This window comes from Physcomitrium patens, chromosome 4 (genome assembly GCF_059467195.1).
Source record: "Physcomitrium patens ecotype Gransden chromosome 4, ASM5946719v1, whole genome shotgun sequence".
NCBI lineage: Eukaryota > Viridiplantae > Streptophyta > Bryopsida > Funariales > Funariaceae > Physcomitrium > Physcomitrium patens.
Window position 1 is genome coordinate 22232964 of NC_143413.1, and position 72089 is coordinate 22305052.

Below are 72089 nucleotides of genomic sequence, written 5' to 3' on the forward strand. Positions count from 1 at the left end.
ATTGATTTCAAATTTACTTATTTAATTAAAAAAAAAAAGTTTATCAAACATTCTTATCTTGCATCAAAAGAAAAAGATGCAGCTTTTAATCAATAAAGGATGATTTTCTTGAATCCAAATCATTTTTATTTTGAGTAATAAAATCAACATTGACTATTAATTCAATATTTGTCAAGCAAATTCAATCAAATATGTCCTCTGATCTTCTTATTCATGATATCAAGAACAACTCTTTAAAGTCTTATCATACTTCTAAGTTTGAATCTAAGAATAATACATTCTATTTTGAGGGACAATTATATATTCCATAAGGCAAAGCACAATTATATGTTCTTCAAGCTTGTCATGATTTTCTAATAATTGGATATTTTAGATATATTAAGACTTTAGAACTAATATCAACAAATTTTTGGTGGCTTTATATATGAAAGGCAATCAAAGACTTTGTATAATTATGTGATATTTATTTAAGATTAAAAATTCCTTGTTATTGACCTTGTAGACTTTTCTAGCTATACCAATTCTGGAACAATCATGGTCTTCTGTTTCCATAGATTTTATTATAGGTCTTCTAATCTCAAGCTCATATGTTTTTATATTTTTGATAGTAGATTATTTTAACAAGATGATACATTTTATATTATATAAAAAATATATCGTTGGTAAAGAAATGGCTAAGTTTTTTCTTAATAATATCTATTATTATTATGAATTGCTCAAAGATATTATATAAGATAAGGAGAGTTAGTTTGTATTAAGATTTTTGAGAAGCCTTTTTAAGATTTTAAAAGTAGATATAAAACTCTCTTCAATTTTTCATCCTAAAATTGATGGACAAACAGAATGGGTGAATCAAGTTATAAAACAATATTTGAGATATACTATCAACTATTATTAAGATGATTGGACAACTTTTTTATCATTGACAAAGTTTGTGTATAATAATTTGGTACATTTTTATACTCAAGAAATATCTTCTTTTATCTATTATAGTTATTATTTATAACTTGATATTTTTTATTTTTTAAAATTTGATAATCCTACGGCAAAAGATTTGGTAAATCATTTGTTAGAGCTATATGCAATAATGAAGGCATAATTAAAGGAAGCTTAAGAATGACAAAAGATTAATATAGATGTCTATTACAAGGATCAATGATAATTCTTTGTAGGTGATAAGGTATAGCTACTTCGTCGCAATATCAAGACTACTTGTACTTTTGACAAGTTGGACTATTGTAGCCTTGAACCTATTTTTATTTATGAATAAGTCAATTCTATTCCTTATTAATTACATTTATTTGAATTTATGAAGATCCATCTTATATTCCACATGTCTTTTTTTGAACCAAATAAGATAGTGAATATTTCAAAAAGAAGAAAAATGCCACCTCTTCCCATAATAGTGGATAATAATCAAAAGTTTGAGATAGAAGAAGTCTAAGATTCAAAAAAATACCAAAATAGATTAGAATATCTTGTTAATTAAAATGGATATGATATTAGTGAAAATTTTTATATTGTAATATGACTATATGATAAAAGATAATAATATAAATCTTATTATAGAGGAACCAAGTTAAAAGATAAAATAAAAAAATATAGATAAAAGATAAGAATGTATTAAAAGTTTTAATAGTAATGTTGCCTTTTTTAAAAAGTGACTTTTACTTACTTTGTAGAGCCATAAATAAGGCAAAATAAGATAGATTAGAAAATAAAAGATATAGACATATGTAAAAGGAAGTGAAGAGTTGATTTTAGTAGAATTTACATCAAAAGGGATAAGAATTGATACCTAAAAAAGACTGGTTATCAACTAGGATCGAAATTAGATCTCAAGGCATAAAATCAAGCCTTGACAACAATTTTGGAGTTCTTTGGTTGATCAGAGAATGAGATTGGAGAGCAAACTTAATAAGATTATTGTAGGCTCTAATTTTGAAGGATTTGAGTGGATAATGACTTTTTAAGTGCTTTGCAAAGCCAATGTTGTTTTGAGTGACTTTGATTTTTGGAAAATAAAATAAGGTTGATGTTTTGAAAAATTTTAGGAGCTTGGTAATAGATCTATAGATGAAATTTTCTAAGTTTGTAGGCAAAGTTGTGCTTGATGTGTGTTATGAATTTAGATTTGATCAAATAATCAGATTGAAAAGCATAAAGATTTTTTGTAGATTATGGTCTTGAAATTCAAGGTTTTGAGAACTAGTGAGGTTTTCTTAGATATTTATGAATCCGCTGTCATACTATAATTGCTTATAGTATGTAAAAATTAATTAAGACATATAATATGTTTATAAGTCTTGATGTAGATTAGAGTGGTTAGTAAATAAATTTTAAAAAAATTAATATAAGGAAATTTATTTAGAGATTTATCTATTTTGATTATAGTATTTATATTATGTAAGATTTAGATATTTAGTATAAAGCTTAAGAGAAAGTTAGGGCCTAAAGAAGCAAATCTTAACAAATAGGAGGCTTATTGGAAGAGATGAAAGCAAGGTATGGTTGGATGAAGGCAAAGAATAGGAAACTTCATTCCTATTGGTCAAAGGCCATGCCCAATGGGCTTCAAGGAGGTTGCCCAAGGCCTTATTAGGAATTAGGATTTTTCTTTCGAATTCATTCGAGCTTTGGAGGCTAGGATCAGCAAGTTCAAGGTTTTGGGTATAATTTGGGTGAAGAATTTGTGTGATTTCGAGTTTTTGTGAAGGAGATATAAGTGTTCAAAGTTAAGGTGTCAAATTTGTAGCTACTGTCACTCTTTAAAGCATAACATATGCGTACAAAGAGCAATGAAAGTTCGACAACTGGAGTTGGAGAGGAAACTTTCTTTGCTAAACTTTACATATATTATTTGACAACTTTCAAGTTTGGATGAAGGAGTTATAGACATTTGAAGACAATACATGTAATTCAAAGGCAGTAAGTGAGTCATTTTGTTGATTGTAATGGTTGGAGCCATATCTTGAGTTCCTGGGCGAATTTTTGGCTCAAAATTTTCATAAGTGTGAGTTATTAAGTTAAAAATCTATAGATCAAAGTTTCATGGTATTTAAGTACTTATTTTGTGAGATATGAAGAAATTAGCACACAAGTATATGTAAGCTAGGATTTAAAGCTATTATTAGGATTTTGACAATATCCCAAGATTCATAACAAATTTGTAGTTGAATTTTTTTGTGAAAGTTTTTGAAAGTATATTAGTACTTCATATAAAATTTAAGATTGTTTGGACAGTCCGACCGTGAGATATGATCTGTTGAAATTTGAGAAACATCTTTTATAAGGATATATAAGGTTTTAAGATCTTTATCATACATTTGGATATTTTCTTGGTACTTGGGCTTGTGTTCTGATGTAATTGCCTAAAAAGAAAAAATATCATATATATAATTTGGTATTTTTATATCTTAGACTTGATTGAATATTTAGTGGTAGCCAGAAGCCTAGCGCTTTCTTGAGGCAAACTCTCTCTACTCCGACACTGCTAGTTAGATTGAAGTAATTTTTTTTTAAAAGTAGTCAATTTGATTTCTAATAAGTATGTAAAGTTTGGAAGTAAAGTAATGGTTCAATTAGGAGTAATTGGCTCTAGGAGATTGGCATCAAGGTTAGAGAAGTAAGCCAGCTGATACTTAAATACATTTTTGAGATTATTGTCTATTTGATAATTTTGATCTTTTTCAATTTTTTTTGTACTTATTTTTAACTTAATTAGTGAAGAATGTATAAAATTTGAGTTGAAATCAATGGTTCAAACATTAGTTATTGAATTTCAAAATCTATTATAAGGTTGTTAGAAATTTGTTTGAGATTTAAAAAATTGATTAGGATTTGATTAGGATTAGGATTTGATTAGGATTTAGATTTTGGTTAAGATTAGGATTTGGTTAGGGTTAGGATTTTGTTAAGATTATAATTTGGTTTGGTTCAAGGTTTACTTTGGATTTCTTTAGAATGTCTTTAGGATTTCTTTAGGATTTCTTAAGGATTCTTTTAGATTCTTTTAAGATTCTATGAGGATTTTTTTGAATTTTTTTAGGTTTTTTTAGGATTTTCTTATGTTTCTTTTATAATTTATTTAAAAAAAAAAATAATAATAATAATAATAATAATAATAATAATTAGACTTAACTGATGCTTGATTATGTTTGTTAAGCTTCTATAGCAATTTATATATGATTTTATTAGAAAAGTTAGGACTTATTGTTGCAAATTCTTTCTATCTTCCACAGCCAAGTGCCTAATATATTCTCAAGCAAGACTTTGCTTAATATGAGAACATGCATGGGAGCAAAAAAAAAAAATCTTGCTAATGCAACAAAGAAGATTGAGTCTTTTTATTGACAACATCTATCAAAATTAAAATAAAGAAAATCTTTGCTATAAAAGAAACAAGATCTAGGAAAAGATAACATTCTATCTACTACTCTTATTTGTAAATTTTGTATATTTGTGATGTTAAGGAGATAAAAAATCAACAATTAGTAGATTGAACTTAATAGCTATGACTTATTGACTTATTGGACAAGACATTGCAATTGTTACAACATTCAAGATGATGTAATCAAGATGAAGATCCTCAAGAACAACATGTCCTTCCTCAAATATATGATAAGATACAACATGTTTTGTTTTTTGAATTTGGAAGAGATTCATGATATTTGGTGATTTTATTAGAGATAAGAAAAACTCATGATGGTATTCCAAATGTTTTATTTGAAGGGAGTTACAAAAGCCTCAAAAATAATCAAATAATAGAATGAACTTTTTTTCCTAATATAAAATATTATAAATGACTAAGAGGACCTATCAACCATCTTCAAAGAAAACAAAGATTAGAGTATGTGGCAAATGCAATATGTTGCATCTTGGATTTTTTCAACATATGATGATCGCTCCTCATAGAACTTGTCTCTAAAAGGAGAAGCAATATCCTAGACATACATATTTACTCTAATATTTTTCTATGTGATTAAGTAGAAGTAGATAAAAATAGATTTATTTTATAATATTTTATAGAAATTCTTTTTAGAAGCTTCATAGATGTTGCTTTGACTTTATATATATATTTGTAATTGTTTGATAGATTAGAAATTTGATCAACAAATTAACTACATGTTAGTAGCTTGCAAAATAAGTTAACTATGTGGCACACATATAGAAAACTTACCTTACAAGTTAAGATATGTATCTTACAAAGTCAACACATTTTGGAGGTCCTATAAGATATTGCCATCTAGCTCTTAATTAAGAATATATATGGAGGCAAGAATAAAGCCTTCTTTACTCTTATCAACGCATTTCTAATCCTTCATCTTATTTCAAGACTTTCTAGTCTTTTTATCTTTGGCAATAGCTATTATAATTTAATATTATATCACCTTTGAATGATTTTTTAGTCTTTTCAAGTGGTATAAGAGTATATTGACATTTTAGTTTTTTGAGGTTCATGTCCTTAACATATATATATTGATGTTATAATTCATTAAAAATTCATAAAATAAAATGGACTTGTATTTATATATATATAATAAATATATATATAATAAATATATATATAATAAATATATATATAATAAATATATATATAATAAATATATATATAATAAATATATATATATAATAAATATATATATAATAAATATATATATAATAAATATATATATATATAATAAATATATATATAATAAATATATATATAATAAATATATATATAATAAATATATATATAATAAATATATATATATAATAAATATATATATATAATAAATATATATATATAATAAATATATATATATAATAAATATATATATATAATAAATATATATATATAATAAATATATATATATAATAAATATATATATATAATAAATATATATATATAATAATATATATATATAATAAATATATATATATAATAATATATATATATAATAAATATATATATATAATAATATATATATATAATAAATATATATATATAATAATATATATATATAATAAATATATATATATAATAAAAAATATATATATAATAAAATATATAATAATAATAATAATAAAATATATATAATAATAATAATAATAATAAATATATATATAATAATAAAAAAAATATATATATAATAATAAAAAATATATATATATAATAATAAAAAATATATATATATATAATAATAAAAAATATATATATATATAATAATAAAAAATATATATATATATAATAATAAAAAAAAAATATATATATATATAATAATAAAAAATATATATATATAATAATAAAATATATATATAATAAAATTTATATATATTTATATATATTTTAATGAATAATTATTTATATATTCATGCATATATATATATAATTATTAATACATCTCTAATTGATTTTGCTATATCATACTTGTCTTCCATACAATTTAAATTGACTAAAAACAAACTTCTATACGTAGGACATGTTTGGCAACTTATTACATAAATCCAATATTGATCCAAATATGAAATTATTATTATTATTATTATTATTATTATTTATGTTTTTGATAGCCAAATAAAAAAAGTCACATAATTTTGAATTTAGCAATATTTGAGGCAAATTTTATGTTTTTTTAAAAGACAACTTGTAATTTTTTTTATAATTAAATATTCAATGTTTCCCTTTGAACCACCATCTTTTCTTAAAGCAACAAAAAGAAAAAATGAATAAAAGAAAGAAGCTTATAATTAGCTAATTAATTATCTATAAAGAGGTTATATTAGGCATAACAATATCAAATGGAGATGTAGTATTAACAATGTAGTATTAACAATTATCTCTATTTCTCTATATCTCTCTTTCTATATAAATATTTGTTTTTATTACTCTTTTATGCACTTTTGTTTTGTATTGTTTTGATATATTACATATTCTAATTGTTATTCAAATTTAATCTTTAATATTGTTTGCTACATAATATATACCAACATTTCCACCAAAATCATGTCTTACATTATTTATGAAAAAAAATTATTTTATTTTTATCTTTATTATTATTTTTTGTTTAGCTTAAAAATGTAACCCTACATGTTTGCTAAGCCATTCATGGCTCCAATTTGCATACTGAATGCATGACAGAGCTTTGTTGAGGCACTCAATACTCAATAAAACTCTGCCACGAACAATGAATCGCCAGTTTTCTAATGAATTCATCTCTTCATTCTGTTCCTTCATATCTCCAAATCGAAAAATTATTCAACAACAATGATGAGCGGACCTATAAAGCATATCACGATACTAATAGCCGGTGAGCTATTCTCCTCCTCAGTTTTCCAGAATTGGAGCTTCCGTTGATTGATGTCGGTAGAGCAAGCTTCGGAAATGACTTAAAGTCTTTTTGTCGGCTGAATCGGTATCATTATACGACGACGAATGAATCGAAAATATTACATCCGTATAAGATACGGTTCGAGAGCGCTAGAGGAACGATCGTTGTTAACCCCAGACTTCAGTTTGCGGTTGTAATGTATTAAAAGGGAACGTGAAGGACTACGCGCATACAGTATTTTATGAGATGACCGTATTGTATTGAGAGCATAGTCTACGACGGGAAGTAGTAGGGTGGAAGGGCTGGGCTTCCAAACCCGAAGGAGCCTCTCCGTCTTCGTCGTCGTCGTCGACGACCTCCACAATCGTTTTGGGAAGCATTTGCGACGTAATGCATGCGATTCCTTAGCGCAATCAGGTCACACCCTGTATGTTAGTTTTGAATTTGAAGAATCGTTGATATGTGGGGTGTTGTGGGGGTGATTCTGCATCGAATATTAGGGGCATGTGTCTAGATAGCATTGGGACCTTTGAGAAATCGATGTTTCTTGCGAGGAGATTCGTCGCAGGTATCCGGTGTAGTTTTAGGTGTCCCGTTCGTTCAAGTTCGCCATTCCAATTGCGGATTTTATTGTTACAGTATTGTGGATAATTCCGATTTCTGTCATTCTAGGGTTTTGTTTGTGGGGTTTGCATTACTGTGGAAATTCGTGACCTTCCTCTGATTATTTCGTGAATGAAACCCGTCTTCGAAGTTGGGTGGGGCCCTTAAGCGTCGGATTTTGAGGGGTTTCTTCCTAATTTTGATCAGTCTTTGTGAAATGTCGGGGTTGCTGGGAAACTATTAGCCCATGGCCATTTGTGATGCATGGGAAACTGGAAGACGCTTCCACTGAAGTTTGCTTTATTTTTTTGGGCCTAGTTCTAGCTGCTTTGTTAGTTTTATCATGACCTTGACAGGCTTCTGCACTACTCAGCTCGTTGGTGCACATGTCTTGCGTTTAATTTAATTTAATTTTTTTTTATACACAATCATGCTGTTGTTATTATCGTCTTTATCATCAGTTTTATTTCCTCCTCTTAGACATGTGTTTTTGGTGGGATGAGAAGTTTCTCTCTTTCAAACATCCAAAGAGCACCTTGGGATCAACTTGTAAGTATGCCGTGATGTTGGTTTGTACAATGGGACGCTGCTTGATTGAGTCGGGATTGTGTCGATGCTTAAGCGGTGTACCTGAGGTTGACGAGAAGGCAACGGAGTGTGTTTTGTGAGAACTCGGATACATGAGCTTTACGAAGGAAATACATTATCTATTGCTTCACTGTAATCAGCACGGTTCAATATTTTGGAGGAGTATGGTGGCCGTGAAATTGCTGCGTCTAGCTTTGTTATTCCCTCGTGTCCTTGACAAATTGAATTATCTTCCTCTCTGGTGATTTCTACGTAGTAAGCGTGCTGCCAGATTTTCATGGTTATAGATAATTGTTAAACATTTAAAGTAGTGGAACTAAATTCTCCTCACCAAACCTAGGTAGTGCATTGGCTCAGATTCCATCTGAGATGTTCTGTGGCAGTTGCTGGTGTTGTCTTGATGAAGCTCTTGCTGTCAGCTGGAGCAGTGTAATGCATATTGACTGGGCGCATGTAGCTTCTTCTCTTTTTGGAAACTAGTCTGAAAGATTTGCTTACTAGTTCTCTACGCTGCACAGGTTGTGCATTGTGACAATGTTTACTTGCGTGTGAATGAATGTTCCCATGTACGGGTAGTCTAGTCTACTCTTTATGTAGTAGGTATTTGTTGGTGTATTGGGGAAACCTTTCACATTGTTGCTGGCCATGGTGTCTACTGGGTTATGCCCTATTTTTCTGATCGAACACGACAGTGCAGGTTCTGTGTTGGAGGTGAACATGAGAAGTTTCTGCTTTGTCAAAAGAAAAGAAAAGAAGGGACAGAGAAAAGAGTGCATGATCATAAAGTAGTACCCTGGGCGTGGACTGGAGTGTGTATGCTTGGTTAATGCAGAGCCAAGTCCCATGGGAGCAGCAGCTGGCCCTGCAGTCGCCATAGGAGACTGTGAGTCCTCTCCAACTGGGGCTACAATTGAGAATGCTCAAGTTGGAAAATTCGCTGAAGTCGTTACTTTGAGCGGCCGTTCTGTTGCCACATGTGACCTTTACTGCACGACAAATTATGAAGCAGTTTCGGGATTAATTGAATGAGCGTTTGCATTTTGAGTTGGCTTGGGAGGAGCCCAGGAGGAGCGCAGAAAGGAGTTGGAGTTTTAGAGGAGGTGGTTATGCTCTGCTCCTGGTTGTCGGCGTATGTGATAACCTCTAAGCCTTGCGGTATTCATCGTAAATTCCATGAAGTTAAATTTGACGATGGTCGATTTTTAGGGGAGCAATGAATGTCAGGCTTTGTGGACTTGCAGCCATTCTTCGAGTCTGTTGCATGTTGGGGAGTAATTCTGTAGCTTTAGAACCATAGCGAATGGTTGTTTCGTTATTGCCAGAAGAATGGTACCGTGTTCCCTTGGCATACGTTTGGTAGAGGAGTGATGTTCTTTCTGGTGACGTGGAGAATGGAGCTATGGTGAACATGAGTTACCAAGTTTTGTCACATCAGAACACACATGCTCTGTCAAGCAAGTGGAATGGATTAGCTAGTAGCCAGCAGTATGAGCCCGTGGGCGAAATCATAGCAAGATGTGGGCCGGTCTTGGAGCAGCACGCAAGTGAGTTGAGCTCCAGGGACAAAGCTTCAGCACCTTCTGTTCAGGCCATACAGTCCTTCGATGTTCGAGTTGATTCCCGTGTTGGCGTTACAGAGAGAATTTCCGATATTTCATCTCTGACTTTCAAAGACCGTTCGAATGATCTAGCGGACAGACAAGAGACTCATGGGCTGACAGTCGCCTCTTGGGAGAGGTCCATCCGTGATGCAGGTGCTAATCGGGTAGGGGGTTCAGCTGCTGAAGACGTGCACACAAATGCCTCTGAGATCGTTGAAGGTAATGTAGGAACTGTCGAGCAGGCGACGGAGAGACGAGACAGGGTGGGTTCTATGTTGTGCCTCCCTAGGGTCGATGTTGGTAGGGTGTCCGATTCAGCAGCAAGCTTGCGGGGATCTTCGAATGATATTATGCCAGAGAACCACAGATCCGAGGCACAGAGCGTGCAGGGAATGCTGGAGTCTTGCATTCAAAGTGCTGTGGATGGTTTGAGTGGCGCGTTAGCGCACAAAGATGGGCGGATAGTGAAGAAGGCCGCCTTTTCAAGGGGAGGCAATAAATTGAAAATGGCGCACAGAGGAAGGGTAGGAGTGGACGCGAAGAAGGGCAACAATCATCACTTGAGTTTGAACTCGGAGGAAGGCGTGTCGGAAGACAGGACCAACCACCTCGCAACAGAGGCGGAGTCAAGGGGTCAGGGTAACATTGGTGCTCATCCTCAGGCACTTAGAACGGGGGTCCAAGCTGGTGCTCCTAGGATCATCGAACTGTCGACAAGTATTTCTGGTGCATTAAATTGTATGTATCCAGGGGTGGTTCTGCCATGGGAGAAGGGACAAGTTTCAGCAATACAATCTGAAGCTGACCGACGTAACGCCGATCTTACGAATAAACTGGCTAATAAGGCTCGCGAAGACTTCATTCTCGAAAAGGCTGAGCATCTGAAGGTGGTGGAGCTGAATTTCCGAATGAAAAGACAAGCATGCAATATTCGTGGTTCATGTATTTGGTGTCTATGGTGTAGATTTTGATGCGACGAATGAATTTGGTTGTACAGGGGAAAAGGAAGCTAATCGAGGAGGGGAGGACTTTGAAGAAGATTGCCGAACTTTCGCGGCGAAAGTCGCATTGGGACTTTGTGTTGGAGGAAATGAGATGGATGGCCAACGACTTCTGGCAGGTACTCGGTCATCATCTTGTGTCTGAAACAACCAAATGTAAGTTAGCTGATTTTGTTAGGAGGTGCTTCTTGAGTACCTATGGAGTGTTAGTACTTGTTCATTTTGTCCAAGTTTCCGCCTTTCGTTGCATCGCACATTATGACTCTTCAATCTGAGTGAGGGGTGTTGATGGATTGGAAGGTAGAGAGCTTGTCCAGAATCCAGTGTGCGCGTGTGTTTGACTCCAGTTCTTTGTGTATTTGTTCAGGAGAGGATGTGGAAGAGGTATCAGGCTGCCCATGTTTGTCTGGAAATTGCTATGAAGAAGGGGGAAGACGAGTTTTTGGCAGCACGTTTGCTCAAGGAGCAACGCAGAATCTCGAACGTTTTAGCTCATGCCGTGAAGGATTTTTGGCACAGTGCAGAAGTTGAAGCTACCAAGGAAATAACCGGAACTAGAATTTCCACAAAAGAGCAATCCAAGAGAAGGAGTAATGAGACTGAAGTTATTCCAATGGAAGTGGATTCTTTTGTTAATGAGGAGGTAAAGGTGTTCCACTATTATCAGTTCACATTTTTTCTTAGATTCAACATGAAATCTTTTCACATCAGTGCGATCGGGCAACTGAGTATTTAGCAGTGCCTATACAGTATTGAGGAATAATAGCATTGCGTGGGGTCTAACATAACATGTTTGTGGCATCTTGAATGTGATGAGTTCTTTTTTCCGTAATCAGGAATCTTTGAAATCGGTGCATATTGAGAAAGCTGGAAACGAGAAGCCAAGTGGGTTACAGAAGTATGCTATTCAGCTTTTGAAAGAATCAGGATTCGCCTGGATAGGGCAAGCCGAGGTCCCTTCGACTCCCAAGCGTTATCGAGAAAGCATCAGCATTCTGGAGCAAGTTCATGAGGTGCATGTCATATCACATTCCCACGAATGTGTATAGTGTGATGGCGGGTTGTGGCGGAGGGAGGGTTTGAAGCGTGGGCGTTGTTGCGGTTGTTTTGTTAGGTGCTAGTAGTGTTACAGCTACATTACTGGGGTAGCAAGAATTGGATATGCTGTGTGTCCATTGTGTATCCTCGAATAGTGGTGATAGGACAACAATAAGCTCGGAATGCGCGTTATTCGAATGGGAATGGTTTGTTTTGAGTGTTTTGCAGGCAATGTTGTGCTGACTCTTTAAGGACTTTACAGGTACCATTGTTTTACAAGGTACCGGTTGGAGTAATGGAAGCTTATCGAATAGCAGTGGAAGCTGAATACGCTAGGTCCGAGAAGGTATGGAGTCGTGGTTTAAGATTGCAAGCGCCCTCTAATCGATATTTGGTTGATAAAAGTGGATAAGTTTTAATGGGTGGGATGAGCAAGGTTGATAATACATTATTGTACTTGCGTGCAGGAGTATGAAAAGAGGCAGACAGTTTCAATCACCGAGGCGGGGGCTCTGGCTGGTGCGGAAGCACCTGAGGAAGCAGGCGCGAGAGGGGGTGTGAGCTATAGAAATTTCTTGAATGATGGAGGTTCTCAGGAAGACGAACCTACTGCGTTTACTATTGAAGGATCTCGTATAGCGAAGAAGAAACGGAGGAAGGTATTTAAAACGGGCAGTGTTGATGCAAAAAGCAATGGCAGTGGGCTACAAGGTACGAAATGGTGTGTGTGCGTGCTGTGTTTATTGTGTGTAATCAGTGCTTAGGGTCCGCGTGGGTTAGCTGTCTTGATTTTGCAGTGTGTGTCAAATGAAGGTATTGGTCGTTCTGAGATTGGTTCCCTGTGTTCTTTGGATTTCGTGGTTATCAGGACTTTCATATCGATTGTCAGGTGTTCGGAGTTCAGAGTTGGGCATACCCTCACCTCTTGTAGCGGAAAAACTTTCCATTTGTGGAGATTTGGGACCGAACAGTTTAACTGGAAGCATCCCAGTGAAGCGCGCGCGGTCATCAGCAGCGAATTCACGACCACGTGGCACACATTGTGGCACATCTCCAGGTAATGCCGACTTTCTGTAATTGACAGAATTTTTTGCAGCATTGTAGTGGGTGGGATGGGCTATTTCTGGGTATATATGATTGTGATTTTGAAGTTGGTGATACTGCTTGAGGATACTGATTTGACGAATAAGCAAATTTTTTGGAGCGCTCTTTTCATAGTGGTCTTTCTGTTTGCATGGTTTGGTATGTGTAGGTGCAGTTGGACTTCCGGCACAGAAGGGGTTTGGGTTGTCATCTCAGCAAGACGATGACTTGCCCATGGATGATTCTAGTGAAGGTGATATCAATAGCGACTCACCCAGTAGCGAAGTGGTTGGAGGTGACAGTAAGCAGAGGAAGAAAAAGAAGACCAAGTCATATCAAGGCCTGTCGTTTTACGATGTAGGCAAGTCGGTAAAGGTAATATACAGATATGTTCATATAATCGCTTGGTGTCTCGGAATCTCAGCAATTTAGTGGTTTAGTGACTGCATTCAGGGAATACTGGAATTTTATGTTCGCGAAAGGTTTCCTAGAGCACACTCTCAGGCAGTCATATGTTACATATGTTGCAGGATATAGTTGGAATTGCCTATGATCTTCGACCCGAGCAGGTAAGCCAATTAGCTGGCGTTGCAGTCGTTTGTTGGTCTTTTACGGTAGAGTGAAATTGTCATCTCGTTTGCCAGACGATGTAAGTGTATATTTTGGTGAGCAGTGAAATTTTAATGGATTTGTAGGGCTATGCATGGTAATTTAAGACGTGTAAGGTTGAGAATATTGCATGTTCGTGATGCGGCATTACTAGAAGGAATGTGAGATTATTGTGTTCCAAAGTCGCGGAGCCGCACTTGGTTTGATGCTGTCCTATTCCCTCTTGGTTTCTACAGGGGAAACGGAATGCAGAGACGCCTTGGGTAACTATTGGTGAATCCGATGGAGTTCTCAGTAAGTTGATGCATCGTTGGGAACATGTTTCACAATGTATGCTTGAGGTGATGTGTTGTGCTTGGTGGTGCGTTTTTTAGCAAGTAAGGTGAGCTGATATATTAGGACTACCTACTGCAGATGCACTAGTCGCGTCAGGGTCTCCAAGCATATCAGGTCAGAAAAACTCGAAGAAACAGAAGTCTGTGAGGCAGGCGGAAGAAAACCTCGATACAACCGACACATCTGGTTTGCACAGCGAGCAACAAGTTGCCTCTGGAGTGAGTGTAAATTATTTAAATAGACACACCAGCATGCGAGACGGTCATCGGAGGGTCCGACCGAAAAAGGTTAGTCAGTAAGTTGATTAGTAATGATAAGTAATGATAAGTTCATTAGTAATGATAAATTGATGGTTGTTTCAGTTTGTTGAAATTTACTTCCCCTTCCCTTCCTCCCTCCCTTCCTTCCTTTCTTCCTCCTCCTCCTCCTCCTCCTTCTGCTTCTTGTTTGTTTGTTTGTATTTTTTGTTTTGTTTTTGTTGTTTTATTTATTATTCATTATTATTTATTTATTTTTTCCTTCGTCTTCCCTGGTTTGGAATTTGTGAGGGGCTTTTTTGAGTTGGCAAGATTGCTTTACTTGCAGATGTGAATATATCTTTCAGCTTACGTTTAGGTCGGCAAGCTTGAAGCCGAGTGATTGGAACATTGGATGCTATCTATGTCAAAATTTGTGTGGAATGCAAAGATAACGTTTATTTAGGCACTGCATGTTCTGCAGGTTCTTTCTAGTACCCTGACGGGAGTGGGAATTCCTTGGTCAGCTAGCGAAGATCAAGTATGTAATACTACGCCAACTGTGGTGTTAAGTGTTGGAAGACTTTGTCGGTTGATATGTTGGATGTTTTGATGGTTAAGAGATGAGCATGTGTTTTGAATTGAGGTGTGATACGCTTGCGGCTATGATGGCCGAATTCGTGCAGCAAGACTTAGAGAAGTTCAAGAGGGAGGCAGCGAGTTGAGATCATGAACGCTCAGTGAATTGGCTCTTTGTGTATCCATGCATGTGTTTTGCATGGACGTGATTGCGGGACGGTCAAAGGGTTAACTGTTTGAGGAGTTGTGCAGGCTATTCTTGCGCTTGTGATTGATTTAGGTCCGAATTGGGAACTCGTAAGTGACGTGTTGAGTTCGAATTCGCAATTGAAGGTATACTTTCGTCTCTGTGTCCTTGTAGCCTGGCCAACGATGCTCGTATTACATACCAAGTGCGAGAGATGATACATGAAGTTGTCAGTGTTGAGGGTGGTCATTTAGTAGGAAGCTTATCGATGCCATAAGTGAGTGTAGATGTATAAACATTTCTGGAGTGCATCGGATCTGAGCATTTCATTATTGCATGTGGTGATTCAGGGTATTTACCGTAAACCTCAGCAGTGCAAAGAAAGGCACAAAGCACTGATGGAAAGAGTAGGTGTGGAAGAGTTGGAGAATTCGGAAGATCCTACCTCAACGCAGCAGCAGTTCGCTAAAGTAAATGTCATGCATTTTCTGAAGTATTAGGCAGTAAAGTAATAGTTATTGCAGATGCATGATCCTAGGCGCTTGGACAATTAGGTTGCGATAGCCCTGGAGTATTATGTGTTTCGCATCCAGGCTATAATTACGTTGTGTGGCAACTTTTGAGTGGGTCATTGTTCTAACGGTGAAAGCTATGATTGAGTGTTCCAGGGCATCGTTCGGGACTCGCGGGGTCAGTGTGCAGCAGAGGAGGATACCCTGAAGCACTTTCAGCAAATTATCATAATTGTGCAAAAGTATGGTGCTCAAAAAACTCCGGTGAAGACTCTAATCATTGCTCTTGAATATGTTGCAGTTAATGTGGCGTAGAAAGATTGCATTCATTCTGGTTCGATTTTATTGCTGAATGTGTGAAAAGTGAAGGGTTTCTGTGAGAAGCTTGTATTCCGGCAGGATATGAAACGGAACTTAGATGTGGATTTTTTTCAGATTTGATGATCATTAAGATATACTTCATCTGTGATATCATTGCAAGCGGAGTGACCAATTAGCAGTGTCGGATTATCTCCTAATACGGTGTGTGTGTACTTGCAGAGTGAGTGTAAAGATCAAAAGCTCTTGCAATCTTCACATCCTTCTCACGAAGTTGTCATCTCTCAGTTCTGTTACAATGTTCCTCCTGAGTAAGTGAATTGCAGTTGTTCTGGGTCACTTTCTATGGTGTCTATTGTGCATAATTTGAGGTGCTTGGCGAGAATGTCCGTAATTATATGCGTGAACGATTTTGGATTTCAAGTATGGAACAGTGTGTAGGAGCTTGATATTTTGTAGCCTCCCAATTTATTACAAAGAAGGTATGGTTGAATAAATGGTTAGGATTGCTTTGGCAACAAACTGTGCCTCCCTTGTGTGATGCATTCATGAGGAGAGTCTGACATGACATATTATATATTGGATGTTAGTCCCGTTCAATTGGCGGACTGGGTGACGAGCCCTGGCGACGGTTTTACTCCACACCTAGCACATGGTTTCCAGGGAAGTGTGGCGGGGGCTCAAAGTGTTGGACCAATTCCTGGACTTGGAATGAGACCTTCAGCAGGTGGACATCCTCTCCCCCCTGTGTTGCAAGCCACAAATAGTTCGCATCTGGTAGGAGGTCCCGTGTCCCCTGCGTTTATGAGCACTACTGCCTCTAGGTAATGACACAACTTTTGCCGATTGTTGTGAGTAGATATTCATCTGATTTTTTAAGGCGTGATTATTGCAGTATCGAATCTTGCGTGGGACTCTGGACTTTGCATGAATATGATTTATAGTTTGATACTTGGCATTGTTTGTTTGTTTTGTTTGTGAGTTTCAGTCATAGTTGTAGTCATTTCTTGATTGTGGGGTCAGTGGAGTTTGATTTCCATGCGTGCTGGAAACGTTGGTCAGATGGTGGCATACAATGCAGCGAATGCCATGAGAAGTATTGTATGATGAAGGTGTGGGAATTACATTAGGATAAGTGTTTCACAATCCAGGGATGGTCAAAGGTTCACTGTGAACTCTACAAACCCTCCCAACGAAGAGGATGCAAAGTTGCAAATGGCGACAAGCAAGCTAACGGAGTTCGATGCGCGGCGAGTACAACAGCAGGCTGGTTCAGTTGCATCAGGATCACCTGTCCTTAGAGGTCTGTCAAATTCGAATGGACTTCTCATGTCGCCGAGCAGTACAAGTGGGGCAATGGTGACAGAATTGAACTATGGACTGTCCCTTCCAAGATCAGGTTTAGGATGCTTGAATGCAGCTGGTTTGAACGGGATGCTCACTTCATCAGGGAATTTCGTTGGATCCAACAGAACGAGGAGAATCGCAGGGCTGGTGAATTTGGCACGGGTGAGGAACTTTTCGCAAAGCTTGGGTACAGTGGAAGATCATTGCAGTTCAGGGGTTGGTTTTGTTTGTATTACTTATGTTGGTAGGATTTTAGTTGTGTGTTGATGTTTAGATGGGGACATGCATAAGTCATGCAAGTTGTAATCTTATTTCTCCCTGCTTGAATAGATGACGTATTAGTCGTGGGGGTTTTATTGGACTTTACTGTTTGCTGGCAGTAATGAACGTGGAGGGAATCGTGGATTGTTGAGGCATGTTAGGGTGGGTAAAAGCAGGGAAATATGGGTATTTTAATAGGGTGTTAAGCTTTAAATGACGAAAAACAGAGATGATTTTACAGAGCTGCACGGAGGAACAACGGTTGTTGGTTCTTCAAGAGCTTCAGTCGTTGGCTCAACAAGGCGAAACACAAGCCGCTTCTGCTCTATCTAGCCTGATGGGTGATATGACAAATGCAGTGGACGGGTCAAACCAGGTGATTGTTGCGTTTTACTGTGTGAATCGGCTCATTTTTGCGTTTCAATAGTTGTTTAGTGTATTTGCGAATATTGAATCTCCCTTGAGGTGGAATGAATTTGAGGTGAAGATGTGCGGAGACTTCGATATGCATGTGTAGGTGCGCTTACAGATGTTTTAATTTTTACTTTAGCAGTCGTTTGTACAACACCAACAATCACTTCAGCAGCAACAACAGCAGCAGCAGCCAGGACAGCATCGACAATTGCAACATCATCATCAGCATACGAGCAACTCCTCGACCAAATTGCAAGCACAAATGCAGCAACACAGTCAGCCGGTATGGACGTGCGCCATCTGTGTGCCTAAGATGGCGTAGTGAACTGTTAATTGATATTTTGACATGTGCGATCAATGAACTTACATGTGTGTGAAGGGGTGTTTTTTCCCTGATTCAAGATAGTATGGGCCTGTGGGGGTGGTTGTGCGCATGGTCATGTCGTCTTCTCTGTGTGGGATGGTCATTTTGAGTACCTACGATCTGCATAGTAATCCTGCACCGTCGCGATTTGCAGCTACCAGTATCCTCGCAGAGTTATAATGCGGGACTCACTCGCATGAAAGATCCGCAACAGCAGCAACATCAGAGACAGCAGCAGCAACAGAAGCAAATATTACTCAGAGGTCATCCAGCTATTTCACAAGCCCAGCACATGGTGGTTTCTCCCCTTCAACCGGGGGTACCCAGCTTCTCTTCTCAGAACTTGAACCCACAATCCCACATACTCTCTCCAAAAGCACACAATACTCTACAAAAGCATTTAATGCAGCAAGTTAGCGGTCCTTCACAGGGGTCCCAAGTTTTGGATTCGGCAAACATGCAGTCATCCCTAGCTTCTCCAGCTGGATTAGTGCAGCAGAATAAGCCCGATGTACAGATAACTCAAGATGATTCTGGAGACAAGGATTCACAGCCGAAACAGATGCAGAAGCAAGCGCAGCAGACAACCCAGCAAGTTGTGCAGCAGCAGGATTTGAGGAATGGGAAGGGTGGGATTAGAGGGACGCAGTTGATGCAGGGTGTTTCTCCTCAGACAGGACCAGGGCAGGCAAACACCTTGTCTGGCAATGTGATTGATCAATTGCAAGGTGAAGCAGGCGGGCAGCTACAAGCAGGACAAAAAGTTGTAGGTCAATCTGTAGGCCAAGCTGCTAAGGCAGCGAGCGGACCTCAGGTTGGAACCGTCCCAGGCGGTTCGCAGGGTGGTCAAGTTGGTCAAGTACATGGAGTGCAATCACCAAGTGTATCGTCCGTAGTGGGTTTACAGAAGGTGTCCCAGCAAGTCCAACAAGCTGCGCAGGTATGGTTGAGGTTGCTATTATAATTATAAAAGATCCGTTCGCATCCATGTAAGGACACAGTGTGGCGAGTTTTTAGTTAGTTCTTAGAAATGAGTTGTATTGGATTTTAAGAAGGCATAGAAATGCTGATGTCAGGGAGTAATTAACAAGGCAGAACAGGGAAGTCTGCCGCAAGCAGGTGGACAATCCAGTGGTCAGCAAGCTGGTTCAGGCGCTAGTTCAAGCCAACAGGCGGTATCGACCGCGTCTCCGGTCGGTCTAACGCAACAGTGTCAACAGTTATGGGGTCGTCATGTTGCGCAGGCGGCAGCGCCTCGAAGGTAAGTGGTATTGTTGTATTGTTAGTAGCATATTGGATGAACTTGAAGCCATCAGGTAATTGCATTTGCACATTTCGATGTTGAGTGTGTTCAATTTGTTTGCTTGTGTTCAGATTGCCAATGCGACATCCTAGCAGTAGCGTGGGTATGCCGATGCCGGGTCAGCTCGGCAAAACGGTTGTAAAGCAGACGAGTGCACAGCAGACGGGACAGGGTGGTCCTTCCCAAATGACACTGCAGGCCGGACAGAATCGGTATCAGCTGGGTGGGACAATTCCGATGGGCATGAGCGACCCGAACTTTCATTTCGTTGGCTTACCATCTGTTTTGAACTTGAGCACAGGTGAAGCGCAGGGCTCCCAATGGAAAACCAACCAGGCAATAGCTCATCTACCTGGACGAATGTACAATTTAACACGCACTAGCAGTTCAGTGTCTGGTCAATTTCCAATGTTGGCAAGTTCAACCATGCACTCAAATGGAAACACTGGTATGTCGTCGCTGGCTGGTTCAGGTATCCAAGGTGTGGGTTTAGGGAGCATGGCGCGAGGCGTGGGTGGTGTGCAAGGCGACCCAGGGTTAGCGAACCTTAAAGTAGGAGCAGGTCCAGGGATGAACGGAAGGGGCTTTCTAGGGTCACAGGTAGGTATTATGGGTGGTCAAAGAAACCCGGTGAATGGTTCAGTGGGCGATCCTGCAGGCGTAGGCAGCACACCAAGCAGCCATGTGAATCCTCCCGCAGGCTCTTCGATGCCGGCCAGCCGAACTAGTTCAAGTGCAGTTGGTGCTTCACAATCTGGAGTTGTTGAATCACGTCAAGGCGTGTCTACACACTTTTCTAATCCGGCCGCGAGTAGCGGGCAGGTAAATGTGAATGTTTCCTCATAGTAGTGGTTTGCATGAAGCGGATTGCCATTATCTGTGTGAGATGTGTACAATCATGGTTTTATGATACTGCAATTGCAACGTATACTGAAGCATGCGGCAATGTGTAGATGCGGCAGACACATGGAGGACATCCCACCGCGTCGTCTTCTAGTTTGGTAACCTCGTCCGAAATGGCTGGCGCTTCAGGTACAAGTGGGATCACGAAGAGCAGCATTCCGGGTTCTGGAGTCGATCATAATCCTCCAGCTGCATCGAGGGAGGCAGGGACAGCATCCTCGTGATAGGACCCGTTTCTCGTAGGCTTTTGTCAAGCTCAAATTGAGTGTGCAGCATGATTTTAGCAGTATGCGGCTCTTACAGGGTAGTGCGTTGGTCAGCCCATTAGCAAGGAACTGGAGGCGCACAGATTCAGAACGGAGTTGTACACTGGAGGCGGGCTTTTGCTGTGTCGCTCATCATCCTGTATGGTGCGGAACTGGACGAAGCGAAAGGAAGTCCAACTTTGTCATTGATCAGCACCAATTTGTACATTATCGTGCCCAGAAGCTGGGCTCTGTGTACGCACTTTTGAGTGCGACGTATTCTAGCATTTGCTACTGCAGATTGGCTCTATGTAAAAAAAAACTCTCTTGTTTTAATATAAGAATTTTCGATTTTTTCTATTTCGTGGTCTGCTTCGATTGATGTCAATGTTTCGAAGCACGCAATCCTTTATTGCGTTGAGTCAGAATGTGATGTGAGGGCTTAAACCCGAGTGCGTGGACTTTAGGATAATTCGAGTCATGGAAATAATCTCAATGGCAGTTTCCATCTTTCGGAAGTTTTTGAACCCCTTTTATTTATTTATTTATTTTATTTTGAAGGTCGATGAGGTCCTCTAATTGCGACTTTTCTGGAGGCTGTTGGGGCTAGTTTTGGGCGGGAGTAACTGTTGTTCTTTGCGCAGGTACCACCAGAATATAAGGTTCACTTCGCAAATGTCAAGCAACATTTGGTATGCTTGATGTTTTGGTTATTACATTTACTACTTATGGAGTAGGCTGGGACGATCTGGATCTGGTATGTGGTATATTTGGTACAGCGTGCAAGTTCTCTCAGTGCGCAAATGTTCATGACATTTAATGCCTTCGACAAGACTTGAGTTTCAGTTCTTGGCCCTAGTTTGCAATGTTTGCTTCTCTTTTTATAAAACCTACTTAGTAGTGCTGTGGTTTGTAGTTTTCCTGACTTGTTTGTCTGATTGTGAGCACTAATTTTTTCCTACTTCGTGGTCTGCAACTTTGCTTGTTTATGGCAGGGGTTTGCATCCTTAGTTGCTCTGCGGGTCACTTGGTGAAAGTATTGGGATACGTATTGTTCTGCACTGCTATCTACAAGGGGATATATACAAGAACACTTGCTAAGAAAATTTGAAGCTCAATAGGTTAGTTGATTTTTAAAAGAACTTCACATAATAGAATTTACATTGGACAAAAAAGCACTGCTGATATCGAAGTTGTTTGGAAGCTATTAACTGAGCAACATGCATCTTTGTAAACTTGTCACGTAATTGACTGATCAGTAACATCTCTTCAGCCGTAAACGTTTGGGTATTGTCCAGCATGAAACTAACTCCATAGCATATAATTGAGCATCTTTTAATTTCACAGCCCTAGGTTCAATCTTGTGTTCAATATTTGGCTCAATATCATTAGGATCAGTACCGTTGTCATCGTTGGAATCAGCCAATGTAATCAACCTCGACGGCTTCATTATGGCAATTGACGAAATCGGGCAACTTAAATATCGTGATTGCCGCACCTGGGGCAACTGCATCTGTAGATTCTCCATGAAAGTCACGGTAAGCCGCTATCCCATACCTTGCTTTGAATCTGGCAAGCCATCCATTGGAAAGCTTGAAATCACGCTCTGAAATATCAATTAATCTTCGGAACTCATGTGCCTTTCGTAAGAGCACATCACTCAATGTTCCTTTCATTTCTCTTACTTGGCCAAACCACGTTGGCAGAGCTTTCGCAAATTCTGGCCACTTGGGTTCTCGGGATCTCCTGCTACTTCCTTCTGGCAACTTTGAGTCCACTTTCAACCACTTCTGCTGCTCATCATGGAGTTTGGAGATGGTTGACCGACTCACCAATCTGAACTCATGATATTCAACCATGTATTTTGCAAGTTCCTCATGTTTCAATTCTGGATGCTTCTGGTGAACTTCACAAATCTTCCCTTTTTCACTTCCAGTCAAATCAACCCGTTGACGTTTGAGTTTGTGAAGGCTTGCCATCTCGAAGGAAGTTCCACTTATACAAAGCGTAACTTTAATCTCTAGAAGAAACCAACTCTAAGTAAAACCAAAACTTATGGTGACTTGAACATGAATTTCATAGTAAATTGAGAGAATAACAAAGAAAATATTTTCCCACTCCAGATTCTTGTAAAACCAAACAAATCTGATTTTCTACCCATTCACTACGTCGAACACAAAACATTACATGTGATCTCTGTTCAAAGAAACTTGAGAATCGCTGTTGATATCACTTCCGCTTCCGCAGCTCATTTCCATCAATAAACTCAAAGAATTTTCCTCACGTTCTCACAAATGGAAAAATTCATTCTCAAACATCACAAGTTCATAAACCCAACTTATCTCAACACTCTTACAGCTCAGAGCAGCAGCAGAAGCATGACTTGGAAGCTAATCGGGAGAGACAAGGATAGAAAGCAGAAGGGAGAACACGAGACAGCTTGGAGAGGATGGTCATTGAGAAGGATGAGCTCCCTGTACCCTAAACCACTTCACACTTATCCTTCTTACATTCACACAATTACACTTCCCATAAAGAAAGACTAGATGAATCCGTGTTGTTGTCACAAAAAGTTTGACTCAAATGAAGCATTTTTTTGAAAGATATGTTCGTAAGCCAAAAAAATATTTGTCAAAATATTTTTAGAAAAGAAAGAAATAAAATATACAATGGAAGTTTTAGCTATAAAGTGGGATAGTTAAACCCATGCCATTTTCATGGATAATATGCAAAGAAATAGTTAATTTTGTTCAAGGAACTACTTGTGAAAGTATAAAAAAACATTAAATTACTTTTAAAAAGCATAAAATTGTGTTAAGACATTCAAGGATGTACTAAAGTCAAAATTTGGAACTATGGGTAAAATAAAATATAAATATAAATATAAAAAATAAATTACTAATATCTATCTAATTAAAACTTCTTGAAAAGAAATATTCAATATAGAATTTAAATTTTTATTTTCAAAAAGAAGAATCTTGATGGAATGGAAGGAAATGCATCAAAAGAGGGTTATATAAAGTTGACCATGAAAAAAAAATCATGTTGTTATAGATCCAAATCAATGTGCTTCATTGATTGTCATTGAGTTTTTTTTTTTTTTTTTTATATATATTTCTCTTTTGATTATCATGTGGATTTAATTGTATACATATTTGATGTCAGATTGTCTAATTCATTTGGCAATGATGTCAAGTTTAAGTACTTACTTATATCAAATGTAGTCAAAGATGTGAGGTTACATTATTCAAACAGCAATAATGCCAAGCTTAAGCACCTACTTATATCTAAAGTAGTCAAAGATGTGAGACTGTCTTTTTTATTTGGCAATGATTTTATGCTTGAACATTACTATTATCATATTAAAAGTAGTCAAAGATGTGAAGTTGCTTAATTCATTTAGCAATAATTTCCTACTTGAATATGCATTTATATCAAAAGTAGTTATAGATGTGAAGTTGCCTATTTTATTTGTAGATAATATCAAGCTTGAGAATCCTTTTATATAAAAAGTAGTCAAAGATGTGAGGTTGCCTAATTCATTTGGCAACAATATCAAGCTTAAATATTCATTTATATCTAAGGAAGTCAAAGATGAGAAGTTATCCAATATGTTTGACAATGATGTCAAGCTTAAGCAGCCACTTATATCAAACATATTCAAAGATGTGAGGTTGCCTAATTTTTTTGGCAATGATATCAAGCTTAAGTATCCACTTATATTAAATGTAGTAAAAAATGTTAGGTTGCCTAATTCATTTGAGAAATTGCCAATCTTGAGCACCATTTTATATTAAAAGTAGTTAAAGATGTGAAGTTCTTTTATTTCTTTGGCAATTATCTTAAGCTTAAGCACCTACTTATATCAAAGGTATTAAATTTACTTGTTTGATAAACCAAAATAATCTCTATAATAAAGGCCTAATAATTATAAAACCATTACTTATAATTTTTTTTTTTTTATAAGAAGAGTTATTATTTTAATCTTTTATCTATTAATAAATTATAAATATATTTTATTTATTTTATTTATATATTTTTTCTAAATTAATATATATATATATATATATTTATATTTATTCTATGGATTCTTTAGTATTACATTGAAGTTTTTATTTTATTTTTTATTTTTTTAAAGATGTATCTTATTTAATTCCAAAATAAAAAAAATTAAAAAATTAAAAAAAATTACTTAAAATCATTATAATTATAAATTTCTATTTAAGTACCTAAATCAGATGATTTTATTTCAATATACAATGCTATTTTTTTTATTTTTTTATTTTATCAAAGATTGTTTTGGTTATAAAGTTCTATAATTTTCTATCTTTATATTTTAGGTAATATTTAGTAAAAATTAAAGCTTATGATAAAAAAATTCAAGAATCTGAATAAAATAATAACTTGATCAACCAATTATTTAGTTAATATATATTTTTGGCTTTTTTTTTGGATATATTTATTTAATTAAGCTTTAGTTAATTTTAATTCATAAAAATGGTTAAAAATATATATATATATATATATATATATTTATTTATTTATTAGGTTCCTTAGCATAATTTTATTTTATCTTCATATATTTTTTTTCAACTTTAGATCTTATTGCATATATAGATAAGATTTTATTAGCTAATATAAAGATAGATACTCCTATCCAGATCCTTTAAATATCAAATTTGATATGAAACTTAACAAAATAAATAAGTTAGAACATCTTAACATGATAAATTTAGTACCTATAAAATTTAGATAATATTAAGTAGCAATTATAGATCTATAATTTATTTTTATTTTTTAAAATTTATTGTTAAAAAAGATGCCAAATTATTTTGGTTCTAATATTATATTTATTTATTTATCTATAAAAAGATCTTTATAATACTTCTAATGAATTTTAATTTATATAAATAAACATACTACAACATGATTTAGAAAATTTTTAATGTAAAATCTAGATAGTTGATTTTAAAGATCTATTTTATTAGATATAAAAATATAAAGTATTGATTTTTTAATTCTTTTATATTCTTAAACTTTGAAATTTTAACTTTTTAGATATCTAGTTATTTATCAAAAAGGGTCATGTATAGAAAGCTCATTGTTCTTAGGTTAGTCTATGTTTTTTGTTTTATATTTATCTAATGGAATTGGTATGATTTAGAAGATTGTAATCTTGTTGATTTTTTTTGATTTATCCTAATTTGTGAAAATAAATTATAACTATCTATTTTTTCAACTATTTCATTTAAATTAGATTACTTTGTTTCTACAACCATTTCAAAATCTTCTAAATAAGATTTAATTATTTCGTGATGTTTTTTATTAATTTTTTTTTATTTTAATATTTTGATTTGTATAGAAATTTTGAGATTAAAATTTATGATTTTTTTAATACTAAGAAATAGATAGATTTTGTTTTTACACCTATATAAAAGAAAAATCTATAAATCTATAAATATTAAATATAAGATTTATCAATATTAAGAACTTTAAATTTTTTAAATCTTAAATTCAAAATAATATATAATTTTAAATATTAAAGTCTAATATAGAATATTAATAAAATATATTGTATAAATACCAATTTTTAAAAAACTCTTATAACTAGATTATAGCTTCATATGTTGAAATCATAATTTTTACAATATATAAAAGTAATAGAAAAGAAATTTGATTTTCATTCATTATTAATAAAAACAATATTAATTATAATTCTTCATTGAAGAATCTCAAAAAAAATCATATGAATAGTATTTAAAAAATAAAAAGATTAGTTGTTTTTAGAAAAAAATAAGATGTCTCTATATTTAAAGATAAAAATAATCAACTTTTTAGCAATGAATTTTAGGATTATTTAATAAAAAATAATTTACTATTTTATTGATTAAGAATTTTATTGCATTGTATAATTCTTTTATAGTAGAATTTTCTTTGATAGAAGATTAGATTCTTATGTTTAGTATTGCAGGATAAAAAATCTCTATAATATCTAAAGAAATTTTTAAAATATGTTTTTAAGTACTTTTTGAGATAAAGAGAAATAATTCTTATTCAGTGTATAATATCTTTGTAAGAAAAAAATTCTTCTTATTAAAATCATTTCAATTAAAGAATCTATTATTTAAAATTTGTTTTAAAATTTTTATTTTATTTTTTAAAAGATAAGAGTCTTTTTCAAAATATTGACTATTTACTTGTGATTCAAAATATAATACTATTTTTTTCAATATAGATTCGAAATCTACATTTAAGAATTATTAAAGTTATTTTATACATTATATAGACCAAAGTGGAAATTTAAATATTTCTTTTTTGATACAATGATTTCTTCCTCTTTGCTTGAGCTTTCTTATTCTATACAAAACTTTATTAAAAGATTTTGACATCATAAAAATAAAAATAAATTGATAAAACAAAATATTTTTTAAATATTTTTTTGTAAATCTTGTTCCATATGTATGTTATAATTAATAGATTTAACTTATTTTTATATTATGTTCTAATATCCTCTTAGTATTCACCCTACATTATCTTTTATATGTGCTTGTATTGTTGTCTATACTTTATTTCTTTTATATAATTTATTTTTTTTATGTATATTTTCTACTTCAAAAGTTTCAACAAAGGTTTAATTTAAATATGATCCATACTATTGTTATCTAAGAAAAAACTATGAATTAAATCAAATACTCAAGTAAAGAGCTTATTAAGATAATTATTTTTTCTTTGTCATTTCCATCTTTGTATTTATTATATTTGAAAAAAAACCTGCATTCTTCCACTAAGTGAAGCCAAATTTTATGATCCAAGAGAAATACCAATAGTAATGGTGATTAAAAATAGAGCATCTACTATACCAAAAATTGATTGAAGAATGTTATCTTTCTTTAGTTTCTAGTAGTTTGGTTTGATCCTTCCTACTCTACATAATTATTTGTTCTACCTAACAACTTTAACAAAAATAAAGACCAAGGACTATTAGACCTTGCACTAAAATATGCACAGCTTGTTAAGTGACCTCTTTATTTTATACTACTAAAAATTTTCTTGCCAATACATGTTGATTTCTGAAATCCTTTTTCAATTTAGACTGTAGTGGGAAAGTGCTAGGTATCACCATTTAAAAATCAGATTCAACATTCAAGTTGATATTGGCGGATGGACTCTTCAATAATACTGCTTTCTTACTTCCTCACACTGTCAATTCCTCCCCCTGTATTTGTGTACATCATTATGTTAAAAGAAATATGTGTGATGAATGAAGCTAAAAGGCCTATTCCTACAACCTTGAACTAAAACGAAGAGTGGTAGATAACCAATCACTTTAATGCCACTGACGTGCTTGTGTGTTGGACAAGAGCAATAGAAGAATCTCAACTAGTGAAATCGCCAGGCTTTCCTACTTTGATGTTTTCCTTGTCCAGGAACCAGGTGATGGCATTCCTTTGCCATGCCTTGAAACTCTTACCATCAAGGTGGACAACCACCTCTCCTCCCGGAAATGCCAGCTTCGTTGCTGCAACTGCCTCAAGGATAGCCTCCTTCCATGTGCCACCAACCTTGTCATAGTCCTTCAGATTAGAAGAAGAGCCTGGATCAGTCATGAGCAGAGAGTAACCTGAGAGCAAATGCCCAACCCATACACCTTCCTTTTGAGCAATATCTCCATGTCGGGGGGCGTAATGACCTCCTCCTAATCCTAACAAAACCTTCTGTCCTCTATGCTCTTCCTCAGACCAACACCCATATGCCTGGCCTCCATCTAACCCTAAGCCTTTGAGGAAGACGGAGGCTATGGTGGCAGCTGCATCCTCCCGCATCCAGTACTCTTCCGTGCTCCCAATCTCCACAAACATTGCTGGTGACTCTGTCCATGGCCCGTGATGTGTTGCCTCAAGTGTGACCTCAAACTCGGGCAACAGCTTGTTCGTGGCAGACAAGGATTTTAGTAATCGAAACCAGGGGCCAATGCGTGGATTCGGTGGTGAGACTCTTCCTGCTCTGCCTCCTGCAGGTGGGTTTTCATGCTTCATCAAGTGTGGTACCCCAATTGGATGCACTGTGAGTGCAGGTCGATTGGATGCCGCGCCGTGCTTGCTCATGAAGATTATTTCACTCACTTTCTCCCCTGTCTGTGACTCCCATCGTTGTTCCAAAAAGTCCTCATGCACCATGTGCTCTTGTAGTTGAATCATGCGCACGTTTCCGGTTTTATACGTGGGGTTGTAGTCGACTTCAGGCCCTCGGCTCCATGAGGAGCAGAGAGATAAAAGGGCGGAAGCAGGACCAACAGAGGCGGGGTCGGCCTTGGAGGCCACCAGCAAAGACACCATAGCTGCAACTCACCAAAAAAAACCTATGAGCTAATTTTATTACCTCCTTTGCTTCACATTGTTCGAATTGTGCTAGACGACCCCAATTTGTAAATGTATGAGTCCAGCAGCATGTAGATTATCAACAAAAAATGGAGCATGACGCAGTGAGCTAAGAACCGAACAAAATCGTCATGCACAGACAAAGCTCAACTCGTCCAGAATCTGGAATGGTAACCATCCTAAACGATAAGAAGAATCAGCAAGGATTCGCATTCCTCAGTCTTCCTGTCGCTTCGAATGCATTTCTCCAAGGAATGCGCCTCGACAAGGTACATGGACACCCTTAACGCACCGTGTCCATACAATTCACAACAATCGCTTTCATCCTAATCTACTTCATGCGACAAAATTTGTAACCAAGATCGCTTGTGAAGGTAACTAGTTCTAAATTGTATTACACTTATGTTTTAAGAGATGACCCAAAACGTCCACCTGCTGATTTTTGAAACATTAGTCAAAGAATCATACTCTCTTGAAATCTCCCAGCAAATTAAATGGATGAATTACACCTCCGTCCGTAATCCTCTCCAAACACGACCAAAACGTCCAGCTCTTCTCCATCAACTCCAGCTAGCAGCCACAATATCACGAGCACACACACACACACACACACACACACACAGCCACTCGCAACCGCAGTCTGATTCAAGGGATCATCGGCAATGTGGTGCGCAATTGAATTGCCCCCCTCCCAACAGAATCGAGTGGCTGCAATTCCCCAGCGAAAAAATTTCTCGAACAAAACCGTTTGTCGATGGCGTTTGGTGAGATGACACCGACGACCCCAGAATTGACAGATTTTCTAGCATTGTGAGGTGACTTAGTGGGGCAGTCTTTGGATGAGTCCTTTCAACTCAGAAAAATGTTCATTTTCTACTTGTTTTCCTTTATGATTCCTTTTTTCTGTTGTGAAATGTTAGAAAGAGATTATTCATATGATAGTGCCCATTATGTAGGATTGTATAACTCAGATTTGAACCAATAACTTTTATTGTTATGGCATTCTTTTTAGTAGTTTAAAGTCATTGTAATTTAGACTATTTTATTTATGTGTGTTTGGATTTATTTTTTTAAAGCACATTTTTATTTTTAGTTTTTTTTTCATCTTCTTGTGTTAATAATTCAAATTGAGGTTTGTTTGTTTAAGATTAGGGAAAGATTTCATATCCATATATTGTGATAACAAAGCATTACTATTCTTTTACTTGTTTATTAATGTGTTATTTCTATTTCATCTTTTAGGGAGATAATAGGATCAATCTTAAATGACTTCATTTTTTTTTTGTTTTATCTCCTAAATCATCTCTAAAATCTTCATGTCTTATCATAATGCCTTTAAAGTTCTTGATGCAACACATTTAAAATCCAAAAACATTGTTAAAAGTTTCAATGTGATATTATTATAGAATTCGTTGTTCATGGCATGATTCTATAACTAAGTTTGTACACTTGGCCAAAAACTCATCTTTACATATTTTATAATTTCATTGTACTTAAAACTTAGCTAAGATTTTTTTTTAAAGAATCATTCTAAAAATAAAATTTTAAAAATGATTTAAAGTCATATAATAGATTAGAATTATTCTACTATATACAATCGAATCTTTTATATATTATCTTTTACAAAATTGAACAAGCTATAATATACTTTTCCATCTATAAATTAAAAAAAATAAATTATGTATCGTTTTTTGGTGGAAGACAATCCACCCTTATCTTAAATGATTTTAAGAATTATATTAGACAAATTTTTCACAACACAATTTCAAACTCGATAACTAAGGTGTTATTGATTTAAAATTTATATACCTTTAAATATTTTACGTGTTTTATTCAAAAAAATTAAAAAATTAAAAATTAAGATATGCATGTTTCTTTATCAGTTTAGAATATATTAACTCTTTTTTGCTATCTAGTCTACAATCCTTTTTAAGATCTATAACTTCTAGTGCTTATCTTTTAAAAAATATATTTTTTATATTTTTAAATTGAAAATTTATATAAAAATTATTTTTATTTAAAATTAGTAAATTTATTTAAGATCTAATTATTAATATTCCATATCTATCCGATAATTTGGTATTAAGGTATTCGTTTTAAACAAAAAATAGAAGGTAAAAAAGTATTTTTATTTTTTGATTCAAGTTTAGATTCTTCATTTTTATATATAAAATATTGGAGTCTATTTTTTTTTCTTTTAAAATTATTCATAATTCAATATTTTTTATTTTATTATTTTAAAAATATTTAATCTATTTTAAAGTGCTTTCATTAATAAGAAAATGAACATGTCAGACTTGATTTTAGTTCAATTAATTCTAAAAGAAATAATTTAATTTAGTATCAAATATTTTTTAAAGAAGATTCTATGAAAAAAATTAAGAATAAAATATTTTCAGTATAGAGTAATCGAAAATTACCTTATTAGATTAGAATTGATATAAACTTTGAAAACATATTGCACTTAGAAACAAAATCAAAACTTATTTACTATGTTATATTCAAAATTTTGTGATTATTAATTTTGTAATTTCATTTAAATTAATAATATTGATTTAATTTTTTTAAATGTTTTTTATAAATTAATAAAATATATATCTATATATATATTCTTTTTTATTCTTTATATAGTATCATTGGTTATAATATAATCTTTAATCTCTTAGATTATTTTGATTATTTTTGTGAAGATATTATACTTAGAATTAATGTGCATACGTGAAAATATATTAAAAATTATTATTTATATTAATATTTTATTTTTATTTTTACTTTTCTATATTATGATACAAATTAATATTAGAGATACAAACATTACTTTGTTATGAATAAACTTGAGCTATTTACATTATTAAAATATATAATATACTTTAAATTTAATAAAAAGAAATTTCTACCTAAATATTATTTTTGATTGAATATTTTTTAATAATTTTATGTTTTGATAATCATATTCTTACTCTCAAAAAAGATTCTAAAGAAAAAAAGAAATAAAAGAAATAAAACAATAATAATAATAATAATAATAATAATAATAATAATAATAATAATAAATTCATAACTTATTTTTTTTCTTAAATAATTAATTTTTTGTATTAAAATTTAGATGTATGTTCCATGGCAAAGAAAAGAAAATATAAAATTATTTGATTAAATTTTATAAATAATTAGAAATATAATACTATTTTTTAAAAATTAAAATTAAAAAAATTAAAACAATTGAATAGATTGTATTCACATAATAATAGAAGAAGATCTACTTAGTAATTTTTTAAATAGAAAATCATAAAATATATAAAAAAATAAAAATAAAAGTGTATCAAGGATATGAATTATAAAGAAATAAAACCTCAATACAGTCTTTTGTCACTCAAAAAGAATAGACATTTATTCATAATTAGTGTTATATTGAAACTAAAATGGCTATTGCAAAAGACAAGAAGACTAGAGACTCTTGAAATAAGACTAAGGACTAGAAAGGCATTGACAAGAATGAAGAAAGCTTCACTCTTACTTCCATATATACTATCTAATTAAGAGCTATGTAGCAACATTCTATAGGCTCTCTGACATGTGACTAATTTATAAGACATATATCTAACTTGAAAGAGAAGTTTAATACATATGTGCCACATGACCAATTTGTACCACAAGCCACTAACATATGCAACATATGACTAATTTGTTAGCCAAGTTTTTAACCTATTAATCAATTATAAACATGTCTAATGTCAAATACACATCTATGGAGCTTTTAAGAAGCTTGACTACAAGATATTATCAAATCTACTTACATTTATCATCTACTTAATACTTCTTATCTAGATAAATATGTATGTTTATAATATTATCCTTCTTTCTAAAGACAAGTTCTGCAAGAAGTGATAATCATATATCAAGGAAGTCGAATGTATGATAATTTATATTTATTTTTACATATGCTTAGAAAAACTTGCTAATGTTCCTTCCATCAAATCTCTTATATTTGTAGATAATGCTTTGTAATACTTTCATCACCTCCATTTCATTAGCTTATACCCTTTGTTATCTATCCATAAACATGCTCAAAGCCAAAAGCAAGTCATTGGCACTTATTCCTCTATATCACTTGAATTAGCTCGTCAAAAATCATCCATTATTCTCAAATTCCAAATATCCTTCAAATTACTTATTAATAATTCATAAAATGAATCCAAATCCTTTTAATCAATGTCACAATGCACAAGGTTTCAAAATTTACTTCCAATTGGACCTTACTTATTCTTCTAAGTCTCTTTCAAATCCTTGAATTTTTTCTCATGCTTTAAACTTGTATACTAGCTTCATAATTCTATTCCACACTTCTTTAACTTCAATTTCTATGAAAATGCTTTCAATAGAAGCACCAAATTTATGTCAAGGAAAAGAATCTCTTTGATAGGATATATATATATATATATATATCCATGGCTGTTGATGGAATATAAGAATACAATTTTTTTAAAAATGATCTCAAATTTATATAAAGATTGCCAAAATGCCTAAGCACTATGCTTAGATTAAATTACATTCACTAATAGAGTTGATTTTTTTTTAAAAAATATACTATTATATTATTTGATTTTTTATCATTTCTTTTAATACAATTAGAACCTTCAAGTGTAATTTAAATGAAGTTGATCTTAATGGAAGCACAATACTAGATGAATCAACCTTTCAAAAAAATCAAACTTCAACTCCAACAAAAAAAATAGAAAAAGAATTATCAAATAGGCAAATGGATTTCCACCATCAACAAACCTCTTCTCACCAAATTAACTACTAAAACTCTGCCACAAATTCAATTCAAGTGATCTAAGATTTTTTTAAAATCTTACAAAGGACATCACTTGTCAACCAAAAATCTTCCTTTGATGTTCCACACTCAACCCAATCTCCTTATTTAAAGTTTTTCCTTTAAATTTACTTGGCAATAGGCCTATTTAGACAAAAATCTTCACCATTGTTCTAATATTTCTTAGAGATTTGTAAGTTTAGTTTGCTAAAATCTAACTTAATTTTTTTCTTGTTTTCTAAAAAAATCCCTCTAAATAAAGGTGAGTAGGTTGATATATGCCTCTTCAAAAATCATTTACCAAAACTATTAAGCTACCAAACTCCTTTCAATATAATCAAAAAATCTAGGTATATCTAACCTCCAAATTATATGCAATTTAAACGTATGAAAAATTTACAACTAAATCTATCTATTTCTAAAATTTTAGCTTCCAAGATAATCTTAATATGATATAAGAGTTGTCCAAGCTTCCAAACCTTCAAATCGTAAGGCTAAAATCCTCTAACCTTCAAATATTGATAAACAAATTGTCCTAAAATTTCAACGGATTAATTTTTTTCCGATTGAAAAGCTTATAATCTAAATCTTCTATTCTCAAATTTTTACATAAAAATTTCTAATAAAAAGAAAAAATCTCTAAAAAAATCCTAGTATATCCAAACTTACAACTTCTTAAGCAATTTGTCTTTCTATTCTTGAAAATCTCCCCTCTTCCTTCATTCTATTACTTCTATACCTCTTTTTACAAAAAAAAGATACCTCTTGATCTCTAATAAGCTTTAATCTCCTTAATAACTGACTTAAATTATAATAGAATTATATTTATTCTAAAAGGTGATATCTTCTAAGCTTAAACAATCCATTCAAAGCAACAATCTTTTATTCTAAATTTCATTCAAATTTGTAAATATATTAATATAATATTTTAATCTCTAATAAATAAAATTAATTAACTTTTAAATAATTTTGATATATTTGAATTAATTGAATCTAGATAATATAGCTCTTAATTTGATAGTATATATGGAGGCAAAAGTAAAGCCTTTTCGATTCTTATCAATACCATTTAAGTCCCTAGTCTTGTTTTAAAAGTCTTTATTCTTCTTGTCTTTAACAATAGTCATTTTAATTTCAATATTATACTAATTTAAATTAAATATCTCTTCTTTTCGAGTCATTTTAGAAAATATAGAGATTTTATTTTTATGATTCATATCCTTAATAGTCTAAGAATAGTATTAACTCATTGTTGTTATTTTATTTTAGAAGTGAGTGGATTATTCTACTTCTATTGTTGTATTTTGAAGGTTGCAAACAATCCACCTTCAAACTATTATCTTTCTTTTCTAACATTGATTTTTTTCTTAAAAAGAGTAAACTATCCTTCTTTATAGAAATTTTTATTTGATATTAGAAGTTGCAGATTATCCTCTTCTAATTTGACTTGTAGATTTTTTTGAGTTGTTTATGGAATGAAAGATTATAGATGTTATTCTTAATAAAAATAAAAAATAGATTTGTAACTATTACAAAACTTTACAAGCTTATCAACATTTTTAGGTTAGAAATCTCATGTATTTCTAATGTCAATTATAAAGATACTACTCCTATATGTATAGAAGAAATCAACAATAAAATTCAAAGTCTACACTAAGAAGTTATCTAGTTGAAAAAAATAAGTAGATCATGTTTTCAACTAAATCCAAAAAATCTTACCACTACAAGTATAAAAGAGATAAGAATAAATATGCCAAAGAATTTTAATTGAAAAATATCAAAATTTTGAAGATTTCTACAATAAGTCAAGTTCTATCTAATGTTGCATCTTTTTTAATATCTTCATGGAGTTACTAAAGTTTGATTAATAAATAAGTTTTTATCTAAGAGTTCTTTCTCTTGGTTTTTAAATTTTATAGAAAAGGATTCACAACTCTTCTATGATTATAATTCATTCTTAGAAGTATTTACAACCACATTTAGGAAAAACAATTGAAAAAAAGTAGCAGAGATCAAACTTGTATTTTTATAATAAGGGTTATATTTAGGTAATACATATGCTATAAAATTCCAAAACCTTACTTGAAACGTGGATTAATTGATTAAATCCTTATCTATAAATTTTGATATGGATTAAAAAATAATATCAAAGATTTATTATTAATAATATAAAAAATATATTTACAAAAATAAGTTATTGCTTAGGCTATTACAAGTAATAATTGAATTTTTAAAAGTTATTAAAAACAAAGAATTGGTTGAAAAAATACAAGTCAAATCATGGCAACAACTTCTAAGTTTTCAAAAGCTTAGTTATCAATGCTAAAATCTATGCGAATAATTACAATGTGTTTCAAATTTCTTCATGAATAAGAGAAGACTCAACATCGTCAAGGAGATTTTTACTTATATTATTGAGAATTTAAATATGTTACTCAATATTTTCCAAAGAAGCAATGTAATTATAGAATGAAGACTATGGTTGCATGAAACAACAATGTATCAAAAATAGGTTTTTTTTAGCTATAATAGGAATTATGCGGCTATAATCTTGTCTAATACATAATAAATATTATATTCTCTCTTCAGATTTTTTACCTTACTTTACACTAGAGGTTTATTTAAGATTGAAAAATTACAAAGTCTTTGCCTTATTAAATAAAAGATTCTTACATTGTTTTTATAAATAAAATTTTTTTTTAACAACAAAAAAGATCTTTAATTAAAAAAACCTTAATACATATATATAAAAATCATAGATGGTTATTTATAAGTTTCTAAAGATGTTATTCATGAAATTATTTCCTTAAACATAGTAGCTAAAGATAATAATATATTAATACTATTTAATATAAATTGATCTCTTTTCAACCTAGTGATTTCATGATTTTAATAATTAGTAAAGTATAATCCTCAAATAGACTAGATTTCTTATAACCTTCATTTTCTTTTATAATTTAACTCAATATTTTTTTAATCAAGTGAAAATTCATAAATTTAATATAACAAAATATTTATTATTAGGTTCAAGAGCTTTTATGAATATTACAAAACAAATATTACCTTTTTTTATAGATTCTAAACCTATTTTTGTCATGGACATATACATGTAAGCCTGTAATTACTTATATAAATAGGTAGAAGTAAGTAGAAGTCAATAGAAGTAAGTAAAAGTAAAGTTAATTCTATAATATCTTCTATAGAAGCTTGGTAGAACCTTCATAGATGATGCTTTGACTTTATATATATCTTTAATTGATTTTATTCATTAGAAACGTAATCAACAAGTTGGCCATGTGCCACACATATTTTTAGCTTAAAGACCAAGCTAACTATGTGGCCTATACATAGAAAAACTTGCCTTATAAGTGAAGGCATCTATCCTACAAAGTCAACACATATTGAAGGTCCTATAGAATATCGCCTTGTAACCCCTAATTAGATAGTGTATATAGAAAGAAGAGTGAAGCCCTCTTCACTCTTGTCAATTCCTTTCTTGCTTTTAGTCTAGTTTCAAGAGTCTCAAATTTTCTTGTTTTTTTGTAATAAGCCATTTTAGTTTCTTTTAAAATATGTACTTCTTTATTTTTATTTTGTCACTTTTTCTTTGATACGAATTTCATTCGTTTCTGCATCATCTTCCAATTCATGTCTTTAATAGATTGATAAGAGTACACTTATAATATTAGAGCTTTATCTTATCTTCATTAAGAATGGATTATCCCTTTCTTATGATAAAATATAAGCATACTAGAAGTTGTGAATTACCCTCTTTTAAACTGATATTATTCTTAATATTTTCTTTGTCTTCAAGTCCTTTCTTCTACTTGTTTTGAGTGATATTAGATATTTTTCTGTATGTTATTATGGTAGAGCTTGTTAAAATGAAGAGTGAAATAGCACATATGCAAGAACAATGGGGGATGTTGATACTTGTAATGCATTAACTTAACTTACCACCATAAGAATGAACAAGAATGGCAAGAAACGACGATATAGAAATGATCAGAGCTGCTTCAACAAGTGCACTAAATCATATCCCTCCACCCATGGTAGAACATCTTTCAAGTGTTAGAAAATCAAGAGTTGCCTTGCTTGAGAAGTTTGATGGTACAAGATCCAAATTTTGAGGATTTATCAATCAAGTACAATACTCTGATTGAACTTTAACCTCAAAGCTATCCAACTCTAGGATCTCAAGTTAGATTCATTTGTAAACTTCTTTCAGGTTCAGGACTATCATAGTTTTTATCTTTTCTTAAATGATAAGATTTAATATTAGATAATCTAGAGGTATTTTTGATAAAATTTTGGTCCATATATGGAAGACATGATGTAATTCGTGTTGCAACCAATAAGATCCATATTTTGTGATAAGGCAATTGATTTGTAATATTATATATTTTACAATTTTGACAACTTACAACGGATATCAAGTAAAATGATGCTACATTTATTGGCCAATTTTTTTATGAATTATAATATAAAATAAAGAAATTGATGCTCAATTTACTTCATCCTCAAACATTGAATCAAGCATTTGATTTTACTGTGAAGTGTGACAATCAACTTTTAAAATTTTAATCTCAAAGTCACATAAGTGAGCTTCAGCATTACTACAATTCAATGGCAACACCAACATCTCCTCAACACATACATTCAAAAGTAGAAGATATGAAAATTGATATGATATGTTTTAAACTTCTTACTGAGCAAGAAAAGACTCATCATCATTAAGAAGGATTGTGCTTATATTTTCAAGAACCTAAAAATGCTACTCAACATTATCCAAAGAAGCAAAAAAATCACAAAATGAAGAGTACAACTGTCAAAATAGACAATGTATGAGAAAATAAATTTATCCAATTATAATAGGGACCGTGCGATTGGAATCTTATAAAATTTCTAATGAAGGTCCTATTCTCCCCTCACAATCTTCTCCTTGTTTTATAATAGATAATTATTTAAGACCTAATAATTATAAAGCTTCTATCTTGATAGATTCAGATGCCTTAGCTTGTTTCTTAGACGTAGAATTTGTTAAAAGTCATAAAATATCATTAATACAAAAAATCAAACTTGTTCATGTAGAAATCATAGATGGTTGTCTATTATCTTCTGGAGATGTTAGTCATGAAATACTTCTTATAGATGTAAGAATAAATGATCATAGTAGTTGCATAATCTTTAATATAGTTAGATCTCCCTCTAATCCAATCATTTTAGGTTTATCATTATTAGAAAACTATAATCCTTACATAGATTGGATTTCTTGTATACTTAACTTTTCTAAAAGTATAATTAAGAGCAAAATGAATCCATTAGAAAGTCATAAGTCTAATACAATTAAACTCATGTTTGTAGGTATAAGAACTTTCTTGCATGCTGCAAAAAAAGGGTCACCTTGTGTCATTTATGCCACACTTATTTCTAATGATGTGAAGACTTCAAGTGGCATTCCTAGCCAATATCAAGAGTTTAAGATATATTTGAGAATCAAAATGCGGATACTCTTCTACAACATTGTCTCTATGATTATTCAATTGATCTTAAAGAAGGAGTATAAGTGCCATTTGGACCAATATATTATTTATTACAAAATAAATTGGCTAAATTTAAACAATATATTAAAGAAAATTTAGCCAAGAATTTCATATGCCATTTCAAATGGTGAGCAAGAGCTCTAATCTTACTTGTGAAGAAGAAAGATGGGTCATTGTAGATGTGTGTTGATTATTGAGGACTCATTAAGTTCACCATTAAGAATAGGTACCCTCTACTTTTGATATCTTGACTTCTTGATCAACTAAATCAAGTTAAGATCTACATAAAAGTAGATCTATGAAGAGCAAACAATGTAGTACATATTAAAGAAAGAAATGAATGGAAGACTATGTTTTGAACTAGGTATAAACATTATGAATACAACGTCATGCCTTTTGGACATATAAATACACCGACATCTTTTCAACATCTAATAAATGATGTTTTTTTTAGAATTTTTAGACAATTTTTTTTATTTGTTATCTAGACATTATTTTAATATATTCTAAGAACAAAGATAAATATAAACTATATGTTTTTCATGTGTTATAAAAATTAAGAGATACAAGAGTCTATACCAAGATAAAAAAAAAAAAAAAAAATGTATTCCACACTACTCAAGTCGACTACTTAGGATACATCATTTCAAATGATGGACTTGTGATGAATCCTAAGAAAGTTCAAACTATTATAGATTGGAAGATTTCAAAGACGGTAAAAGATGTCCAATAATTTTTGGGCTTTGTCAATTATTATCAGATCTTTCTCAAAGAATTTTCTTAAATTCTAGCTCTACTTATACGTTTGACTTATAAAAATAAACTGAAATAGAGAAAAGAAGCTAAAGCATTCTTTGAAACTTTAAAGTTATCTATTATTTTTATATCAATCTTATATCGCGTCAACTTTTTTGATGCATTTTTTATGGAAACAAACGCATTAGACTTTCTTTTGAGTGTTGTATTATGACAAATAGAAGCAGATGATAAACTTCATCCAATAGCTTTTCATTCTAAAAAACTTTTAGCAGCAGAGATTAACTATGAAATCTATAATGAAGAGCTTCTTACAATTGTGGATTCATTTCAAGAATGGCGTCATCATCTTGAAGGCATTTCTAATCTAGTCATCGTATATACAGATCACAAGAATCTCAAGTATTTCATGTTAGCACATGTTTTAAATTGTTACCAAGCTCCTTGGAATATGTCCTTATCATGATCACATATCGACCTAGAAAATAATAAGGTTTGTTAGACGCATTTTCTAGATGTTCTTATCTTATACTTTAAGAAAGAGATGCATATTTTGATCACTAAAGAATAATTTTCTTGAAGCCACAGCATTTTCATCTTCGAGTAATGAAATCAACATTGACTGTTTATTTCACCCTTATGAAAAAAATCCAATCAAGTATGTCTTCTGATCCTCTCGTTCACAATATCAAGAATCGTTCTTCTAAGTCCCAAGATACTTCTAAATTTGAGTTCAAAAATAACCTACTATATTTTGAAGGTTGATTATATGTTCTAAAAGGAGAAGCACAATTATGTGTTCTTCAAGTACGTCACGACTTTCTAGCAAGGTGACATTTTGGATACAACAAGACTTTGGAACTTATATCTAGAGATTTTTTGTGGCAAACAAATGTGAAAGGATGTGAAAGACTTTATTCAGTCATGCGACATTTGTTCAAGATCAAAAACTCCTCATCATTGATTGTACGGACTTCTTCAACCATTATCCATTCCAAAACAACCATGATCTTTTGTTTCTATAGATTTCATCATGGATCTTCTAATCTCAAGTTCTTATGACTCTATATTTGTGATAGTAGATCATTTTATGAAGATGGCACATTTTATACCATGTACAAAATCTATCATACATGAAGAAACAACTAAATTCTTTCTTGACAATATCTATGTCATAGACATATGCATGTAAGCCAATAATTATATATATAAATAGGTAGAAGTTAGTAAAAATAGGTAAAAATAAGTTAATTCTATAATAACTTCTATAAAAGCTTTCTAAAAGCTTCATAGACACTGCTTTGACTTTATAGGTATCTTAAATTGACTTTTTGGATTAGAAACGTGGTCAACAAGTTGGCCATGTGCCACACATGTCATTAGCTTGAAGACCAAGCTAACTATGTGGTTCACACATAAAAAAAAATTGCCTTGTAAATCAAGGCATGTGTCTTACAAAGTCAATACATATTGGAGGTCCTATAGAACATTGCCACATAGCCTCTAATTAGATAGTATATATAGAGATAAGAGTAAAGCCCTCTTCAAGCTTGTCAATTCCTTTCTTGCTTCTAGTCTAGTTTCAAGGGTCTCTATTTTTCTTGTCTATTGATAATAGCCATTTCACCTTCTTTCTTAATATATATATTGAGTTATTTCTATTTTGTCATCTTTTTTTGAAGAAATTCTTAATTATTTATTTATTTTTATGAAATTCTTGTCCTTGACAATCTATCACTATCATGGATTACCCAAAGATATTATATTAGATAGGACAACTTAGTTTGTATCAAGATTTTGGCAGATTCTTTTCAAGATTCTAAAAGTAGATATAAAACTATCTTTGACATTGTATCCTTAAATTGATAGATAAATGGAGCATGTTAATTAAGTTTTGGAGTAATATTTAAGATGTACTATCAACTACGAATAAGATGATTAGACAACTCTTTTGCCATTGGTAGAGTTTGCTTATAATAATACAGTATATTTTTTTATAAAACAAACACCTTTCTTTACCAATTATGATTATCATCCACGACTTGATACTTTTAACTTTTCAAAAGCTGATAATCCTACAACAAAAGATTTGAAAAATTATTTGTAAGAGCTACATGTAATAATGAAGGCGTAATTAAAAGAAGCTCAAGAACAACGAAAGATCAATGTAGATGTCTATCAAAAGGAACAACCACCATTCTATGTGGTTGACAAGGTATGGTTACTTCATGGCAATATTAAGACCACTCATCCTTGTGACAAGTTAGACTATTGTAGGCTTGGACCATTTCCTATTTCTATACAAATCAATCCAGTTGCATATCGATTATACCTACCAGAATCAATGAAAATCCATCCAATATTCTACATGTCTCTTCTTGAACCATACAAGATAGTAAACATACCAAGAAGAAGACAAGCTCCACCTCCTCTTATTGAAGCAAACAATAATAAATAATTCAAAATGAAAGAAGTTTTAGATTCCACGATCTTTTCTATAAAAAAAAATAAGATCAAGAAAAGATAACATTCTACTTTCAATCCTTGTTTGTAGCTCCTTTGTATTTATGATGCTAAAAAGATGGAGAATCAAGAACCAATAGATTCAATTGAAAAGCCTTTCTTTGCGGACCTATCGAACAAGACATTGTAATTGTCATAACCTTTAAGACGACGCAATTGAGATGAAGATTCTCAAAAATGACATATTTTTTCTTGAATAGATGGCAAAATATAACGCGTTTAGTATCACAACCTTGGAAGAGACTTCCAATGTTTTGTAATTTTATTAGAGGTAGGAATAATTCTTGACGATATTCTAAATATTTTATTTGAAAGAAGTTATGAAGGCCTCAACAACAATCAAATAATAGGGTGGTCTTCTTGCTCTTATATGGGACACTATCGATTGTTGAGAGGCCTTATCAACTATTTTCAAAGAAAATAAAGATCTCAGTATGAAGCGAATACAATTTGTCGCATCATAGATTTTTTTAATATATGATGACTGCTCTTCATAGAACTCATCTCTAAAAAGAGGAGTAATGTCACAGATATATACGTGTAAGCATGTAATTACTTATATAAATAGGTAAAAGTAAATAAAAGTAAGTAAAAGTAAAATTAATTCTATAATATCTTCTATAGAAGCCTCTTAGAAGCTTCATAGATACTACTTTGACTTTATAGGTATCTATAATTGACTTTTTAGGCTAGAAATGTGGTCAACAAGTTGGCCATGTGCCACACATATCGTTAGTTTAAAGACTAAGCTAATTATATGACCCTCACATAAAAAAACTTGCCTTATAAGTCAAGGCATGTCTCCTACAAAGTCAACACATATTAGAGGTCCTATAGAACATTGCCATATAACCTCTAGTTAGATAGTATATATAGAGATAAGAGTGAAGCCTTCATCACTCTTGTGAACTCCTTTCTTGCTTCTAGTGTAGTTTCAAGAATCTCAAGTTTTCTTGTCTTTTGGCAATAAACCATTTTAGTATCTTTTAAGATATGTACATCCTCATTTCTATTTTATCACTTTTTCTTTGATACGGATTTCATTGATTTATGCATCATCTTTCAGTTCATGTCCTCGATAATTTTTGATGGTAGAAAGACTTCAAGTGGTATTTCAAGCTAATACAAAGATTATCACAACATTTAAAAAAAATGTATATATTCATCTAGAATATCATCACTATAATTATTCAAATGATTTTCAAGAAAGAACTGAATAACCATTTGGTCCAATCTATAGCTTATTATAAAATAAGTTGACTATACTAAAAGAGTATATTAGCAAGAACTTAGCTAAAAACTTCATATGTCAATTTAAATCTCTAACAAAAGCTCCTATCTTATTAGAAAAAAAAAAAAAAAAAAAAAAAAAAACTTTTGTAGATGTGTAGATAATTGAGGACTCAATAAGATCACTATCAAAAATAAATATTCTTTATCTTTGATTTTAGGACTTCTTAATCAATTCAATCAAAAAATGATTTATACAAAAATACATCTACAAGAAGTATATAACCTAGTCCATATTAAAGATGGACATAAATGAAAAAAATATGTAAAATTAGGTATATACTTTTCAAATATAATGTCATGTCTTTTGGACTCATGAATATACTAGTTGTTTTTCAACATACAATAAATGATTTTTTTTGTAAGTTTCTTGATGATTTTATCATCTCTTATTTAGAAAATATTTTAATCTATTCTAAGAACATAGAAGAGCATGAACTTCATACTTGTCTTATGTTATAAAAACTTAGAGATGCAAGATTATAGGCTAAGATGGAAAATGTGTATTTTACATTATTCAATTTGATTTTTCAAGATATATCATTTCAAATGTTCTTTAGAAGCAATCAAATTCATTACTTTTCAATGCAAAAGTAAGCTTATTAAACAAAATAAAAACCACCAATTTCAAATACATATTTTGAAATATTAATGAAAAAAATAGCAACATAGTTTATCTTTTTTTATCTATTTTTGTTCATATAGAACTCAAATTCTTTAATATTCATCCAAACAATACTATTTTCCAATTTTATACACTATAATGTGAAACATGCACTAATATGGTTTTTAAAACTCAATTATCTTAATCACATCTTTATATGTCTTGTACATTCTGTTTTCTTGATGGTTTCAAATTCAAATAACATTCTGGTAAACAATTAGATGGTAAATATAATTGCATGGGTGATTGCACATGGTCATCACAACATGTTAAATAAGGAGCAGATATGCAATTTGACGGGACTTTGTTGGAGCATAATGTTTTGGAATAGCCTTATAATTTCGACACTAATATACACAACCTTGTTAGATATAAATCATGAAAAACACACGTATATTGATTCACACTGTGCAATCTTTGGACTGACAAGTATCTTAATACACACACATGTCCCTTCGCCTGGATGGATGTCCTCGCCTGATCCACAAGATTCACTTCCCCCTGGTTTGGGTGTAGGGGAGTGCCCTGTCGGTATCGTGCGATTCTAAAGTGCACCCCAGTCATTCTCTGAGACAAGGGGAGCAAACCATTCTCCCATCTCTGACCGCCGCAAAGCGGGACCCTGTAATCCCCCATCGATGTCCCACGATCCCACACTCGGCCTCGCTTGAGCTTGTCTCAGGCAACACAACATGCTGTCACCAGCAGCAGCCAAACCTGCACAGCCACGCCGAAAGGCACAGCCCGTGCCTATGCACAGGTCCATCACACAACGGCCCATGCTGGCTACCACTCCCAATAGCCTACCTCCACAGTCACGGACGTGATCCGCAGTCATGGCCACACCTACATTCACCACAAACCCAGTTAGCAGTCGGCAGGTTCTGTCCTACTGTCCGGCAAACCATAGTGAATTCAGTTGACGCGCTCCGGGAGCCGTTCCAACACATGACGACCGATGCTGCCAATCATCAGTTGCGTGCGGCTCCAACGTTCTTTTCAACGAAACCATCGATCTCTGATGAGGTAGCTGTCTGATACACACACAAATCTAGAGACGGCATTGAATGCGTAAGGAGTCTCGAACACCGTCGAGTTCATGCACTGCTGCTGACGGAACTACCAATTTCAAACGAGATTGATCTTTGGTTTACGCACACATCAAGACACAAGATACTTTCAAATGATGCACTGTACAGATTCAATCCACCTCTACGACTCCCCAGCATTCAACGACGCTAAAACAGCTAAGTCATTCCGCGAGAAAGCGGCAGACGCACAACAGTCTGCTCACAATTCATTAAACAACACCATCTGGTTTCCTCACATTTAATCAACCAACTCAAGCACTGAAAGAAACTCATGATGCCACCCTCAACTTACTTTTGATCAAAACACCTTCACCTCCTCCACCTCCTCTGACTGAACTCACTCACTTACTTGCTCACTCGATCACTCACTCGCAGCCGCTGAAATGATCGGGGCAGGAACAATGACGGAATATAAGGACTCGCGCTCCAACTTATAGCCTTCGCTGATCCGTGGCCCTTCGAAAATGGCAAACAGGTCAGCTGGCTCGTCCCTCGTCGTCTTCGACTGGACCAAATAAATGTTCGGCCGCGACTTCTCTCGCATAAAATGAACGAATGAACGAGAGAACGAATTAATCCATGGATTGATGAATGGATGGATGAGTCGATGTTCCACTCAATTATCCACGCCCCTGGACTTGTTTAACGAAATGCAAGGGGTGAAAATAAAGAAGCAGTGCTTCCGTTTTTGGTCCGGACCAATGGAAGTGGCTATCTCATTGCCATGGCCACTTCCATGGCTCGGACCAATGGGAGTAATGTGCTATTCAATGGAAGCACTTTACTCCCATTTCATGGTCCGGGCCATGGAAGTGGTCATTCCATTTCGTGCTCCTTACCATGAATTGATACTATTCCATTAGTTGCACCTTACTCCCATTAATCCGGACCATGAAATGGAAGAGCCCATAGAAGGTATTGCCATCGCCTTCCCTGCACTATTCCAGGTTTAGGATTGGAATCTACCGGCCATAATTGGTGGTCCCTGCACGAAGTCCAAATGCGTCCAATTGGTGGTCCCTGCACGAAGTCGGATTGTGCAGAGACTCCGTGGGTGGGTTGGAGAAGTCTCCTGCCACACCCGGGGGTCGGAGATATAAAGCTATCTTTGAGTAGCTAATGTAAAGATAGAAACTCCTATCAAGATCCTTTAAATATCAGATATGTTATGAATCTTAATAAAATAGACATGTTAGAACATCCTAACATGATAAATTTAGCACCTATAAATTGTAGACAATATTAAGTGGCAATTATAGAATAAAATTTAAAAATTTATTTTATACTTTAAATTTTTGTTTTAATTTTATTGTTAAAAATGATGCCAAATTATTTCGGTTCTAATACTATCTTTTATTTTTCAATCTATAAAAAGATCTTTATAATACATCTAATGAATTTTAATTTATATGAATAAACATGTTACAACATGATTTAGAAAATTGTTAATGTAAAATCTGGATAGTTGATTTTAAAGATCTATTTTATTAGATATAAAAATATAAAGTATAAAAATAACCCCAGCTCGGCCACTCGCTCACAAACAACACACACTCAGAGCAGTTCAACCCAAGCTCCTGTTGAAGTGAATAACAATCAAGGTATTAAGTAGCCCATTGAGTTGGCACTGTTCCCAGAAAGAGAAGTAGCCCTCCGACAGAAGGCAAAAACAAGGTCTACGTGAGGGCTCTAGGGTTCTGTGAATTGGCTGTATGTTGATGTTGGAGTCAACCATGGGTGTTCCTGGCACAAAGCCATCCCATCTCCCTCAGATCCACTCAAATCCATGGATCAATGGATGAACACAATTCTAAGAAACGGGCAAGTGAAGAGAGAAGGGGAAATCTTGAAATTTGAAGCTGTGTTCTTTCAAACAAACAGGAAATCATCGTCATGGTCATCGTCATCACCACCATGAAAACGACAACAGGCTATGAGAATGAGAATGAGAAGGGAAAAAAAAAAAAAAAAAAAAAAAAAAAAACACGATAAAACAAATCAATCAACCAATAACAAGCATGCACTGGTACATAAAAATAAGCAGTGACATCTGTGATAAAGAACGAAAACGTGTATTTCAAAAAAAACACAATAATAACAACATCAACAATAAACAAAATAACAAAATCAAGTTTTCATAGATAAGAAATGAAAACTGCAATGCCGAAAAATAAAGCTACATAAGTAAACAAACATACGCCACAAACCACAAAACAAATTCCACCAATACTCAAGAACACAGTTTTTCAGACAAATATGTAACAATACCCCAAAAATAATAACAAACACACAGAAAACGGCGTCAGTTGGGATCCACCTCGTAACTGAACAGCGTCCAGGGGTGTGGGATGGGCTGGCGTGGGTTAGCGGGGGAAATACAAAAAAGCGACGGGACGACGGGACGGCGTGTGGCTGACAAGGTGGCCCGCGGGGTGGGGAGGCTGCGTCCAACTCAAAATCCAACTCCAGATCGAGCATCACCAGCGCCAGCTCAGGCAGAGCGTGGCAAGGCGGGTGGGCTTTCCACCCATCCCCACAGTCGACGTTCGGGGTCCACTGACGCGCACACTCTTTTCCGGTTACTCTCTTTGCATTGTAGGGGGGCCTCTGGGAAACGGAGGGAAATGGGCTGCGCCGGCCGAGGAGGTAGTGCAAGACCAAGGCGGGGTCTTTGAAAGTAGATATAAAGTTATCTTTGGCTTTCTATCCTAAAATGATAGACAAACAAGATGAATGAATCAAGATTTGAAGTAATATTTGAGGTATACCATCAATTACTATTAAGACAATTGGATAACTTTTTTTGTTATTGGCTGAATTTATTTTTTAATATCACAATACATTCTTCTACTCAAGAAATAATTTTCTTTGCTAATTATGGTTATCATCTATAACTTGATATTTTGAATTTTCAAAAGTTCATACAAGAGTGTATTGAAGATTTTTTTCTTCAAAATTCATGTCCTTGATAATTTGACAAGAGTCCTAATTCATTGTTCTTATTTTTTAGAAGTAATAGATTATTCTACGTCTATTATTACATTTTAAAGGTTACAAATTATGTACTTTTAAATAAATTATTTAATTTTATAATACTAATATTTTTTTTAAAAAAGAAAATTATCCCTCTTTGTAGAAATTTTCATTTGATATTATAGATTGTAGATTACCTTTCTCTAATTTAATTTATAGATTTGTTTAGTTATTTGAAATGGGAAGAAAAATTATGGATGCTAAACTTAGGTGAAATGAGAATAGATTTGTAACTATTATAGATCTTCACAAACTTGTCAATACTGCTAAGGTGGAGATTTCATGCATCACTAGCTTCAATCAAATAAATACTAATTATGTGCCTATAGAAGAAATTCAAAGTCCACATCAAAAAGTTGTGTAGTTGGACAAGACAAATAAATTGACCTTACAATCAAATTTAGGAAGTTTTTCTTTTACAAGTATAATTGGTACAAAGATTAGTATGCTCGAGAAGTATAATAGAAGAAGATCAAAAAATTTGAAGATTTTTTCAATAAGTCAAGCTCTATCTAGAATTATATTTCTTCCAATATCTTGATGGATTTACTCAAGTTGAGTTCATAAGCGCCCTTCTATCTAGAAGTAGTCTTTCTTGGTTGACACTTTTAATAAAATAGATCTAGGACTCTTATATAATTTGAATTCATTCCTACAAGTATTTATGGCCACATTTAAAAAAAGTGATCAAGAAAGAGTAGTAGAAATCAAGTTCTTATTTTTACAACAAGTATCATGGTTAGCTTCCATATATACTATTGAATTCCAAAATCTTGCTTGCAATATGGACTAAAAAAACAAAGCCTTAGTCAATCAATTTCAACATGGATTAAAAGACAACGTTAAAGATTTATTATTAATAATGTCAAAAGTAAAATCTTTAAAGCAATTTATTACTCAAGCCATTACATACAATAATTGATTATTTAAAAGGCATCAAGGAATAAAGATTTTCTTAGAGAAGAACAAATCAAGTAATCATGGCAACTCTCAAGTTTTCAAAAACTTATTCACTAAGGCCAAAATCAATGCAAATTGATATGTTTTGAATCTCTTATTGAATAAAAAAAGACTTTTGATTGTCAAGAAGGTTTGTGCCTATATTATAGAAAATTCAAGTACAATGCTTAATATTTTATATAGAAACAAAGCAGTTATTAAATAAGGAGCATGATTGCTAAAGAGGAAAATTTTTCTAGCAATAATAGAGACCATGCCATTGAAATCTTATGCAATTCTTAATAAAATTTCTATTTTTTCTTTAGATCCTTCACCTTGTTTTACAATAGAAATTTTTTTAGGACTAAAAATCACAAAGTCTTAGCCTTGTTGGATTGAAGAGCCTCATTTTATTTTATAGATGAAGACTTTATCAAAAAATAAGATATATTTTAAATTAAAAAAATCAAACATGTGCATGTAGAAATAATAAATAATCATTCATTGGCTTCTGGAGATGTTATACATAAAACTCTTCCTATAGAAGTAGTAACTAAAATTTATAATAATTTAATAATATTTAATATGTTTAGATCTCCTTTTAATCTAATTATTTTAGAATCATTGTATTTAAAAAGATATAATACACAAATAGATTAGATTTTTGACAATCTTGATTTTTTCCATACTTTAGTCTAAGATTCTACTAAGCAAGTAAAAATCCATAAGACTAATACATCAAGACAATTATTGGTAGGTACAAGAACTTTCATGCATGCTACAAAAAAAGAATCAAATTTTATTATATTTTCCACATCTACTATTGATGGAGAAAAAGTACAAGTGGCATTCTAAGCTAATATTAAGATTCTAATGATGTCTTTAGAAAAAAAAAAAAAATACAAATATTCTTTTAAAGCATCATGTTTATGATTGTTCTAATGATCTTTAAGAAGGAGCTCAACCACCATTTGATCCAATCTATAACCTATCACAAAACAAGTTGGCTGCACTCAAGGAATATATTCATGAAAATTTAATTAAGAACTTATATGCCATTCTAAATCTTTAGCTATAATTTTTATCTTATTTGTGAAGAAAAAAGATGGATCTCTACAAATATGTGTGGACTATCAAAGATTCAACAAGATCACCATCAAGAATATATATTCTCTATCATTTATTTTAAGACTTATTAATCAATAAATCAAACAAAGATATATACAAAAATAGATCTACAAGGAGCATACATTTGATATATATTAAAAAAAGAGACAAATGGAAAATTACATTTTGAATCAAGTATGGGCACTTTGAATATAATGTCATGCCTTTTGGATTCACAAATGCACCACTTATTTTTCAACATCCAATGAATGATGTCTTCTGTAAGTTTCTTCATAATTTTTTCATCTATTATTTAAATGATATCTTCATCTACTCTAAGAATAGTGAAGAGTATGACGTTTTTATTTGTTATATATTACAAAAACTAAGAAATGAAAAATTACATACTAAGATGAAAAAGTGTGTATTTTATACTACTCAAGTTGACTTCTTAAAATATATTATTTCAATTTATGATCTTATAATAGATCTTGAGAAGGTTGAAACTATTATAGATTGGAAGATTTTAAAAATAATTAAAAATATATAATATTTTTTGAGATTTTTTAATTATTATTGAATCTTCATCAATTTTTTTTTTGAAGTTATGACTCTTCTTATATACATGATATGTAAAGACAAACTTATATGGAGCAAAGAAGTTGAAGCATTTTTTGAAGTCTTGAAGGTAACATTTATTTATGTACTAATCTTTTATTACATTGACTTTTTGAAAGCATTCTTCATAGAAACAAATGCATTAGAATTTGCCATGGATATTGTTTTATCACAAATGGAAGTAAATAACAAGCTCCATTTGATAGCTTTTTATTCTAAGAAATTTTTAGTAGCCAAGATTAACTATAAGATTAAAGACAAAGAACTACATGCATTTGTGTATTCATTTTAAAAATGGCATCATTATCTAGAAGACGCTTCTAATTAAATCATCATATATATGAATCACAAGAATATGAAGTACTTCATGTTCATATGTATTTTGAATTGTCGCCAAGTTTTTTAGAGCATGTCTTTATTAAGATTTGTTTTCAAGTTTACTTATTGATCCAAAAAACAACAAGATTTATTAGACGCCTTTTATAACATGGTATAGAAAAGATATTGGTATTATTGACATATAGAGAAAGTTAATTAGAACTATGAAAGTTTCTTGAGTTGGGATTCTTTCAAAAAAAACAATCTGTTTATGTAGTGCCTCTATAAAATCCTCACATTTTTTTTTGAATGATCCATGCTATTACACCACATGCACCTCTGTATTATACCTTCTATTGATCCTATCCTTTGTTTTGTTGATACTCTTGATGATTGATCCTTCTCTTCAAATTTTACAAATTTTATTTGCAAATCTCTCATCTCTCATATAATTTCATCAATATCCATTTCTTCTTTCTTTTATATAGCCATTGAAGGTTGAATTATAGATATAGGATTGATAATAGGCTTTTTTACCTGAGGTATTTGCAATGATGTTTGAATACCTATGCTATCTTTTTCCCTTTCTCTTTTTGCAAGCAATCCTATTGCCTCTTTTTTCTAATTTATTGTCGATTCTTCATTTTGTCCACAACCACTTATAATGTTTTGTTTGCCATACCCTCTTTGTGATCTTTAACATGTTACTTTTGCATGAATAAGGCAAAAGTCTCAAATATGCTTATAGAGTTGGGATCAAAAGACATACTTTATCTTTCACTAGTTTTGCTACTAATAGCTCCAATTGATGCACCATCTATAGCTCCTTCTTCAACTTTCTTGCCTTCTTTCTCCATAATTCAAATAATCCAAGAAAACCAAATATCTTCTACTTCAAATCTTTCACATTGGATTCACCAATTATATTGTATTATATTAAGTGTTACTTGAGAGTGCACTTGGGACCTTGCTCTAGAAGATAGAATGGAAAGTATAATAACAAAATCCTAATTCTAATAAAATATTAAATAAACTCTAATTAAACCTTAATAATATTAAATAAACTTTAATCAAATTCAAAAAAAATCTTAAAGAAATTACAAAAGAAACAATAAGAAATCTTAAAGGAATTGAAAGAAAATCCATAATAAAACTTAAAAGAATACTTAAGAAGCCCTAAAAAAATATTAAAATAATCAAAAATATATCTTAAATAAATCTCAATCAAGTTCTAATTTAATCTTAGTTAAATTCCTAATGGACTTCAATCAACCTTAAACAAATCCTAAATTCTAAACCAAATCCTAAATCAAATCCTAGACTCTAAACCAAATCCTAAATCAAATCCTAGACTCTAAACAAAATCCTAAATCAAACTCTAGATAAACCCTAAATCCTAAATCAAACCTTAAATCAAACCCTAGACAAATCCTAAATCTGAAATCAAATCCTAAATCAAATCTTAGATAAATCCTAAAAAAACTCTAAACTCTAAACCAAATCTTAGATAAATCCTAGAAAAATTCTAAATTCTAAATCAAATCCTAGATAAAATCTTAAATCCTAAATCAAATCCTAAATCAAATCCTCAATCAAATCCTAGATAAATCTTAAATCCTAAAACCAAAGCCTAAATCAAATCCTAGACAAATCTTAAATCTTAAATCAAATTATAGATAAATCTTAAATCCTAAATCAAACCTTAGATGAATATCTAGATCCTAAATCAAAATCTAAATCAAATCCTAAATAAATCCTAAATTTCAAATAAATCCTAGATCAAACCATAGATCATAAACCAAATCCTAAATCAAACCCTAGTTAATTCCTAAATTCTAAACCAAATTCTAAATCAAACCCTAGTATAATTAAGAACCTCAAAATCTACCAATTGAGCTACTGATCTTGCTTAAAAATTTACACACCTTTTAACAATTAAGTTGGCAATAAGTACACAAAATTTGAAAATAATTACACTTATCAAATAGAAGAAAAATCCTGAATTCTGCTCAGGTGTTGATCGGCCTTCTACTCCAATCTAAATGTTGAACTTCCAATGCCAATATTTCCTTATCAAACCATTCAATTATTTTCAAATTTCACATATGTATAGATAATCAAATTTATTACCTTCAAAAATAGATTTTATCTCAATCCAACTAGTAGATTGCTGAAGATCTTAGAAATCCTAACTGCCTTTCAAAGTCCAATTTTTGAGACCTCAACCTACTTGGAATTTGATAGCCTTTAGTTCAATCATTTGATCAAGCTCAAACTTATAGCATACACTTCAGATAGCTATTCTCATAAGACATCAAATTTTGAACTGTAGATTTACTACCAATGTGATTGTAAATTTTTACTCCTCAACTCAAATTACAAGATGGCCTCAATTAAGAGTTGTTTATAATTGGTGGTATGAAGTGAAGTAAGCAAATAAAAAGAACAAAAGAACAACCACAAAGCAATTGAAATAAATGACATGAAGCAATTACAACATTCAAAATTAAATCACATTCTGTTTACTATGTTTTCACCTAATAAAAAATAAAATTAAAATATAAAAAGTATATTTTTGGATAGATAATTTTATTATCTTTCCAATGACATAAGAAACATATAAATCCGAATTACTATGAATAAGTTATGAAGTTTTAAAGATATGAAGTAAATTATTAAAAAGTGAAGTGAAAATATTTTACCTCAAAGGTAACTTGCTTATAGATTAAGGGTTCGAGCCTCACTAAGGCTCACATGTAGTGTATATGGGTCTCTAAGAGAGGCCACGAGGCTTTAGCCTTATCTTCCTCACTACCTTCAAAGTTCTACAACCCATATGGAACTTATGCACTTCTCTTCCTACAAGGACTACATTAGCTACTAGTCTTCCTATTTTCTACTAGAAGGACAAATATTTTTGTAATTTTTACCTCACTATGGTATTAAAAAACATCCAATTAGCCTATGAACCTTGAGTGGCTTTCAAATCTTGCTCCATTTCTTCATAAAAGCTCCCAAAGTGGTAAAACTCATTTTTACTAAGATCTTAAAAATTACTCTAAAAATTCCTAAAAAAATTCTATAATATTTTTATAATTCTAATATCTATCTAAGGATATATTTTCCTACCTTGGTGATTATTGATAATAATAAAAATCAATTTAAATCCACTATAAATCTTATTTTTTATATCAATAATTAAAATGACAAAAGGTTCTTTCTCATACTTCTTCTAACTACTAACATTTATAGTTTTTATAAGTAGTACATATAGATAGAAGACCAATATAAATATTGGTCTTAATAATAATCCTTAATATTCAACAGTGAATAAAAATACTAAAGCAAAAAAGATGATTGCTTCTAAGACTTACTAAGACTCCATTTCCACCACTAATATTCTAATTTTTTATTTCTCTAAGGATTTCTACACTACTCACTATATATCATGATTTAAAGCATTTTAAATGCATATTTTTATTCTAAAATAATAAGTGAGTCGATTTGATGATTCACAACCAAACTCATAAAATTCTCCAAAACGTAATACTCTTTTTATTTCACAAATTCTAGAATCACTTTGCAAAGTTGTTATACACTCAATTCTTTCAAAATTAATTTTTAAAAATCCTTATCAAGTCTACTCTCAAATCTAACTCTTTGATCTACCAAAGAACCCCTAAGTTACTCTAGGTGCTTGGTTTTGTACCTCAAGGTGTAATTTTGACCTAAGATGATAACCAGTCCTCTTTGGATATCAAATTTTTCTCTTTTGAGTTAAATTTTGTTTCAATCAACTTCTAACTTCTTCCTATATATTTTCATATTCTTTATTTTTCTAATTTATCTTGTTTTAATTTACTTATGAACTTACAAAGTAAGTAGAAGCCTTTTTTATAAAAAGGTAGTATTTATAACTTTAGTTCTATTTTCTTTTGGACTATTTTCTATTTTCTAAGATAATTTGCTATAATATTTGAAATAAGATCTTCTATAATATAATAGATTCTTCACCTCTTTCACCTATAAGTCGTATTATATCATGACAATAACAAGGATTATAGTCAACTACCATATATGTGGCTGAATTTTAAAACCTCGCTTACGACTTGGATTCGAATGACAAAGCCCTTATCAATCAATTTTGATATGGTTTGAAGAATAATATCAAAGACTTATTATTAACAATGTCAAAGATAAAAATTTTGAAATAATTTATTGCTTAAGCCATTGCATCTAATAATTGATTATTTCAAAGACGTCAAGAATAAAGATATGGCTAGAGAGGAATAAATCAAATAATGATAGTAGTTCTTAAGTTTTCAAAAATTTATTGATCAAAGCCAAAACCAATGCAAATTGATATGGTACATTTTAAATCCCTTTTAGAGTAAAAAAAGAGACGACAACATCAAAAGGGCTTATGCTTAGATTGTGGAGAAGTTAAACATATTGCTCAACATTGTCCAAAAATACAATGCAATTACAAAATGAGAAGCACAATTTCCAAAGAAGACAATGTACCAAAAAATGACTTGCTCCAATTATAATAAGAACCATGCAACTGGAAGCATGTGCAACATCTAATAAAGGCCCTACTCTCTCATTTGATCCCTCATCTTGTTTTACAATAGAAGTCTATTTAGAACCAAATAAATCACAAAGTCTTAGTCTTATTGGATTCAGGAGCCTCAGCTTGTTTTTATAGATGAAGACTTTGTCAAAAAATAAGATATATCCTTAGTTAAGAAAATAAAACTTATGTATGTAAAAGTAATATATGGACGTTGTTGTATTACGTGTTGTCTTGCTCAAGAATGCATTGGGCATCCAACTGGAGAAGGTGAAATTGTGTTTCATAAGTATCTAAGAAATCCTAATAGATTTTACCCATATGAGAAGGATATAATCTTAATTTCAATTCAAAAGTGCTAAAAACACTCTTCTTAATAGCTTTAACCATACATAAATTCCATTTACCTTGTTACTTTCATATTTAAGCAATTTAGATTTTTCTTATAAGCTTTAATCTTAATCAATGAGCTTTAATAAGCTGTAACATTGAATCCGACCGTCCACTTGATGTAAAATTTTGCATGCAATTGTCAATGTAAGTCTTCTATATTTTGAAGAAGTTTTAGCCCAATCCAATTTACAAATTGTCAGAAAACCTCCAAAAATTGCATTGATGTCACTCAACTGCCAACTTGAAAAATGAAGCAAAAATCCTAGCAGTGATTTCTCCCTTTCCAATCATTAACTTTGACTCAAAATTGGTGTGTAGCTTGATCTTCAAGTCCTTCAATACCATGCCAAATTTCATCTTGATTCAATTAATACATCTCTAAATATCATAGAAATCCTACCCAACCTCAAATTGCCAACTTCTAAAACCTTCTTGTGCTAAAAACTAAATATCTCTAAACCACGCCATTAAATTATCACAAAATTTTTTATACACTTAATAAACCCAATAATCCAAATAATATCAAATTTTCAATTATAGATGTTATACCAATTGTACAAACTAGTCAAATTTGTTAGCTTTAATTATTTTATATAAAATCCAAATCACCAATATAAACCTTGACTTTGAACAATAATTGCTAAGTCCTCAAAAATCTTCTAAAAACAATCATTATATCTTTGAAAAGAGTTTTAAGCTAGCTCTCAAATCCTATCCTTTGATCTTCAAATGTCTCCTTAACTTGTCCTAGGCTATTGTTTTAGTAATGAGAGGTTTGATTTCAATCCTATCTTACAAACGATCAACCCCCGGGTATCAAACTTACTTATCATAAGGATTTTTTAATCCAATTCTATCCTCAACTTAACCCTAGTATCAACCATATTAACCATTTATCTCTTCTATCCTGATTTTATTAATTTATGGTCTTTCTAAGGTAATAGAAGAGTCTCTACAACCTAGGAAGTAAAATTACTAACTAATCTTCAACCTACTAACTATTAAGACAAGAAAATAACCTAAGAGGCTTTTATAAAAGCCATGTTTATATACATCAAATTATAGTTGAACTTAGATAATTAAATATTAATTAGAAATTAAATTTTGATTATCATTTTATTATATAGTTGTAATACAATACGACAATATTTATTGTCTTCTAGAGATGTTACACATGAAACTATTCTTGTAGAAGTAGCAACAAGTGGTCATAATAATTTAATAATATTTAATTTAATCAAATCTCCTTCTAATCTAATTATTTTAGGATTATTATAGTTAGAAAGATATAACTCTTAAATAGATTAGATTTCTTGCAATCTTGATTTCTTCCATACTTTAGCCTAAGGTCTTACTAGGCAAATAGAAATCTATAAGTCTAGTATATCTAAATCATTATTGATAGGTGCGAGAGCTTTCATGCATACCACAAATGAAGGGCCATCTTTTGTCATATATGCCACGTCCATTTTTGATGGTGAAAAGATATCAAATAGTATTTCTAGTTAGTATCAAGATTTTCAAGACATTTTTTAAAAGAAGAATGCAAATATTCTTTCAAAGCATCATCCTTATGATTGTGCCATTGATCTTCAAGAAAGAATTCAACCAGTATTAAGAACAATCTATATCCTATCACAAAATGAATTGATTGCACTCAAAGAGTATATTGATGGAAACTTGGCTAAGAATTTTATACGCCATTCTAAATCTCCAACTGACACTATTATCTTATTTGTAAAGAAAACAGATAGATCTCTATGTATGTGTGTGGAATATCAAGGACTCAATAAGATCACTATTAAAAATAGGTATCATCTACATTTGATTTCAAGACTTCTTGATCGATTAAAATAAGTAAAGATCTATACAAAAATAGAACTATGAGGAGCATATAACTTTGTCCACATCAAAAAAAGAGATGAATGAAAAATTACTTTTCAAATCAGGTATGGATATTTTGAATATAATCTCATACTTTTTGGATTCACAAATGTACCAACTGCTTTTCAACATCTAATGAATGATGTCTTTTGTAAGTTTCTTGATGATTTTATCATCTTTTATTTGGATGACATTTTAATCTATTCTAAGAATACAAAAGAGCATGAAGTTCAAGTTCGTCATGTGTTACAAAAACTAAAAGATGCAAGATTATACATGAAGATAAAAAAGTGTGTATTCTATACTATTCAAGTTGATTTTTTGGAATACATCATTTCTAATGAAGGCCTTATGATGGATCCAAAGAAGGTCCAAACTATCATTGATTGAAAGATCGCAAGAACAGTTAGAGATGTACAATTCTTTTTGAGTTTTGCCAATTATCACCAAATCTTTATTAAGAAATTTTCTTAAGTTATAGCTCCATTTATATGTTTGACTTATAAAGACAAACTTGAGTGGAATAAAGAAGTTGAAGCATCGTTTATTGCTTTAAAGAAGAGAATTACTTCTGTACCAATTTTGTATCGCATTGACTTTTCTAAGATATTTTTTATGGAAATAGATGCATCAGACTTTGCCATAGATGTAGTATTGGTACAATAGAAATAGATGACAAACTCCATCTATTAGCTTTTTATTCCAAGAAATCTTTAATAGTCAAAATTAATTATGAGATCCATGACAAAGAACTTCTTGTAATTATGGATTCATTTCAAAAATGATGTCATTATCTAAAAAATACTTTAAGTCCAATCACAATATAAATAGATGACAAGAACCTTGAGTATTTCATATCGACACGTGTTTTGAATCATTGCCAAGCCTATTGGAGCATGTCATTATTAAGATTATATATTGACTTGAAAAACAATAAGATTTATGAAATGTTCTTTCTAAATGCTCTTATCTTATACCAAAAGAAAGAGACATATCTTTTGATTAACAAAAAACAATCTTCTTGAAATCAAAGCATTTTCATCTTGAAGCAATGAAATCAATATTGACAGTTGATTTGACTTTTGTCAAACAAATTCAATCAACTATGTCCTCTAATCTTTTTGTTTATGATATCAAGAATCTTTCTTCTAAGTCTTACAATGTTTCAAAGTTTAAGTTCAAGAACAACCTACTCTATTTTAATTGATGCTTATATGTTTTAGAAGAAAAAACATGCTTATGTGTTCTTCAAGCATGTCATGGCTTTTCAACAAAAAGACATCTTAGATACAACAAGACTTTAGAGCTTATATCTAGAGATTTTTAGTGGCTTCAAATATAAAAGGCAATAAGTGACTTTGTCAACTCATGCAATATTTGTTTAAGATCAAAAATTCCTGAACATCGATCCTATGGACTTCTCCAACTATTGTCTATAGTCAAACAATTATAGTCTTCTATTTCTATGGATTTTATTACAATTCTTCTAAGTTCAAATTCATATGATTTTATATTTGTAATCGTAGATCACTTCACCAAAATGGCACATTTTGTATCATGTACAAAATCTATTTTAGTTGAAGAAACAACTAAACTTTACATTGACAATATCTATTACTATTATAGATTGTCAAAGGATATTATATTGGATGAGGAAACTCAATTTGTATCAAGATTTTAGAGAACCCTATTCAAGCTTTTAAAGGTGGAAATAAAGCTCTTTTTGACTTTTAATCTTAAATTGATGGACAAACACAACATGTGAATCAAGTTTTAGAATAGTATTTGAGATGTACCATCAACTATCATCAAGATATTTGTACAATTATTTTACCATTGGTAGAATTTGCATACAATAATTCGATACATTCTTCTACTCAACAAATACCTTTTTTTGCCAATTATGGTTATCATCGATAACTTGATATTTTTGACTTTTTAAAAATTGATAATTTTGTGATAAAAGATTTAGCAAATTGTTTGTCAGATCTACATACAATAATAAAGTTACAATTAAAGGAAGTTCAAGAATGATAAAAGACCAATACAAATGTCTATTGCAAGGAGCAAATATAATTCAATGTGGGTGATAAGGTATGGTTACTTTGTGACAATACCAAGACTACTCGTCCTTGTGATAAGTTGGACTATTATAGGTTGCAACCTTTTCCTATTTGTGAATAAATCGATTCTGTTGTTTATCAATTACATCCATCAAAGTCTATGAAGATTCACCCTATATTTTACGTATTCCTTCTTGAGCCATATAAAACAATGAATATCTTGAGAAGAAAACAAATGCCACTTTCTTTTATAGAAGTGGATAATAATGAAGAGTTTGAAGTGGAAGAAGTCTTAGATTTAAGGCGGCACCAAAATAGGTTGGAATATCTTATTCATTGGCATGGATATGATATTAATAAATGCACATGAAAGCCAGCAAAGAAACTTGCAATTACAGCAAAGAGAGTTGAAGCTTTTTATCAATGATATCTATCAAAATCAAGATGAAGAATAGCAAATCTTTGCTATAAAAGAAATAAGATTAAAAGAAGATAACACTCTATCTTCTATCATTCTTTGTAGCTTCTATGTAGTTAAGGAGGTAGAGAACCAACAACTAGCAAATTTAATTCAATAGCTTTCATTTACGGATTTATCGGATGAGATGTTGCAATTGTCATAACCTTCAAGACAAGAAAATCAAGATGAAGATCCTCAATGACAACATGTCCTTCTTCAAATAGATGGCAAGTTACAACATTTTTGATATCACAACCTTAGAGGAGACTCCCAATGTTTGGTGATTTTATTAGAGGTAGGAACAACTCCTAATGGTATTTCAAATGTTTTATTCGAAAGAAGTTATGAAGGCCTCAACAATGACCAAATAAAAAAGTGGTCTTCTTATCCTAGTATAGGGCACTATTGATGGCTAAGAGGGCTTATGAATCATCTTCAAAGAAAACAAAGATTGAAATATGTGACAAAATATTTTGCATCTTAGATTTTTTCAACATATGAAGACCACTCCTCATGGAACTCACTTCTAAAAGGGAGGATAATGTTACATTGTTGAATTATGTGAAATCTTGCTTGAGAATGCATTGAACACCTAATTATGGAAGATAAAAGGAATTTTCAACAATAAATCATAATTACTTTAATAAAATCATATATAATTTGCTAAAAAGGCTTAATAACCATAATCAAGCATCAATTAAGTTTAATTATTTATTTATATTATTTTTTATTTTTTTATTTTAAAAATAAATTATAAAAAAAAAATACAAAGAAATTCTTAAAAAATCCTAAAGAAATCCTAAAGAAATCTAAACTAAAACCTAACTCTAACCAAATCCTAAACCTAATGAAATCCTAACTCTAACCAAATCTTAATCAAATTCTAATTAGATCCTAACCAAATTCTAGTCAAATTCTAATCAAATCTTAATCAAATCTTAAACAAATCCTAACAAAAATCAAATCTTAAATCAACCCAAAATCCTAATCCTAATCCTAAACTAAATCCTAATCAAAATCAAACCTTAAATAATCAAAATCTTAATCCTAACCTTAAACTAAATCCTAAATTGAATCCTAACTAATCCCAAGTAATTCCAATAGAAGATTTAAACGTCAATAACTAATGAATAAATCATTGATTTTAACTCAAATTTTACAAATCTCTTAACAATTAAGTTGAAAAGAAGCAAAAAAAAATTTACAAAAGATTGGAATTACCAAATACACAATAACCTTAAAAATGTGCTTAAGTGTCATTTGGTCTACTCCTCCGACTTTGATGCCAATCTTCCAAAGCCAAGTACTCATGATTGAACTATTACTTTGATTTTAAAATTTATATACCTGTTAAAAATCAAGTTGATTACTTTTGTAAAAAAAAATTGTCTCAATCTAACTGACAGATTGACAGATATCTAAAAAAACCTCATTGGTCTTTAAAATCCTAAATTCTAAGATCATAACCTATAAAAGCCTTCATGCTTTTCAATCTAATCATTTGATCAAGTCCAAATTCACATCACACATCAAGTACAACTATATCCACAAGCATAGAAAATCTTACTTGTAGATCTATTACAAAACTCCTAAAATTATTCAAAATGTCAATCTTATTTTATTTTCTAAAAGCTAGAGTCAGTTAAAACAACATCGACTTTGCAAAGCTCTTACAAAGTTATTATTCACCCAAAACCCTCCAAATTAATGCCTATAGAAACCATATCAAGTCTTCTCTCAAATTTCACTCTTTGATCAACAAAAAAATCCTAAAATCGTCATTGAGACTTAGATTTGTGCCTTGGGATCTGATTTCAATCCTAATTGGTAACCAATCTTTTCTAGGTATCAATTTTTGTTCCTTTTGAGATAAATTCTACTAAAACCAAATCTTAACTCCATCTTATATATGCCTATATCTTTAATTTTTCTAATCTACCTTATTTTGTCTTATTTATGGTCCTAAAAAATAAGTAGGATCCACTTTTCTAAAAAAACAACATTACTACTAAAAATTTACTACCTTCCTATTTTTTATCCATATTTTTCTATTTTATTTTTTAACTTGATTCTTTTATAATAAGATCCATATTATTATCTTTTACTATATAGCTATATTACAACATGACAATAGACATACATAAGTATTCTAATATATACTTATATGATTAAGTAGGAGTAGATTAAAGTCGATAAAATTAGGTTAATTTCATAAGATCTTTTAGAAAAGCTTCTTAGAGGTTTCATAGACACTACTTGACTTTACATGTATTTGTAGTTGATTGATAGGTTAAAAACTTGGTCAATAAGTTAATCACATTTTTCTAGCTTGCGGAATAAGCTAATTATATAATCAACATATAGAAAACTTGTCTTGCAAGTTAAAATATGCATCTTGCAAAGTCAATACATTTTAGAGGTCCTATAGGACATTACTACATAGTTTCTAATTAAATGTATATATAGAAGCAAGAGTGTAGTCTTTAGTCTTGTTTCAAGACTTTCTAGTTTTTTGTTTTTTACAATAGACATTCTAGTTCAATATTATATCATCTTCGAGTGACTTTCTAGTTCCTTTCAGTGATACAAGAATGTGCTGAGGATTTTCTTTTTTCAAGATTCATGTCTTTGATACGTTCTTATCTTGTATCAAAAGAAGAAAATATATCTTCTCATCAATAAAGAATAATTCTCTTGAAGTTAACGTATTTTCATCTTTGAGTAATAAAATCAACATTGATTGTTGATTCAACTTTTGTCAAGAAAATTCAATCAAGTATGTCTTCTATTCCTTTTGTCTATGATATTAAAAATAATTCTTTTAAATCTTATGATACTTCTAAGTTCTAGTTTAAGAACAATCTACTCTATTTCAAGGAAAAATTATACATTCTAAAAGGTGAGGCACAATTACATGTTCTTCAAGCTCATTATGACTTTTCAGTAGCTAAATATTTTAGATACAATAATACTTTGGACCTAACATCATGAGATTTTTAGTGGCTTCAAATGTGAAAGGCAGTTAAAGACTTTGTACAATCATGTGATATTGTTAAAGATCTAAAACTCCTTGCTATTAACCTTATAGACTTCCTTGGGCATTATCTATTTTAAAACAACCATAGTCTTCTATCTCTATGGATTTATCACGAATTTTTTAATCTAAAGTTCATATGATTTTATATTTGAGATAATAGATTATTTTATCAAGATGGCACTTTTTTTTTACGATGTATAAAATTTATCACATGTAAAAAAAAATGACTAAGTTTTTTCTTGACAACATCTATCTCTATTATAAATTATTCAAGGGTATTATATCAAATAAGAAGACTCAATTTCTATCAAGATTTTGAATAATTCTTTTTAAGATTTTAAAGGTGGATATAAAATTTTATTTGATTTTTTATCTTCAAAGTGATGAATAAACAAAATAGGTGAATCAAGTTTTGGAATTATTTAAAGTGCACCATCAATAATCATGAAGATGATTGGACAACTTTTTTGTGAGTATCAAAGTTTATGTACAATAATTTAGTACACTCTTCTACTCAAAAAATACCTTTCTTTATCAATTATGATTATTATGTATGACTTATTACTTTTGATTTTTTAAAAGTTAATAACCCTATGACAAAAGATTTGATAAATCATTTATCAGAGTTACATACAACAATAAAAGCACAATTAAAGGCAACTCAAGAACAACAAAAGTTTAATGTAGATGCCTATTGCAAGGAACAACCTCAATTTAATATTAGTGATAAGATATAGTTATTTCATTCTAATATCAAGACTATTTGTCCTTGTGACAAGTTGGACTATTTTAGGCTTGAAGCTTTTCATATTTATAAATAAGCCATTCTTGTTGATTATCGATTACATTTACTAGAATCTATGAAGATTCATCTGGTATTTCACGTCTCTTTTTAACCAATATAAGACAATGAGTATTTCAGAATAAAGATGAATGTAACTTTCTCATATAGAAATAGATAATAATCAAGAATTTGTAGCTTTTTTATATTTGTAACGTTGTCGTAATGTGTGAAGTCTTGCTTGAGAATGCTCCGGACACCTGGCTGTAGAAGGAAGAATAGAAATTGCGATAACAAAATCTTAATTCTAATAGAATACTAACAATGCTCTAATTAGACTATAATAATGGTAAACAAACGTAATGAAATTCAAAACAACTCAAAGAAATTTCAAACAAACAATAAAATTCTTAAAGAAATATTACAATGATCACAAATTTTACTCAAATATATGTCAATTCAATCTTAATTTAATTCTAGTTAAAACTCTATTGAATTTCAGTCAACTTTAGACCAAACCTAATTAAATCTTAAATCCTAATAATTCCTAAATCCTAAGTCAAATCCTAAACAAATCTTAAATTCAACCCTATTCCAAACCCTAAATCCTAAACCAAATCCTAAATCCAACCCTAAACTCTAAACCAAACCTTAAATCAAATCCTAACCAAACCCTAATCCAAACCCTAAATCAAATCCTAACCAAATCCTAAATCCTAATCCAAATCCTAATCCAAATCATAAACTTTAATCCAAATCCTAAACCCTAAACCAAACCTTAAATCAAATCCTAATCAAATCCTAATCCAAATCCTAATCCAAACCCTAATCCAAACCCTAAACCGAACCCTAGCCAAATCCTAATCCAAATCCTAGTAATTCCTATGACACATTTAAACCTCAATATCTAATGAATAAACCGTTGATCTCAATTCAAAATTTTCACACTTCTTAAAAATCAAGTTTAAAATAAGCAAAAACATTTTGAAAAGGATCGGAGTTACCAAATTGACGAAAACCTCAAAAATGTATTCGGGTGTTAGCCGGCCTCCTTCTCCAATCTTGTTGCCAACCTTCCAGAGCCAATTTCTCTTCTTTGCGCTGTTCGATTGGTTTCAAATTTCTTATAAACATAGGAAAACAAGTCTAATATCCTCTCACATAAGTTTTACTCCAATCCAACTAGTAGATTGCATGAAATCTTAAAAATCCTCACTGGACCTACAATTCTACTTTTTGAGACCTTGACTCACTTAAACCTCAATATCTCTCGGTTCAACCGTTAGATCAAGCTCAAATTCACAATATATATTCAACACAACTATAACCATGAACCCAAAAAAATTCACCTATAGAACTACAACAAAATTCTCGAAATCACTCAAAACATAAATCCTATTTTATTTAATAAAATCTAAGTCCTCCGAAAAAAAACCTCAACTTTGCAAAGCTCTTACAAATTCATATCAACTCCAAATCACCCAAAATCAATGCCTATAGAAACCCTATCCAATATTCTCTCAAACTCCACTCTCCGATCTGCCAAAAAGTCCCGGAGTCGTCGTCGAGACTCGGTTTTGTGCCTCAGGGTCTGATTTCGACCCTGGTTCATAACCAACCCTCTTTAGGTATCAATATCTAGTTTTTCTAAGTAATTTTTTTCTAGAATTTACTCTTAACTTTCTTCTAAAGATTCCTATATCATTTATTTTTCCAATCTACTTTGATTTTCCTTACTTATGGTACTACAAAGTAAGTAGAAGTCACCTTTCTAAAAGGTAGCATTGGTACCTTTTAATTTTTCTACCCCTTTGGCTATTAACTATATTTCTAAGATAATTTTTTCTAATAATTTGAACTAAAATCTCTTAAATTATAATAATCTCCACACTCTTTCACCTATTAATTATGTTACATCATGACAACATTAAAGAAATTGAAAACCAACAATCAATAGATTCAACTCAAGAGCTCTAATTTGCTAACTTATCAAGTAAGACATTGTGATTGTTACAACCTTTAAGATGACATAATTAAGATGAAGATCCTCAAGAACAACATATCTTTTTTTAAATAGATAGAAAAATATAATATGTTTGATATCACAACATTGAAAGAGACTTCCAATATTTGGTGATTTTATTAGAGGTAGAAACAACTCTTGATGGTATTTCAAATATTTTATTTGAAAGAAATTAAAAAAGCCTCAATAATGACTAAATAATAAGGTTGTCTTCCTATTTTTGTATAGAACATTATTGATGGCTGAGAAGATCCATCAATCATCTTTAAAGAGAATAAAGATTAAAGTATGTAGCAAACACAATTTGCTACATCCTAGATTTTTTCAATACAAAAAGACCAATTTTTGTGGAACTCATCTTTAGAAAGAAAAGTAATGTCATGGACATACATATTTATTCTAATATTTATCTATATGATTAAGTAGAAGTAAATAAAAGTAAATTTATTTTATAATATTTTCTAGAAAAGCTTTTTAGAAGCTTTATAGATGATACTTTGACTTTACATGTGTTTATAATTGATTGGTAGGTTAGAAATTTGGTTAATAAATTAACCACATATTAACAGTTTCTGGAATAAGTTAATTATGTGGTGTATATATAAGAAACTTACATTATAAGTTAAGATATGTATCTTGTAAAGTCAACATGTTTTGGGGTTCTATAAGACATCACCATGTAGCTCCTACTTAAGAGTATATAGAGGCAAGAGTGAAGCCTTCTTCACTCTTATCAATGCCTTTCTAATCTTTAGTCTTGTTTCAAGTCTTTCTAATCTAATTGCCTTTGATAATAGCCATTCTAGTTTAATACTATATCATCTTTAAGTGATTTTTTTAGTTCTATTGAGCGACATAAGAGTGTGTTAAGAATTTCTTTCTTTAAAATTCATGTCTTTGACATTTATAGTGCTCCACTCAACTATTTGCATTTTTTTTGAATCTTACCTTATTACAACTCATTCATATTTAAGTATTCAAGCTTGCAATTAAATGATCTTCATTAAAGTTGATAATTCAATGATAGGATATTATTGGTTATTTTTATTATTTAAAGCTTTTAATACATCTTTACTTTTATTGTAGAAATTAAATAAAAAATCTATAAATTTAATCTTTATTGCCATTTCTAATTATTAAATATTAAAAATATCTAAAATCACTTTTAATTACTTAATTTTCTCACATTTAACAAACTTAATATCATAGTTTTGTATGATTCAAACCTTTCAGTACTATAAAATCAATATCACTTAACATCTTTAATATAGCCTCAAATAAGATATTTTTACTTTTAAGATTAAATTTAGTATATTTTTTATATAAAACTTATATATAGTCATCATATCTAAATATATAAAGATTTTTTTTATAATTAAATATCTTAATTTTTATACCATAATAAGTATAGAAAATTCTTTTTATACTTCTATATAGAACTATCTCTATTCTTATAATATTTCTTTGATGATCTTTATTCTTGCAAGTATCCAAAGTTAAGATTGATGTTAAGGTCTAGGTTAAAGTTTCATGTTGAATATTCTTTCAATGTCAAACACTCTTATCTAAATCAAACATTCTTGTTAATGTTAAACATTGTGGCAAGGTCAAATACTTTGTGAAGATCAAAACATTGTGTCATTATCAATTATTTTATCATTATCAAGTATTTTGTCAAGGTCAAGAATTCTTCTTCAGCAACTTAACTTAAAACCTATTTAAGTGATCTTTGTTCTCCACTCTTATCTTTATTTTTTGTAACATCACAACTTAATGGGTCTTGATTTTTAATTATCTATTTTCTTCCTAATTTCATGGTCTCGACTTTTGATATTTTTCAATCTTTAGTTGGCAACCTAAAATTCTTCATTCTATAGCTTAAGTCTTAAGAAAATTTATGTATAAACAAAGTAGGAAGAAAAAAATATAATAAAATATTAATTATAGTCTTTTCATCATGATTTTATGATGATATTTATGATATAATATTACAGCTATTTATAACTACTTTATAGTAACTTTTTTTAATTCTTATTTAGACTTATAAAATCTTATATGTTTCTAACTACTTTAACTACATAAAGTGGCTTAATCACCTTATCTTTTAATAAATATCTAATATAAGGGTGGCTTTTCATCTTTTCAATTCACACTGACTATTTCTAACTACTCTTTTTTAAACTTTTCATACTAAATCTTTTTATACTATATTTATTTTTTATAATTTTAATTCCTTTTATATAAATTTTTTTCTTAATTTTTTTATAAATTTTTTTAAAGATTTTTAAAAATTAATTTTAAAAAAAACTATAATTAATAATTTAAAATATAAAATTAAGATTTTTTTATAATAATTTTAGATGAATAATAGTTTTATACCTAACTACACTTCTTTTGATATTTTTATTTTTTAAAATTTACTAGGAGCTAAATTAAAAACATATCTTGTTATATTAATAGCTATACTTAGAATATGTTAAGAAAATTTATACTACAATATTCACCTTGTACTTCCAAATAATATCCATTTTTTATCTTTTGCAACTTCATTTTTTTAAGGTATATAAGAAATAGAAATTTATCATTCAATGCCATATTTCTTAAAAATCTGCGCAAAAGTCTTAGATGTATATTTATTACTATTGCTACAATTCAATTTTTGAATCTTCAAGCTTATTTTTTTTTATTTTCTTTCTTTATTTTCTTTTCCAACTAGAGCCTTGAGAATCTTAAACTTTTCTATGAAATATATAAAATATTTTTATAAAAAATCACCAATAAAAGTAATAAAGTATTTTATTCTTCAATAAAATATAATTTATATTGAACCTTTTACATCAAAATGTAGTAAATTTAAGAATTAATTTGTATTTTTTTGAATAAGTATCACAATTTTGTTTTTCATAAATACATCTTTTGCAAAACTTTAACTTTGTGTGCTTGCATAAATCAAGATAAAAATCATATCATTTACTTGTAATTTTTTAAAGCTTATAATGCTAAAAAAATCAAATTGTTGATGCCATATATTTGCCTTGTTTATCAATTATTTATTCTCATAAACAAATAAAATCTTCTTTGCATTTGAAGGCTCCAATAACTTATTTAAGCTTCTAAATTTAAAACTCTTAATGATATTTTTATTGTATTTCATAAAACAATTTTTTTTTTAAATTGACTTTATAATCTTAATCTATCATTTTGTTAACTCAAAAAAACTTCTTAGCTAATTTTTGATATAAAAGATGTTATGCATATTTTTTTAACCTTGTATAAAAAAAAAATTTAAATATTATCTTTTTTTTTTATTCAAAATCTAAAATAATTCCTTAGATAAACTTTAAGAGTAAAAGGTAGGTTTTTATAGCTTAAAAATTAACTTCAATTTTTTTCATATTTTGAAAAATTTATGAATAAATATACAAATTTTTATTACTCATATTAATGTCAAAGACAAACATATTAGTACTAGTAGCTACTAAGATAAAAAAGAATTAAGAAGAAATAAAAGTAAATAAATTGAATAATATCTTATGAAGTAGCTTCTTAAAGGCTTCATAGATATAAATTTGACTATTCTAGTATTTTTAGATAATTAATATTTTGAAAACTTAGCCAACAAGTTGATTATGTGTTACATATATTGACTATTTATTTTGCAATTTGGCCACATATTGTACATGCTGACTTTTTGTAGTACAAGTTGGATATGTAAAATTCATATTAGAAACTTATGTAATAAATTAAATAAGGGTCTTGTAAGTTAGACACGTATTGGATGGCATATAGAATATTGCTATATAGCTTCTCAATTAGATAGTATAAATAGAGACAAGAGTAATACCTTCTTTACTCTTGTCAATACATTTTTTTTTTTTTTTTTGCATTAATTTAAGAATCTCTAATTTCTTTGTATTTGATAATATTTATTTTAATTTCTATTTTATCTTTTTTTATTTTTTTTAAAATATTACAAGAATGTATTGCTTTTGTAGAATTTTGTTATCATTCATTCCTTTGATAAATAATACACAAAATTACCACAAATATAGATTCATCATTTTTATCATTTTTATTTGTTGTATTTATATATTATTTTTAAAAATTCTTTCGCAACTTCTTAAATTTTTTATTCTTCTATTTGATCTAATATTCTTTTTCATAACAACCTTTTGTGTCATATTTTCTTATTTGACATTTTTTTTTTGTAATCTTAAAAATATCGTGCATGATTATAAGCATGACATTATAACTTAGATTTGTTACTACTATTTATGCTACCTCAAAGATAGATTTTGTATTTTTACTATAAAATTCATATTATGGTAGTTAAGTTGTAAAAATTTAGAATATCAATTTGGATGGGATGTAAGTTTCTTATCATACCACAAATATATTGAATGGTTCAATAAGTCTTTCTAATAATTCTACAATAAAGTGTATACTTAAAACTTTTATTCCAATTTATGGAAGTTGTTTAGTCATCTCTTGTAATTTGTCTATGTATATAACAATACTATTAACAACTGTTTTCAGTTGTTTCTATGCTCTCAACCTTATTTATAGTCATAAATTTTATATTTGAAAGATAAAGGTAAATTTCAAATAACGCCTTGGAATCAGTATTTTTTGCAAATATATATATTTACTCTGATAATTATCTAGATAATAAAAATAGGTAGAAGTAAGTCAAAGTACATAAATATGATAATATCTTGTAGAAAGCTTCCTAGAAGCTTCATAGACATTGCTTTGCCATTATGCATGTCTATAGATGATTGATAGGTTGAAAACTTGACCAACAAGGAGGTCACATGTTGACATGTTGACTTCTTATAGTACAAGTTGGACATATGGTGCACTTTTTAGGAAACTTACTTTACAAATTAGACATATGTCCTGCAAGTTGGATGCATATTAGAGGTTTCATAGTATATTGCTACATAGTTCTTAGTTAAGTA

General features: G+C 31.1%; 4 protein-coding genes across 27 annotated transcripts; 1 reads left to right on the top strand and 3 right to left on the bottom strand.

Annotated features, from left to right (window-relative positions):
* Positions 1-7482: 7482 nt before the first annotated feature.
* On the top strand, positions 7483-21201 carry LOC112281003 (uncharacterized). Of its 22 annotated transcripts, none has more exons than XR_016502758.1 (26): positions 7492-7881; positions 9202-10992; positions 11103-11225; positions 11474-11749; positions 11943-12119; positions 12407-12490; positions 12612-12855; positions 13013-13201; positions 13397-13602; positions 13758-13796; positions 14073-14130; positions 14251-14459; positions 14875-14949; positions 15240-15320; positions 15525-15644; positions 15843-15950; positions 16227-16315; positions 16595-16828; positions 17156-17513; positions 17854-17988; positions 18163-18309; positions 18545-19330; positions 19467-19651; positions 19765-20029; positions 20166-20515; positions 20647-21201. XR_016502758.1 is itself a non-coding variant. In XM_090250168.1 (26 exons), exons 2-26 carry the CDS (start codon positions 9904-9906, stop codon positions 20818-20820), a joined length of 5742 nt encoding a protein of 1913 aa, XP_090106294.1. In that variant the 5' UTR covers positions 7608-7881; positions 9202-9903; the 3' UTR covers positions 20821-21201. The 22 variants fall into 22 exon arrangements, 19 of the variants coding, with proteins under 19 accessions (XP_024372821.1, XP_090106286.1, XP_090106290.1 ...); XR_016502759.1 differs by having other exon boundaries at positions 20656-21201; XR_016502760.1 differs by having other exon boundaries at positions 7606-7881; positions 18166-18309.
* Positions 21202-22259: 1058 nt separating this feature from the next.
* On the bottom strand, positions 22260-22820 carry LOC112281600 (uncharacterized). The gene has a single exon (XM_024518251.1). The coding sequence runs from the start codon at positions 22818-22820 to the stop codon at positions 22260-22262; it is 561 nt and encodes a 186-aa protein (XP_024374019.1).
* A 5028-nt stretch (positions 22821-27848) lies between these two features.
* On the bottom strand, positions 27849-29970 carry LOC112281049 (D-aminoacyl-tRNA deacylase). 3 transcript variants are annotated; one of them, XM_024517205.3, is made up of 2 exons: positions 29688-29970; positions 27849-29179 (listed from the first exon to the last, which is right to left on the bottom strand). In XM_024517205.3, the coding sequence occupies exon 2, from the start codon at positions 29175-29177 to the stop codon at positions 28218-28220; it is 960 nt and encodes a 319-aa protein (XP_024372973.1). In that variant the 5' UTR covers positions 29178-29179; positions 29688-29970; the 3' UTR covers positions 27849-28217. The 3 variants fall into 3 exon arrangements, with proteins under 3 accessions (XP_024372973.1, XP_024372971.1, XP_024372972.1); XM_024517203.3 differs by having other exon boundaries at positions 29729-29919; XM_024517204.3 differs by having other exon boundaries at positions 29652-29878.
* Positions 29971-44930: 14960 nt separating this feature from the next.
* On the bottom strand, positions 44931-48342 carry LOC112281156 (uncharacterized). The gene is made up of 3 exons (XM_024517372.3): positions 48217-48342; positions 46866-46971; positions 44931-45654 (listed from the first exon to the last, which is right to left on the bottom strand). Exons 2-3 carry the CDS (start codon positions 46870-46872, stop codon positions 45353-45355), a joined length of 309 nt encoding a protein of 102 aa, XP_024373140.1. The 5' UTR covers positions 46873-46971; positions 48217-48342; the 3' UTR covers positions 44931-45352.
* Between the last annotated feature and the right edge of the window lie 23747 nt (positions 48343-72089).

What these genes read in the sequence shown, in the direction of transcription:
- LOC112281003 (XM_090250160.1), top strand. Translation starts at nt 9,904, where the DNA reads ATGGTGAACATGAGTTACCAAGTTTTGTCACATCAGAACACACATGCT. An exon ending in ATTCTTTTGTTAATGAGGAG is followed by an intron (nt 11,750 to 11,942) that starts GTAAAGGTGTTC and finishes TTCCGTAATCAG; the next exon opens with GAATCTTTGAAATCGGTGCA. An exon ending in AATACGCTAGGTCCGAGAAG is followed by an intron (nt 12,491 to 12,611) that starts GTATGGAGTCGT and finishes ACTTGCGTGCAG; the next exon opens with GAGTATGAAAAGAGGCAGAC.
- LOC112281600 (XM_024518251.1), bottom strand. Translation starts at nt 22,820, where the DNA reads ATGGCAAGCCTTCACAAACTCAAACGTCAACGGGTTGATTTGACTGGA.
- LOC112281049 (XM_024517203.3), bottom strand. Translation starts at nt 29,780, where the DNA reads ATGGAGAAGAGCTGGACGTTTTGGTCGTGTTTGGAGAGGATTACGGAC. An exon ending in GGAGAGGATTACGGACGGAG is followed by an intron (nt 29,180 to 29,728) that starts GTGTAATTCATC and finishes GGTGAGTTGCAG; the next exon opens with CTATGGTGTCTTTGCTGGTG.